Here is a 70770-nt window from a genome sequence, read left to right as displayed (position 1 = left end):
CAAAGATTTTTAGAATGCGGGCTTGATGCTGGGCGTGGGTGTTACATCCTCCCCCTTTTAAAAAAAATTTCATCCTCGAAATTTGTTGCATCTAAAGTACTGCCTAAAATAATTATCCCTCATAATCCATGCCTATTTTAATCTTCAATTATTATGTGAAACCTAACATTTCAAAATCCAAACTTTCAAATATCTCTCGCCTCATTAACTTTCCAAAATCCTATTGTCGATTTCCATACCCAATCCCGAGTTCAGGCCTAAAAGTATGAACCTCAACAATGAAATTACAAGCCTAATAATTCCTCTATTTTTTTTTTACTACTCCTCCCGTGTAATTATGAAAAGAACTCTCATTATATCATTTTATCCTCCAATAATAGTAAGATAAAATGCTCCAAAGTTAAGTCCTAAGTGAGATCAATTTACTACTTTCTCACAAAGTCTACTTTCAAACCAACAATTTTCCAAAATTCATGCTTCCATTGTACACTCTAACCAACCAAACACCTAAGGCTAGAGTCTCATGGATATAAATTATTGGATCTAATCCCTTTCAACGCCTATTTGCCCAATTCTTACCCAACTTGTAATTATAGACTACGCACCCTTGTATAGTCCTATGCAGTCTATGTCATCCTTGGAGAAAACATGCACATTCACTTCAACCTAACTTCAATATTTGAAGCTATCAAACTTAATAAAATTCCATTTAAAATGCAAGAATGATTCATCCCAACTCAACAAAAATAATTGCTTTCAAGTATAAAAGGAGTAGAGTACTTGTGATCGCATTGCTATCGTCCTCCGCATCTCCAGGTTTCAGTGCAAACACTCGAGCTGGTCCCATTTTATGCTGATGGTTTCCCTGTGTCATCTGTCAGGGACCTGGAGATCGGTTGGGCTTATTGTTGTCTTCCAACAGTAATGTGCATTCTCTGATGAAATGACCAGTCTTACCACATTGAAAACATGCCCCCATTTCCCTTCTGCACTCTCCAATGTGTGCAAAGTTACGATACTTACAGGGGTTATTCAATTGATTTCCCTGCATCTATTTCTGACTTGAGTTGTTCCCCTCGTTTCTCTTCTTTCAGGGCCCTTGATCCGTACTAGAGGAGGATCATTGTGGGATAGTTCTCTTCCTCTGATCTTGAAGTTCTGCACTTCTCTTGAGGTTTCGTTCAAATATTATGGCCTTATTTACTAACTATGAGAAACTTTGGATCTGAAAGCCCACCACTAGTTCATAAATCCTATTGTATAACCCCTGCTCAAACTTTCAGGCCTTCTTCTCCTCGTCCGGGATTAGGTATGCAGCGAAGCATGACAGTCAACAAATCTGGCTACGTACTAGTGCACCGTCATTATTCCCTGCACCAAACTAGTAAACTCCATGGCCTTATCTTCTCTGACAAAGCTTGGGAAAAAGCATTCAAGAAAAATCTTCTTGAAATGGGGCCAATTGACTACTTTCGTTCCTTCAGCTTCCCTAATGGTCCTCTAAAAAATCCACCATCTTTTTGCCTCTCATGTTAGCTTGAAGGCACAATTCAAGACACAAAGTATCTCTTCAATGTCCTGGATCGAGTCCTTAGCGAAGGTTGGGCCACCACGCCTATCAAAAGTGGGAGGGTGCATCCGGTTAAACTGCTCTACGGTGCATCCGCCCTCATCATTTCTCGCATTCAAGTCCCTACGATTTCGAACACGGCAACGAGCTGCCATCCTGGAAGACTTATACTTGGTTAAACGTTTCAAACGGAATATTTAGAAATAATAAACTAAGAGTAAATGTAACTACCAATTAATCTATATATCATAGATCATCAATTTATTGTCTTACTCATTCTATCTCTTATACTAAACTGGCTTAAAGTAAGCATACTCCACAATAGTTCATTCCATTTAAACCAAACCATTTTGATTAAAGCCTACGTGCAAAAATTTACCTCAACTACTCTTAAGTATGACATCAAGGAAAACTTTCCTACTAGATCTGAAGCTAAACACCAAATCAAATCAACTCATACATTAAAATCTACTGAATTCGAAGCCTAGTATTCGCTTAAGCTTATGTATCGCTCTAACATCGGAGCCTTAACTTTTTATCTAAAATCTTAAATATCTCGAAACCAATTCTCCAAATTCCACAAACTCTAAGACCCCAAATATCATCGAAATCATTTGTAAAGTTTGCAAAAATCTCTAACCCTCGGATTTCAACAAACTCAATCCATAAAATTTGCAGAATCTTAAACCTTAAATTTCATCAAACTCCTTATTATAGTATGCAGAATCTCTAACTTGGCTCTGATACCAACTTAAAGGCCCCATCCCCGTAGGTCCAAAGAGTATCTCTTGTAAACTAAAACTATCTCCCATAACATATTTATATACTCCAAATTTTTCATAAAATGCAATTAATTTATTCAGACCAAATATATATGTTCCTCCACCAGGACTTTGAAGAAATACCACAATGAAATAATTTAGAAACTTCACAAAGACTCGAAAACATCTATGACTCAAAATACCAAAATAACATAAAATCATAAACCTACTAAATATGACTCTCCAATAAGTACTTATACCTTTTGGCACTTATTCTTCTCCGATTATCAAACCTTGCTAACACTTCCTACTCTTGACTTCTAGCTGATGCATCAAAATTATCTGAAAAATATTGTGATGATAAGAGGTGAGTTATCAACAACTCAGAAAGCAGAGAACATATACTAGTATGTAAACATGAGCAGTTACAGAATTCAGAATGTAGAACAAAACATTTACTTTCAAAATGCAGAATCAGAATATTTGCTTTCAAAATGCGTAATCAAAACATGTTCTAAAAATATCAGAGCAAATCTTTCATAAACCTTCTTATTCAAAAATAAAATCCTTCGGCATATCATAATCTGAGACATCATCTTCATATAATATTAGAACATCACATAGGGATAGAGACCATGTTTAACTCTCGTGGTAGGGTTATAAACCATCATTATACCTGTGGCGGGTCCGTATTATCACCCGTGACAGGGTCTTGTACCACTATTATCACCCGTGGCAAGGCCGTATACCACTATTATCACCCATGGCAGGGCTGTATACCACTACTATCACATGTAGCAGGGTCGTATACTACTATTATCACCCATGGTGGGGCCTTAACTAAACAGAATCAGAAAGTCATGCCAAAGGTTTTCAACTGCTACATCATATCACAATAGAGTACAAAAACAAATTCAGATCATTTGACATATTGAGAAACAGATTCAGAACATCTTCGCATCACATGCACAAATTTTCCTAAATTTCATATTTGCTCTTTTTGCATAGTTTAGAAATAGAATGCCAAAAATAAGCTCATGTCTATACCAGTCATGATGAAAATACTTGTCTCTTTCATACAGATTTCATGAGTAATTCCGAACGAATAACTGAGGTTGTTTCAAAGTTCTTTTCATAACAAAATTTATATTTTTCATAACATCAACCCCAGTTCATTTCATTTACGCAAAGTCTAGTATAGAAACCCCACTTACTTGGACTTCTTAACTTTCTAAATTTCTTCACAATAGTGCTGAACGAAAATTACTCGTCACGTATAAGATTGTCACGTAATTTCCATAAATTTCCAATCGAACACATATCCCGATATTTAAACTTGAAATGCTAAAAACGTCCTATTTTAATTCCACAAAATCTAAAATTCTAATAATCCTACAATGCCATCATTTTCTAAATCCATCAATATCCACTTAATATACTTAATCTAACTTCAACTCAAACACCAGTCTATTTAAGAAATCGACTGTAATAAAAATATTACCCGGCCCAAAATAATTTAGAGCCCGAGTCCAATCCAAAAACATTTAATTTCAAAATAACTTAACATGGCACACTCGAAAATAAAAAGGAACCCAATAGAAAACAAGCCCATGTGGCCCAAAGTAAAGACAACCCACTTTTAAAATCCTCATGTTTGGTTTTACAACTAAGAGGAAAAAATTATAATTTCATAAAAAACATCATACTTCAAGATAAGCCTTACAGGAAGGCAGCATAATTGTTTATATTTTGAAAACTATGAAAACACGAAGTGGGTGATACAGCTGAGTCATACCAAGAGGGAAGGAGGCATGCAGCGGAGCAAGCGACTAGGCGGAGGTCGATGGTGGTGAGCGTGACGGTGGAGCTCTAAGAAAGAGTGATGAGAGAGAAAGAGAGAGAGAGAGATAGAGTAGCAAGTGAGGGGAGGAGAGGTTACTGAGAGAAACATGGCAGCTTAGGAGTGGCATGAAGGTGCCCAGAGGCACTTCTGTGCTGATGGAGGCAACGTGGAGGGGTTGGCGATGTCGCTAGGCTTCACTGAAATGTTACGAGGTTAAAAACTGAGACCGGGGGGGGGGGGGGTGCTTTCTTGCTCTGTTTTGGGTTGTTTAAAATAGGGGATGTGCAGTCGCTTGAATGGTGGCTTGATAGTGTAGGGGCAGCGCAATGGAGGAGTTCTTTGTTGTACCGAGGTTGAGGAGCTGAAGGGGTTGCAGGTGGTGGCTGGAGCCTCTGAAAGTGGGCCGTCGTACTGCACGCAACGGCAAAATTTCTCAACGGGAAAAAAAAAAAGAAAAAAGAAAAAAAAAACTTTCTGTTACAGCTAAGTTTTATGAGATGGAGGTGGTGGTGCAGGTGAAGGCTTGGCTTTGGTGGTAGTCATTTATGGTGGCTATGTTGAAGTGGCCCAGTGACAGTACTTTGATGGCAAGAGGAACACGGAGTAGCATTCTTAGTTTTAGGTTGAAGATGATTTACAAGGTACATGTGCGATATTGTGTAACAAAAATATATATAGAAAACTGATAAAACCCTAGAGAAAAATGAGGGGAGTAGAAACGTGCATGTGCATGGGAGTGGAGTCGTGCATGGTGTGGAAACTGATCTTTGGTTCTCACGTGCTTGGGTCTTGGGCGCATAAGGTTTGGACTTTCTTTTTCCTGAGTTTTGGGCCTTGACTCAATCTAAAAAATAATCCAACTTGTTCCAAAAATTTCTCAACCCATAGAAAGATTCCACTGACTTCAAAAAAAAAAAAATTTAATGATCTGAACTTAATTAGCAAGTCTAATCAAAATTCGATACCCGCCAAAATAAAAATTTGGACCCGTAATGTTTTCCAAAATACAAATTGACTTGTCATATGTAGAATCCCAAAGAGATTTAAAATGCGGGCTTGTTGCTGGCCCCGTTGTTACAACCAATGTATAAGCCTCTTATACATTAACTAGCCTAGTTTTAAACAAACTTATCGTTTTGTAGTCCAATTACAATTTGGGGGTACTCTTTGATCGAGGTCAAACTGCAAGATGTTGATCTGAAAATGATTCGATAAATAATCGAGTCAGTCGAATTCGTATCAAATTGGCTTGTATTGTATGAAATTAAGTTTAACCATATCTTATTATATATTCACTGTATTTTTCTTGAGAAGGGTATTAAATGATCATGGATATTTCATTTTGTTTTAACAATGTATCAGCTGATATTTATATTTTAGTACAAGACATAGTCATGAATTGTGATTTGGGTTAGGGATGGATGTTTTATGCTTTGATTACCGAATACTACTGCAGCTTAAAATTTATTTAAAAAATTCATGTAGGCTTTTTAAGTTATAAGTAATCACATGCAGATAGTAATACGTATCCTAGTAAATATTGGTTTGTGGAAGTGAGAACATTAATGATCCGGAGTACTGGAATTAATTAGCTTTTCTTGCTTTTATTTTTCGGTTATAAAAATATGTCTGATCAAAATTGTGATTTGAATTTTTTAATACTGCGGCTTCAGGCTCGTTTGGATATTGAGGTGAGATGAGATATAATAGTTTTAGATGAGTTGAATAAAATATTATTAGAATATTATTTTTTAATATTATTATTGTTTAGGAATTTAAAAAAATTAAATTATTTATTATATTTTGTATGAAAATTTAAAAAAATTATAAAAAAAAAAAAGAGTTAAAATAAGACAGGTTGAGAGTGTTTCATATCCCATGTGTTGAGCTGCATGCTCTGGCTGGTGAATATTAATGCCCAGGAGATAACTTCAACATTTCACATGAATGATTAACAAAGACTATATAAGTTTCTACAAATTTGACAAAACCAAGGAAGATGAGATAGTGGTCGACTTGGATGGATGGATGCATGCATGCCTCCAAGTTTCCAAGATGCTTACAAAATAAAGACACAAATGTCAAATTCTAGCCGGCCCCTAGCTATAAGGGGGAAGAATATCATGATGGATGATGATCACACCAAGAATTGACAAGTTTATAGCAAATTTTATTCAAGGAAGAAATAAAATAACATAGGTCAAGTTCATGTACATGGGATGATTGTTAGAGGCAACGAGTTTGGGGGACAACAAAGTCAATTAATTGACTCTTTCGATGGAAAACAAAGTCAAGGTCCTTTAACCTATAAAATATTAACACCTCATCTATTTAGTCATAACATAATACAAATAACAATATCTGCAGTATTAGCAAACTGAGAAAAAGAAAACAGAAAAGAAAAAATAGTAAAGTTTTTCTTTAGCACCAAAAATAGTAAAAATGCCAAAGTACTAGTCCTAAAAATTGTTAATGTAACAATTTGAATATAGCCACCTAATTAATTAGCGAGGTTTGACATTGGTTAATGTCACTTCATTTATAGAACAAGATCCTTCTGCAACTGATTTTAAATCATTGGAAGCTACTCTGAAAATGAAAGCAGGTTGTTTGGGAGAAGGAAGAGTGGTTACATCAGTACAGAGCATAAGCAGAACTTCCAACATATCTGGTCGATCTCTAGCATCTTCTTGCACACATAATAGCCCAATTTGAATGCTTCTCAAGACTTCATGGGTAACATATGACTCATTTATGGATGAATCAACTATGTCCAAGGCTCTATCTTCTCTCCATAGTTCCCAAACCTGTATGGTTCGTAGCATTATGAATAAAATGTTGTATTATAAATGACTTAGATCCCCTATAAACTCTAGGATCAAGAGTACTCACAGAGAGAGAGAGAGAGAGAGAGATAAAATCCAAAGTAGACCCTACAACATTTGTCGAGTATATAATATTGTCCAAAAATTTCATTCGGACAATAATAAATGTTGTAAGACTTATTTTACATGTATATCTCTCTCATGCTTGAAAACTTTGAGTTTCAACAAGAATGGATCAAAATCTGAGGATATAAGTAGTAAATATTGTTGTTTTTAGTTACTTACCTGCCCTATCAAAGTTATGGAATGATGCTCCATATAAGAATTACTATTCTTCTTACCACTTACGATCTCCAATAATATTACACCAAAACTAAAGACATCTGATTTTGTAGAAAATTTTCCAAATATTGCATACTCTGGTGACATATAACCACTGCACAAGAATTGTATCAAAATTAATTTTAACGTCATTGTATGTGAACACTATAAAAAGGCAACCTTAAAATTGTCTGAATGCTTAAAAGTTAGTGTAGTTTTAAGTGTGGGAATATGTTTGCATATGATACTCACTATGTTCCGACAATCCTGTTTGTCCTGTCTTGAATTTGGTCGCCCTTGAATATGCGAGCAACACCGAAATCTGAAATTTTGGGGTTCATCTCATCATCAAGTAGAATATTGCTTGTTTTAAGATCCCTATGGATAATTCTCAGCCTCGAGTCGTGATGAAGATACAAAATCCCACGAGCGATCCCAATGATTATTTCAAAGCGTTTGCTCCAATTTAGGAATGAACTTCTTGTAGGATCTATAACAATTTTGTTACAGGAACACTCAAAATGGTGATTTCAATACTAATTTGTATGTGGTTCTATGTATATAAACAAAAGAACATATATATGTGTGTGCGCGCGAAGGGAATAAGTTTTTAGAAACAAGACATACCAAAAATAAAGAAGTTCAAGCTTTTGTTGGACATATACTCGTAAATCAACATCTTTTCTTCCCCTGAACGCAACAGCCTATCATTTTGACAAGATTTCTATGTTGAAGTTTCGCAATCAACTTAACTTCATTTTTGAATTCTTCTATTCCTTGTCCTGAACTCTTGGATAACCTTTTTACAGCTATGTGTTGTCCATTCGGTAATTGACCCTGACATGATTAGTCAATCTACTCCTTCAGTTCTATTTAACCCATTCACACCCTCATTGTTATAGAATATTAAGGAACATGAAATACAAAAAACGTTACAAGATAGCAATCAAGAGTTGTCACTATATCTACCTTAAAAACAGGGCCAAAACCACCTTGCCCAAGTTTATTGGCTGGAGAGAAATTATCTGTGGCAGCAACTATGCAGCTTAGATCGAAAATGGGTTGACCAGGGTTTGTATGACTGTCTTCGAGCTCATTTCCCTCCAAAAGCCCTTGGTACCGGTAAAATTTATTGACTGATTGTGAAATTTTCCCTTCACTGTCCTAAAACGTATTGAGAGAAATTGTTTAATACAAATTGGAATTAATAGAGAATTTAAGGAACTTTCATCATGGGGAAAACTAATCTAAATTACTCATAATATATGAGAACTTTTGTCTCAACTTATTGGAACACATTGTGTGTGTGTGTTTGTATGAACAAATACCATGCAACTGACTTTATTTACCTCTCATTTTCTTCTTCTTTCTAAGCCATATATGGGCTAGTAAAATTACTGGCAACAATGGCAAAGCAATGGATATTACTACTAGAGCCAGCCTCCCCGTATTCCCAAAAAAACCTCTGGACTTCCTTCTATTATTGGCTGAAAGGAAAAAGAATGAATTAAGAAAAGTAATGCTACCTTTTTCCATCTTGATTTTATCGTCCTTAATTATACTAGTTAATATGATACTAGTTAATATGACACATCCTAAATGGTTTCATAGGTCAACTAGTTATTTGAAAATTTGCGTAAATTATTACAAAACTAAGATTGAAAAACAACATTTCTCTTGCGAAAGAAAGAAGCATACCTAAATCTGCCGCATCCACACGAACATAGACACTTGGGTCCTTCTCATCATAATGCACTTCAATATCCATCAACTCTCCATACCAGTGCAAGCAATTAGTTTCTTTCCCATGATTCAAGCTTGTAAAAGCTGTGCAAGAACAATTCCTCAAGCAAGCTTGCTTGCATGCTTCATAGCCCATTATGCTCAAATACATTTGTCCAGCGTCAGGAGAAAATGGAGCCTTCACACGCTCCATCTTCACAAACCCTTCTCCATTCCCACACATAGACAAACCTGACTTCTTTCTTACACAACCCAGCTCAGAACCTTCTCTAAGATACCATTGCCGTGGAGACTTTGGCTCATACCCTGGGAGACATGAACATTCGAAATCAACATTATCTGGGTTACAAATACTGTACGCGCCACAATGTCCATACTTCTCACACCGATATATGGGTGCAGACCAGAAGTCCTTCCATCGATGTTCACCATCATTCCATACAAATTGCCGGAGCAATCCAGAGTTGTCTACCACCAATCTTGTGATGATTGCAGAGTCATCGAAGAAGTATTTGTAAAATATCTCATCTCCATTGTTGGTGTAATTGATCTTAAAATCGAATTTTATTGCAGAGGACCTCCATGGCCACGGTCCAGTTCGCCAATATGGGATTGAACCCTTGTACAAGAAGAACTGTGGTGCCTCAGTAAGATTTAGCTTATATATATAGTCTCCAGTTCCGGGATCAGCTCGGGACTTCCAAGATGTTAAGAATCTGTTGAGCCCGGTTCTCCGATTCAAGCCAAGTGACATGTTTGGCAGCAAAGTGTCTGTAGGATAGTCAAAGCTTTGCCATAACACCTTTTTGTTGTTTTCCTGGACCAGTACTAGGTTTCCTGAATCCAGAAGCTGAGCTGCAGTGGAGGCTTGCCCTTGAACTGAAACACTTGTAGACCAGAGAGAACGGTTAAAGTTGTCATGGAGAACAAGGTTTCCATCCTGATTGATTGAGAGAACTCCTGAGGAATCATTGAAAGGATTATTTCTATTTGCAACCCACACCAGAGTTTGTTCTGTTACTTTGGTGAACCAAATACCAAGATAACGATAGCTAGAGTTGGTTGGGCTAAAGAAGCCAATGGAGAAATTCTTTTCTTTGGATATCAAAGTTTGGCCGTCTTTGATGGATTGGTTTTGTGTTAAGGTTTCAGTGGAAGAACTGCAAAATAGGAAGAAAAAAGGAAAAACTAAAATCAAAATCTTTATCATTTTGTAGAGTTCATGTTCGAGCCAATGGTCCTTCTTTAGTAAAATGGGAAGAAGAATAGAAAGCCTTAAAAAAAAATGCAAAAGAGAACAAAACAAAAAGACAACAAATAATAGTGTGGAAATAAATGACGATGACGCACTCGTGAGGAATCTAGCTCTATTTAAGCATCATAGTCAAGCCCACGTGATGGAACTTTTTGAGGAAGGCTTTTTTGACCAGTTGACAAATGTCACGTACATTTATTATAAATTGTGTAATATAAAAAAAAATAGAGTTTATTTATAAAAAAATAATTTTTTTAATTTTGATTTTATATTTATACACTTTCTGGAATGTGCGGCTTTTCGTAATCCATAAGTGCAAAGAAAATATTCTAATTATAAATAAGTTATATAAAATAATCTCATAAACTGACATAATTTAATATGGTTAATTTAATATGATTAAAATTACATCTATTATAAAATAAATCTAATAAATTAAAGAAATTACTTAAATTTATAGAATTAATTTTGTCAATGCTTATGTGCTCTAACGATAATCGCAAAAATGAGTTGACATAAAGCATGGTTACAGCAGCATGTTATTTACCTGGAAAGATCCGAATTCTATCTCAAAAGGGAAGGATGCCTAACCTATTCCATTATTAAAGTCAACCTTGGCTGCTTTAGTTTATAGCCAAGTCCTTTTGTTAGGTAGACTCTCCTTCCTTCCATTGAAAAGTCTGAAAATAAGTCATCAGGTTGCTGATAGGCATGCCATTCGGGTTCGTGAGGTCCAATTTTAACCAGAGATTTACAAGGAAAAGAAGTCTCTTGTTGGAATTTTTAATATGAGTAATTTTATGTATAATTATGTAAGTGATGTATAATTGTTTTAAAAAAGAGTAAAACTTACTATTATAAAGTTATTTTTTTTTGTGTGTGAATCTTATATTTACTAATTTTTTTTAAAAAAAATTACATAACGCTTGCGTATTCTACTGTTGAAATATCATTTCTCTTTCAAGATTAATACGTAGATGTGGATATGTTTTATCCTTTGGAAAGATAGCTATTCTATTCGGTGTTTTTATAATAAAAACTTCAATAAATTTTGGAAGAAATTTCACGTAGGAAATAGAGAAGGAAGCGTGCGCATTTAGAGCAACCATAATGGATTTATCATTTTGGGATAAAAGAAGTATTCTCTATCGAGTCATGCCAAATAAATGCAAAACCTATTTGTGTTATAGTGATAACTGATTCTCTAAATTTGAACAAACAAATCTTTTACAAAAATAGATTCAGAAGTTTTATGATTTCATGTGATTTGTTATATTAGTCTGTGAATTTGCTTGTATAAAACCCATTTGTGGTTAAAATATTTCTTTTTGAATAAACTCTATACATCTACTTAAAGCCGCACACTCCTCGTTAACCTAGAGCCGAGATATAGTAAGGTGAATGACTAGTTTATGCAATTCTTCTTTGTGTTTGGCCGTGGGTGGGAATTCCCAGTGGGTCATGTGGGTCATCACGAGTTCCATATCTGGACGAAGTGGGGAAGGGTTCTAGAAGACAAGGCGTTGCGCCCGACGGCTACCTTTGTCGAGTCGTGGTGCATTGCAATCGTTCGAGAATGGGTGCAAAAGAACTCCAGCAACGTCTTCTTGGAAGCTCTAGTTTTCCAAGGAGAGCCTAAGGGGTTCTCTACCTCCCCTTACCCACATTCCTTTCGACGATAGGGCGACTATTGCCCGGCCCCTAGTCATTCCAACCTGAAGGTGCCCCTCGAACCCTTCTCCATCAAGCAAGGGGAAGAAGCCTCACTTAGAGGGGCCCGGGCCAACAATAGGCCCACTTCTAAAGCCTTGATTCCTACAGGGTGAGAGTCAGCTACTCCTAAGGTCCCCATCCTACTGTCCTGGTAATGCCAAAGGAGGTGCCAGTAGGACCTTTTTCGTCGGAGTCCTTGGACACCCTGACAGGAGGCCCTTCAGATGATGTTCCCATTGTGCTATCCTCGCTAACTGGTGCTGCTGATGTGCTTCTAGACACAGATGTTATAGATGCTCTACTCTAGGGAGTCTTTGCGGTCGAGATCCCTAGGCGGGCTGTCGAGGAGCAGCTTTCTCCAGATGTTTCTCCTTTCTATTTAATTTGTTCTGTTGCCGGTAGTCACTCCTTTGGGGACGAGGTCAAGGCTTGCTCGGTGGGGTTTGGACGCCATTAATGAGAGGGCGGCGGCCTCTACTTCCAGTAACTATGTCAAGGAGGTGGGACACAAAGCGGAAGGTGACTTCCTTCTGAATGATGTAGTCGACTCGGGTCCGAGGAGTCTGTGCGACGACCTGCTTATCCAAGTAGAGCACTAAGTGGAGGGTGATTCCTTTCTGGATGTTGTAATCAGTTTCAGTTTGAGAGGCCCACGCGAAGATCTGTCCGCTCATAGGGGAGCACATGCCGAAGAGGTTGTCGACAAAAGTCACCCAGCCAAGGGCTCAGTAGAAATTATCCCACCTTTGGACTAGCTGGAAACAGGAGAGAGCCATGTGGAGGCTATCAGCCAAGTCGCTAAGTGTTTGTCCAACTTTTTCTATGAGGTTCTATTATTCCTTTCTTTTTCCTTTTCCTTTCTCTCGCTATTTTCTAGTTTTCCTTTACTGATCATTTGCATGTTGGCCCCTCTTGTCGTCAGGGTTCCTCTCAGCTGACAGCTTTTATTATGGACTGCCAGGGGGTCGTTAAGTAAGAAAATTAGACCTTCGTACAATGACCCAAACCTCCCTTCACTGTGCTGGTGACAAGAGGGAGGAGAGGGAGCAGCTGGAGTGAGAGCTAAAAAAGGTGTGGCTTTCCTTGAAGGAGGAACGCAAGAAAAATAAGAAACTTAATTGCCGTCGGAGGAGGCTCAAGAGGAAACGAGGGAAGCTAAGGAGGATGGCTAGCGGTTGGAGCGGTTCGTTACAAATCTTCAAGGTGACCTGTCTCGAGTTCCAGAGGTCGCCTCCCCTCCTGGATAGGCAGTTGAAGTTTGTCCTAGGCATTCGCAATCTTGCGTCAAGGCATGGGTGCGTTGAGGGCCATAGGTCGATGTGGGATCACCTCTTGGGAAGTCTGCAGTTGCGTTTGCCGACTTTCGAGAAATATTTGCAGAGCCTTAACCTTTTCCATATCTCTATCGAAGAGGTGGCTTTCGCATTTAGCTACAAGTTGCGAAAGAAAGAGATCCCTGATGCTTTCCCGGGTCCAGTTGTTCTAACTGAGCCCAAGCTCGCTGCTTCAGAGCAGGGGGATCTTGCTCCCGATGTTCCTGAGGTTGGTATTCCTGGTGTCAAGGCCTGACGTCGCCACACCCTAGCTCCTTGGTGCCGCTGCTGCTCTTTTATTTGCTCTCCCCTTTCTTTGCTTTTTACTAAATGCACATACCTATGCGTTGTCGCACCGCGACTTGTATACAACTTCGATCAATGAAATTGTTTCAAACTTTTGTCGTGCCAGGCTGCTTGTCTTTACTATATTTTTCCTTCATGCTTTTCTTTCTCTTTTTCATTTTCGTTGCTGGTTGGGAAGGCTATGCCACAGGAAATTATGGGATTCTTGAATACCCCACTAGTCGTCCGTTCATCCGTTTGTGCCACATTCGTTTGCCCTTATTAGGTAGTCGTCCTCTTGAGACCTCCATGCAATTTTACTTGATGAGGCTTTGGCTTGTTGTGCCTCCTAACTTTCTGTTGCGCTTAGCTGGCTTCTGTTGTGTATTATTGTACTTAGACATTTTATGTTGCAACTTGCTCTCCGTAACTCCGCAGCCTCACGTTGTAGTTGTCGATGATCAATGATATTACGTTTTATTGACCGTGTCTGGCTATTTGTCTTTGTGTATTTTTCTTCGTTGTTCCCTTCTTCTCTTTCTTTTGTGGCCGGCCTAGGGGGTTTGGCCACAAGGGATTACGAGCTCAGCATTTGGTGAGGGGTGTTGTCGCCCTACAGAGCCTTACGATCCACCTCGCCAATACACTAGCCTACCCCTGACAACCCCGCAGACCAATGGCTTCCTGCCTGTACTACTTTTGTCTGCCTTTGTTGTGTAGTCGTTTTCCTGAGGCCTTTAGTGACTGTCTGATCAGGCCAATGTTTCTTCACATTCTTCTTATGCCAATTTACTTTTCTTTTTTTTCTTTTTTTGTCGTCCATCTCTTGATTGTGCTTTACCCCGCTTAATCTTTTTATTCTTCCATTTTGTGCCATCATGCTTTACTTGGGCATGTATTCATCTCTGTGCCCCTCCCGCGTAGTTAGATATGAGTGGACCGAGTTTCTTTTTACAGTGATGATGACCGAGATCAATTCTTTGAGTAGTTGTGGGGTTGATCCCGCTCTCCACCTCTGGGAGATAAGGCGGCCTCTAGCTCAGCCCATTCCTTGGTTAGGGGGGAGGTAAATTGTTCGGGTAGTTTGGAACTGTATCCTCCCTTCTCCGTTGGCATTTCGTATTTGATCCCTGCTTGAAAAACAAGGATGTTATCACCATTTTGTCCTTAAAGGCAAGAGTTAATTTCGCAAACCTAGCCTATGTCGCGATGTACTCGTTACTCCTTCTCTTGTTTCTGATGTTCATGTTCTTTGGTGAAGTATTCAGGTGATCGAAGGACTTTGCCCGCTCTCCATTGGGGAGAGGTCAGGATGCCTTTGGCCGACCCGTCCCTTTCACCCCCGAGGAGGTAGTGTCTTTGGGCAGTCGTAGGCTAGTTTGTTCTATAGGAGTTGGGGTAAGTATTCAGCCAGCCTAAAGGCTAGACCCACTCTCCTCCAACCTAAGTCTGAACCTGCTCCTAATCGTTGACACCGTGTAACTCCTTGCTTTGACTTTTTTCACTTTGGAGATTTTATTCACGTCGGGTAGCCGAAAAACTAGACCCGCACTCCATTAGGGAGAGGTCGGGATGCCTCAAGTCAAACCTGCCTTTTTAATTCCCCAAGGAAGTAACTTCTTCGGACGGCCATGGGGCTGGTCTGCTCTTTCGCCGCAATGGGAGACGAGGTAAGCTAAAGGCTGGACCTGCTCTCCTCTGCAGGAGGATCCAAGCGGCCTCTAGCTCAACTCGTCCCTGTTACCCCACAGGAAGGTAATTTGTTTGGGCAGTTTGAGACTAAATCCGCTCTCGCTCGTTAACATCGTAGGGAAATGTAGGATTTGGGACAGGTTGGGGTCATGGACGCTGAATCCGCACTCCTCCGCTGGAGGGTTAGAGTAGCCTTTGGTGTGACTCATCCCTTTACGTCCCATTGGGAGGCAATTTTCAGACAGTTTGCAACTGGACCTGCTCCCGCATGTTTTCAGGCAGCTAAGGACTGACCCGCATTCCACCTCATGAGGGATAAGACAACATTTAGGCCTTCATTTCCTTGCGGTATCCAGCGAGAGAGGTAAGTTCAAACAACGATATAGATAGTCCACTCTTCACTACGATAGGAGTTGGGGTAAGTTGTTCGGACCGCTGAGGGACATGACTTGCTCTCCATCGTGGGAGGGGTTGAATGGCCTTTGGCCTAGTTCTCCTCTTTAGTCCCGCGGGAGGTACACTGTCCTGACGGCTTGAGACTAAACCCACTCCTGCTCGTTGATGTTGGAGGGAAGGTAAGTGTTGATCAGGTTGGCGCCGATCCCACTCTTCGTTACGACTGAGGTCAAGGTAAGTTGTTCGAGCCGCCGAAAGGGCATGACCCGCTCTCCATCGAGGGAGGAATAGAATAGCCTCCAGCCTAGTTCTCCTCTTTGGCCTCGCAAGAGGTACATTGTTCGAGCAGCGATGTGGTTGGTCTGCTTTTCGCTACGAAGGGGGTTGGGGTAAGTTATTCGGGCTATCGGGGGGGCAGGAGCCGCTCTTCATCACAGGAGGTACATTGTTTGGGTTGTTTGGGACTAGACCTGCTCTCGCCCGTTGACCTCACAGGGAAGGTAAACATTAATTTGGTGATGATTTTGTTATCGCATATTTCATTAATCGTAGATTGTCTTGTCAATGTTTTGTTGAAAACATGAAAGCTTGAAGTAAATGTGTTATATTGTCTTGAAAAATCACACTTTTCATTAAATAACAGGAATTTACAATAATTAAATGACACATTACAAAATATAGGGAAACGGAGCCTTCGGCCTGGGAACTTTCATTCATTTTGCCTTTGCCTCTGGGGCCATGCACCCTCTCGCTCCCTCTCAACCGCAGACTAAGGCGTGCTTGGGCTCTCCAAGAAGTGCATGGCCTTGCCTTTCCTGGGGGTGTCGTCTGGGATAGTCCCACCATCCTTCTATTTTAGATCTTGGACATAGCATTATCTTGCCAAGACATGTGTTGCCTTGAATTTCCCCACTCTGCGGGGAGTCGAGAACCTCATCTTGAGGTGCTATGTTAACGTGACGACTTGTAAGCTGTTGAGGGTGGGCCTTTTGATGATGACATTGTATGATGACGGGATCCTCACCACCAGGAAGTCGACCATGATTGAGGTCTTACATGGGGAGCTGCTAGCGAGGATCGACAGCATGATGGTTCCCACAAGCTGAACCATACTCTCGGAGAAGCCCTTCAATGGCATGGGGGCTGGGTGCAGCTGGGCATCATCTATTCCGATCCTGGTGAAGGCCTCCTAGAACAAAATGTCTGCAGAACTCCTATTGTTAATGAGGATTTTATAGGTGGTGAAGTTGGCGACCAACATAGTCACCACCTACGCATCGTCGTGGGTACGGGTGAATTCGGTCCTATTCGGTCCAAGGTTTTTTTACTCTGGACTGGACCGAAATGTATAAGGACCGATTTGGTCTGGTCCCCTTCGGGACAGTCCGGTCCGGTCAGTCCCATTCGGTCCATGCCTTCTAGAAATCCATTCGGGATGCCATTTTAGCTTTCAGGAACCAGTTTAGAAACCCCACAATGAATTATCAATCAAATAAAGCACAAAAACAAAATGAGGTCATTTGATGTTTGCTGTGTATATTCTAAATTAGTTAAAAAAATACAAGATTTCTCCCATCAAAGAAAAAATACACAGATTCCATAAATAAATAAAAAATACATTTGAAACCATAAGTTTGGGATGTGGCGGTGACGTGGGGACGAGCGACGAGAGAGAGCTGATGATGCCTTCAACGACGAGTGGCTCTCGTGGTCTGGGATGTAGTGGTGACGTGGGGAAGCAACGAGAGAGAGTGTGCAAGGGAGAGAGAGGGGGCTATGTCGAGATCTGGGGTAGGAGATCTGGCCAGCAAGGAGGAGCTGATGATGCCTTTGGCGACGAGCGGCTCTCGCGGTGGTCTGGCATGCGGCGGTGTAGCTGGAGGAGAGAGGATAGTGAGAGGGATATCGCAGAGGAGGGGCTGCGGCTGGAGGGGAGGGGAGAGAAAGAGAGAGGGAAGAAGGGAAAATAAGGATCAAGGGTTTCCTTTGAGTATTTAATCTAGGCCCTTCATCATTTAGGATTTTTAACCTAGATTCAAGTTAGAGATTAAACACTTTAAAATAACTAACCAAAATAGATAAGCAAGAGTATAAATATAATAAAACAAATTTAAAACCAACTTAAATTAAAACTAATTTAATCTAGACCCTTCATCATTTAAGATTTTTAACCTAGATTCAACGTTAGAGATTAAACACTTTAAAATAACTAACTAAAATAGATAAGCAAGAGTATAAATATAATAAAACAAATTTAAAACCAACTTAAAATTAAAATTAATTTAATCTAGGCCTTTCTTCATCTAGAGTCAAATAAATGGAAAAATATTATGGAAGATAAAATGCATTTCTGGAACAGAATGAATATTGAAAATCTATTAAACTTTTTATTTATCTCAACGATTTACAAAAACTTGAGATACTAATACTATATGTTATACATATAGTGTATATATATATTATAATGATATGGTGATAGATGTAGATGTTAGTAATTAGTTAATGGTGAATTGGTGATAGGGGTGAATTTGTGTGACCCTAGTATTAAGCACCATTGTTTAAGTCCAATTTCATACTAAACGGTGCCGTTTGATGTTTGGCAAATTTGATGTGTCTTTAACTTGTGATTCTTTTATCTTTTTGGCACATAAATTAATGAAAAAAATTTTTGAAATTAGTAAAATTAAGTAAACTATTTAATAGTGATTATTCTCTTAACTCATAGACTTGTAGTTAAAGAGTTACATTGATTTAGTTATAAATTTATAATTATAGTTATAGTGATTTAGTTTAGTTATAATTATATTGATGATAATTGTTACTTCGTTACTAACTTAGAGCATGTCAATGTATTATAATTTATAATAGTTCTAAGTTAAAATGTATAATGAGTTATATACAACTTTTTACATTTTGGATATGAAGCTATAAGCATAGATAATTTAATTATCCATACATCCATACATGCTTTATATTTACTTGCAACTTAGGTCATATATGTAGATGCTAGTAATTAATTAATGGTGAATTAGTGATAGGTTAGTTAATTGATATTCATGTCATACATTAGTTAAATTACAATTTACATTAGTTATTTTTAATTGTTTTATATTTACTTACAATTTAGATATCTTAAAAAAAAGTTATCTAATAACTTAGATAGATGTAGATGTTAGTAATTAGTTCATGGTAAATTGCTAATAGGTTAATTGGTAATATACAATTAATAGAATATTAATTTGTAAATTTGTAATTACATATTTAAACTTTTATATTGTACATGGTCCATGGGGTAGGTTAGATGAAAATTATATAATTTATTATACAATTATTATATAAAAACTATATAAAAACTATATAAAAAAATAAATATTTTATTTTATTTTTTCGGTCTGTCTGGTCCGAAAGCCCCCCAACCCGGGATCGGACCAAAGACTGAAAACCCTATTTTCCTAGGATGGAAATCAAGCAAGCCTTTTTTTGGTCCGATCCGGTCAGCTCAGTCGATTTTCTTGATCTGGATCGGCCGACTTACAGCCCTAGTCATGGGGATGTAGGAACCCCTCCTTGTCGGCCTTCGTGAAGGAGAAGATTGGGGTAGGCTCGCCCTTTTGATGCTTGGCAAGATGGTACTCGACCAAGTATACCTCGTGCACCGAACCCGTTTGATGTGTGCTTTTTTGCTTGAAGAGGAAACACCCCCACCCGTGAATCCTCCTACGAATCCTTCCACTATGGTTCAGATTTCTCCGAGTGGGGGTCCCCCTCATGGTGGCGAACGGGGACGACCTGGCTATGGCCCCCACGCTGGTGGTCTTTGCTGGGGACTGTCTTTCCTTTTGCGCCAGTCGACTCGGTCCATGCTCATTTCCCTCTACCTTCCCTTCTTTCTTGCTCCAGTCTTCGAGCCTGGGGATAGCATTGCCTCGTCCGCTCCACATGTTCACTTCTCCCTTGCGGGGAGAAGCAATCATCGATGTTATGGGAGGTGGACCAGTGGTATGTGCAATAGTGGCATGCAATACTCTGACCATCCTTTTCGCGGGTGGTGGAGGTGTCAGCCTCGTGGATAGTGAATGTAGGCTAGTTGAACTGAGGTCTTGGTCCCCTCGTCGAGGCTTCCTCCCTCCTCTTATCTTGGTAACTCTTTTTTTATTTCTCGTGGGCCTTAGTCTTACCCAGGGCCGTCTCTTTCCTCTCTGCTCACTCTAACTCCTTTCTCGATTCCGTCAGGGCCTAAAGGGTGTTCATTGCGTTGATGAAGTTGTCAACCTGATCCATGAACTCCCGAAGCGCTACGAGAGTCTTTCTCGCCAGTTCAGCCATAAATTGGGATCGTGGCCAGACCCTTTCTAAAAGCGCTGCCAAGGTTATTTTCTCGTCTTGATCGTCAGTGGTCATGCACTCCTTGACTCCTTGTTGAATCAAGTCAGGTGGGATAATAACTCCTGCCTTTCACAAGTTTATAGCAAATTTTATTCAAGGAAGAAGACAATAATGTATGTCAAGTTCGTGTACATGGGATGATTGTTTGCCAATGGCTGTGGGGTGTAATGTTAGAGGCGACAAGTTTGGGGGACAACAAAGTCAATTAATTGAATCTTTCGATGGACAACAAAGTCAATCTTCTTCAACCTATAAAACATCAACACCTCATCTATTTAGTCATAGCAGAATATAAGTAACAATATCTGCAGTATTAGCAAACTAAGAAAAAGAAAACATAAAAGAGAAAATAGTGAAGTTTTTCATTAGCACCAAAAACTGTAAAAATGCCAAGTACTAGTCCTAAAAATTGTTAATGAAACAATTTGAATGCAGCCACCTAATTAATTAGTGAGGTTTGACATTGGTTAATGTCACCTCATTTATAGAACAAGGTCCTTCTACAACTGATTTTAAATCATTGGAAGCTGTTCTGAAAATGAAAGCAGGTTGTTTGGGAGAAGGAAGAGTGGTTGCATCAGTACCCAACATAGGCAGAACTTCCAACAAATTTCCGATCTCTAACATCTTCTTGCACACATAACAACCCAATTTGAATGCTTCCCAAGACTTCATGGGGAACATATGACTCATTTATTGATGAATCAACTATGTCCAAGGCTCTATCTTCTTTCCATAGTTCCCAAACATGTGTGGTTCGTAGCATTATGAATAAAAGGTTGTATTATAAAGGATTTAGATCCCCTATAAACTCTAGGATCAAGAGTACTAAGAGAGAGAGCTAAAATCCAAAGCAGACCCTACAACATTTGTCGAGTATATAACATTGTCTAAAAAATTCACTCAGACAATAATAAATGTTGTAAGACTTATTTTACGTGTATATCTCTCACATGCTTGAAGACTTTGAGTTTGAATAAGAATGCAAAGGGATCTAAATCTGAGGATATAAGTGGTAAATATTGTTATTTTTAGTTACTTACATGCCTTATCAAATTTAGGAGAGGGTGCTCGAAATAAGAACCACTATTCTTTTTGACACTTATGATCTCCGATAATATTACACCAAAACTAAAGACATCTGATTTTATCAAAAATCTTCCAAATACTGCATACTCTGGTGAGATATAACCATTGCACAAGAATTGTGTCAAAGTTAATCTTAACATCATTGCATGTGGACAGTATAAAAACCTTAAAATTTTCTTACTACTTAAAATTGGTGTAGTTTTAAGTGTGGGAATATGTTTGCATATGATGCTCACTATGTTTCGACAACTCTATCTGTCCTATCTTGAATTTGGTCCCCTTTGAATATGCGAGCCAAGCCGAAATTTGAAATTTTGGAGTTCATCTCATCATCAAGTAGAATATTGCTTGTTTTAAGATCTCTATGAATAATTCTCAACCTCGAGTCGTGATGAAGATACAAAATCCCACGAGCGATCCCAATGATTATTTCAAAGTGTTTGCTCCAATTCAAGGATGAGCTTCTTGTAGGATCTATAACAATTTTGTTGCAGGAACACTCAGAATGGTGATTTCAATAGTGATTTGTATGTGGTTCTATGTATATAGAAAATAACAGAATGTGTGTGTGTGTGTGTGTGTGTGTGTGTGTGTGTGTGTGTGAAGGGAATAAATTTTTATAAACAAGACATACCAAAAATAAAGAAGTTCAAGTTTTTGTTGGACATGTACTCGTAAATCAGCATCTTTTCTTCCCCCTAAATGCAACAACCTATCATTTTGACAAGATTTCTATGTTGAAGTTTTGCAATCAACTTAACTTCATTTTTGAATGCTTCTATTCATTTTCTTGAACTCTTGGATAGCCTTTTTACAGCTATGTGTTGTCCATTAAGTAATTGACCCTGACATGATTAGTCAATCCGCTCCTTCAATTCCATTTAACCCTTTCACGGCCTCATTGTTATATAATATTAAGGAACTTGAAATATAAAAAAAAAAAAAAGGTGCAAGATAGCAATCATGAATTGTCACCGTATATACCTTAAAAACAGGGCCAAAACCACCTCCAAGTTTATTGGCTGAAGAGAAATTGTGTGTGGTACCAACTACGAAGCTTAGATAAAAAATGGGCTGACCAGGTTTTGTATTTTTGTCCTCGAGCTCATTTCCCTCTAACGAGGCTTTCGTACCAATAAAATTTAATGATTGATTGTGCAATTTTCTCTTCACTATCCTAAAACGTATTGGGAGAGATTGTTTAATACAAATTGGAAGTAATAGAGCATTTAAGGAACTTTCATCATCTGGAAAACTAATCTAAATGACTCCTGACATATGAGAACTTTTGTCTCGACTTATTGGAACACATGCGCACGCGCGTGCGCGCACTCACACAAACACACAGTGTGTGCGCGTGTGTGTGAACAAATTCCATGCAACTGACTTTATTTATATCTTTGTACAGCTTTGACCCACGATGGGTTCAAAAATATGTATAGCTTTGTAAAGGAGGTTAAAATAATCAAACTGGCTTCTTTAACTGCAAGACAGGTCTATGAGGACCAATTGAATCTGAAAAGTGAGGTTGCACAACAAAGAAAGAGTAAAAATGAGACTGATCAAAAAAGAAACAGTGAAAAAGAGATTCAGCAAAAAAATAAAGAGTAAGAGTGAAAATGAGCAGAAAGGAAAGAGTGAAAGAGAAAATAGAGCGGTGGTTGAGAGTAAAGAAAAAACAGTGGGGCAACAAGAGAAAAAAGAAAGAGAGCCTACGGAGGAAAAGGAAAGACAAAAGTGAGTTTATATGCAAAAGAGAGTGAGGTTAAGAGGGCTTTCTTAGCAGAACGCACTATGATTTTTCTTGTCTATAAAGAGTCTTATCTTAGTCTTAATGAAACTAACATGTCTCTTCCTAATTTGATTGTTTCTTTGTTGTAGGAGTTTGAGGATGTATTTCTAAAAGAGATGCCAAATGAGCTGCCACCCATTAAAGGCATTGAGCATCAGATTGATTTTGTACCCAAAGCTGCTGTTCCAAACGACCAACTTATAGGAGTAATCTAGAGGAGACAAAGGAGCTTCAAAGGTAAGTTGAGGATTTGATGAGCAAGGGGTACGTGAGGGAGAGCATGAGCCCATGTGCAGTACCAGTGCTATTAGTGCCAAAAGAAGGATGGGACGAGGAAGATGTGTGTTGATTGTAGGGTGGTAAACAATATCACAATAAAGTATCGTCATCTCATTCCTAGATTAGATGATACGCTTGATGAATTGCATGGCTCATGTATTTTTAGTAAAATTGATCTTAAAAGTGAGTACCATCAAATTAGAATGAAAAATAGTGATGAATGGAAAACTACTTTTAAGACAAATTATGGGCTTTACAAATGGTTGGTTATGTCATTTGGACTTACAAATGCGCCTAATACTTTCATGAGATTAATGAACCATTTCCTATGTGTGTTCATAGGCAAGTTTGTGGTTGTGTACTTTGATGATATCCTAGTGTATAACAAGGACTTAAATGAACATATTGAGTATTTGTGATATGTGTATGATGTGTTGAAATATGAAAAATTGTATACTAATTTTAAGAAATATACCTTTTGCATGGAAAAAGTTGTTTATCTTGGTTATGTTGTTAGTACAAAAGGTATTGAGGTGGACGAAGAAAAAGTCAAGGCCATCAAGGAATGGCCAATGCCTAAAAGCTCACTAAAGTAAAAAGCTTTCATGGCTTAGCTAGCTTTTATCGATGTTTTGTTAAAGAATTTAACACCACTGCTGCATCACTCACTGAAGTAATTAAAAAGAATGTTGGGTTTCATTGGGGGGCTGATCAAGAGAATGCTTTTACTACTATTAAATAAAGGTTGTCCTCTGCACCTATGTTAGCATTACTTGACTTTAACAAAACTTTTAAGATTGAATGTGATACCTCAGGAATAGGGATTAGAGCCGTTTTGATATAGGATAGGCGGCCTATAACCTTCTTCAGTGAAAAGCTAAGTGGGGTGTCCCTAAAGTACCATACTTATGACAAAGAGATTTATGCTCTTATTCATGCTTTAGAGACTTGGTAGCACTACCTGTGACCTAGGGAATTTGTGGTCCACACCGATCATGAATCATTGAAGCATCTCAAGCTTCAAGATAAGTTGAATAAAAGGCATGCTAGATGGAAGGAATACATTGAGACCTTTCCATATGTCATCCGTTACAAGCAAGGTAAGGAGAACATTATTTTTGATGCGTTATCTCGGAGGTATGTCTTTCTTACTTCTTTGAGTATTGAAATGCTTGGGTTTGAATATGTGAAAGACATGTATGCCGATGACGCTGACTTTTCTAATGTATATATGGCATGTGATAAGGCAACATTTAGTAAGTTTTACAAGCATGATAGTTATTTGTTTAAAGAAAACAAATTTTATGTGCCAAGTTATTCTATACGTGAGTTATTGGTGCGTGAGGCACATGGTGGGAGATTAATGGGACATTTTGGTGTCAAGAAAACTTTAGACATTTTGCATGAGCATTTCTTTTGGCCTAAAATGAAGAGAAACGTCAATTGCATTTGTGGCAAATGTATTACATGTAGAAAGGCCAAATCTAATGGGTTGTATACACCCTTGCCCATTCCTAGTGAGCCATGGGTAGACATATCTATGTACTTTGTTTTAGGGTTGCCTAGGACAAAAAGGAGTAGAGATTCTATTTTTGTGATTGTGGATAGATTTAGTAAGATGATACATTTCATTCCATGCCATAGAACAGATGATGCCACAAACATAGCTGACTTATTTTTTAGGGAGATAGTACGACTCCATGGTGTGCCTAGGAATATTGTTTCTGATAGGAATGTTAAATTTCTTAGCTACTTTTGGAAGGTGTTGTGGGGAAAATTGGGTACTAAGCTCTTATTTTCCACTACTTGTCATCCACAGACTGACGGTCAGACTGAAGTAGTTAATAAGACTTTAACTCAGTTTTTATGCACTGTTGTTCATAAGAATTTAAAAAATTAGGAGGATTGTTTGCCATTTATAAAGTTTGCATATAATAGGATCATGCATACAACTACTTCATGTTCTTCTTTTGAAATTGTTTATGGTTTGAATCCAATTACCCCTTTAGATTTGATGCCTTTACCTATTGATGGCAGGAGTAGCTTGACGACAAAAGAAGACGGAGTTAGTGAAGTCACTTCATGAGGGGGTACGGTTTCAAATTGCCCAAAAGAATGAGAGGTTTGCTTCACAAGCCAATAAAGGGCGTAGACGGGTCATCTTTGAACCAGGAGATTGGGTTTGGGTTCACATGTGTAAAGAAAGATTCTCAACCCATAGACAGATTAAGTTGCATCCTCGAGGGGATGAACCATTCAAAATTCTTGAGAAAATTAATGACAATGCATATAAAGTAGATCTTCCAGGTAAGTATAACGTGTCTGCTACTTTCCATGTTTATGGCCTTTCTCCTTTTGATGTAGGTGAAGATTCAAGGTCGGATCCTTTTGAGGAGAGGGGGAATGATGGGCACCAACATAGACCTAGTCTTAAAGATCATTTGCAAGTTCCAGATGAGCTAATTACAATATCAAGAGTTAAGAAGATCAAGGAAGCAATGCAAAGATTAGTGCAATCCATATAGGATGAAGCTAGTAAGAGCCCAACACACAAGATGGGCTTTAAAAAATAAGAATCAGTTTTGATCCAGTTGATACAAACTGTGAAAGACATGACTTAGAGTTATTGTTTATGCCTATTGTTATTGAAAACTTTCAATTTTTTTAAATCATTTAAATGATTTATTTTATTAGTTTAGAATGATTGGGCTTGAAGATACTTGACCCACATATATTTTATATTTTATGAACTAGGGTTTAATGAACTAGGGATTGTTTTAATTTTCAGCTAGGGTTTCTTTTGGGAAGGCCTTGGATTTCGCCTAAGGGTATTTTGGGAACAAGGGGGCCTTATTTTGGCATAGGGTTTATTTTGTTTAGGTGAAGGAATATATAAGTTACTGTAGCCACAACACTACTCATCAGTTTATGAAATTTGATGAATTTTTTCATTGTGAGTTAGGTTTATCTCATCTTGTTCTTGAATGAACTTTTGAACTTATCAAAGATAAATCACAATATTTGTGACGTTCTTCCTTATAATTTAGGCTCTTGCGACAGGTTCTTAAATGGGTCTAGATTTTCATATAATCTAGGTTCTTAAAACGAGTTTCTCAACGGATCTAAATTTTTCATTGGCTTGATTTTGGCCTTCTTGAGTGAGTTTTTAAATTGATTGTGGGTTCAAGAGATTTTATTCCCATAGGTTCATATCACACCATCAAACCATGCACACACCTTGCTCTTACTTTATCCTATCCCCATTTGATCCGGATGTCTTTTAGCGCTTTGGCGTGACAACGTTGCTTCTTTGAGAACAAAAAAGGTGTAAATAATTAATTATATGTATTCTTTTCAACTCTCAAAGATAAGCAAAAGGTGTAAATATTATTAATACTTTGGAAATTAATTTAGGAAGTGCTTTTATATATAAACATATGTATAAATTAAGTGCTAGTTTTTCACCACTTAAATATTATTTAAAACAAGAGAAACAATAAAATTTTACAAAAACTCAAAAATGAAAGAAAGCATATATACATGATCAGGTCTTGAAGCCTTCATCGATGTAGTTATTATTAAAACCTAATATTTAGGTATATTATTTTTTATTTCATATAATATTTTGTTATATAAAATTTTATTTCTTAGCTAGGGAGATTTATTAGAAAAATAATATTTAATTTAAATTTAAACATATTTAAAACAGAGGAGAAGATAAATAAAGTATTTTTATTTGTAGTCATCATAATTAATATTCTCTAAAGATCTTGTAAAGATTTAAATCATAATTTTAATTTTTATGTTTGCTAAACTTAATTTATGTATACACTATTAAATGAAGACATTATATAAACTTTTTTGTTGTTATCATTTTTGTGAAATGCCTATTTTACTTAGGTTTTGAATTTATTTTTTTTATTTCTTGCTCTTTAATGATCATTTTTTTTTATTAATCATCATTTAATTTGTTAGTAGCGTTTCTAAAAAAATTCCAATCCAAGTACTATTTATTCCAACATAAAATACTACTTGATCGCTCCAAAATTATAATAATCCTGGCTTTGTCGCTGTTTGAAGGTGATCTTTACTAGGAGTATTATGACACTATACTAAACAAAATTGTGTATTATAAGAAATGATGTACCAAATAATTAAACGATTCAGTGAATGGTCAAACTGCAAGCTTCACATGACGTTGATCTGAAAATGATTCGATAAATAATCGAGTCATTCGAATTCGTATCAAATTGGCTTGTCTTGTATGAAATTTATAAGTTTAACCATATCTTATTATATATTCACTGTATTTTTGTGTTGTGTAAAAAATTTAATTATATCAGCCCATGATCTAGGCCTCCTGAACACGTAAACACAAGAAAGTTATTAATTGATGATATTGTATATATTTTATTTTGAACAAGATATGAATTATCATCTTATTTTGCTGATTAATTAGGTATAATAATATTTAATTGATGTTTTTATATTTTTCTGATAAAGTTGGTAATGATATATATTTCTTATTTTCTTGAGAAGGGTATTAATTAAATGATCATGGATATTTCATTTTGTTTTAACAATTAATGTATCAGCTGATATTTTTATTTTACTCTATATATATATAGTCATGAATTGTGATTTGGGTTAATTAGGGATGTCAAGCTGCATGATCTGCCTGGTGAATATTAATGCCCAGGAGATAACTTCAACATTTCACATCAATGATTAACAAAGACTATATAAGTTTCTACAAATTTGACAAAACCAAGAAAGATGAGATAGTGGTCGACTTGGATGGATGGATGCATGCATGCCTCCAAGTTTCCAAGATGCTTACAAAATAAAGACACAAATGTCAAATTCTAGCCGGCCCCTAGCTATAGGGGGGAAGAATATCATGATGGATGATGATCACACCAAGAATAAACAAGTGTATAGCAAATTTTATTTAAGGAAGAAGACAATAACTTAGGTCAAGTTCATGTACATGGGATGATTGTTTGCCGATAGTTGTGGGGTGTAATGTTAGAGGTGTCAAGTTTCGGGGACGACAAAGTCAATTAATTGACTCTTTTAATGGACAACAAAGTCAAAGTTCTTCAACCTATAAAATATTAACACCTCATCTATTCAGTCATAGTATAATACAAATAACAATATCTGCAATATTAGCAAACTGAGAAAAAGAAAATAGAAAAAAATAGTGAAGTCTTTCTTTAACACCAAAAACGAGTAAAAATGTCAAGTACTAGTCTTAAAAATTGTTAATGAAACAATTTGAATACAACCACCTAACTAATTAGCGAGCTTCAACGTTGGTTAATGTCACCCCATTTATAGAACAAGGTCCTTCTGCAACTGATTTTAAATCATTGGAAGTTGTTCTGAAAATGAAAGCAGGTTGTTTGGGAGAAGGAAGAGTGGTTGCATCAGAGTAGAGCATAAGCAGAACTTCCAACATATCTGGTCGATCTCTAACATCTTCTTGCACACATAACAGCCCAATTTGAATGCTTCTTAAGACTTCATGGGCAACATATGACTCATTTATCGATGAATCAACTATGTCCAAGGCTCTATCTTCTGTCCATAATTCCCAGACCTGTGTGGTTCGTAGCATTATGAATAAAAAGTTGAAGTATAAAGGATTTAGATCCCCTACAAACTCTAGGATCAAGAATACTGAGAGAGAGAGAGAGAGATAAAATCCAAAGTAGACCCTACAACATTTGTCGAGTATATAATATTGTCCAAAAAATTCACTCGGACAATAATAAATGTTGTAAGACTTATTTTACATGTATATCTCTCTCGTTCTTGAAAACTTTGAGTTTTAATAAGAAGGGATCTAAATCTGACGATATAAGTGGTAAATATTGTTATTTTTAATTACTTACCTGCCCTATCAAAGTTAGGGAATGGTGCTTCATATAAGAACCACTATTCTTCTTGCCACTTATGATCTCCAATAATATTACACCAAAACTAAAGACATCTGATTTTGTCGAAAATTTTCCAAATACTGCATACTCTGGTGACATATAACCACTGCACAAGAATAATTGTGCCAAAATTAATCTTAAGTCATTGCATGTGAACACTATAAAAAGACAACCTTAAAATTTTCTTAGTGCTTAAAAATTGGTGCAGTTTTAAGTGTGGGAATATATTTACATATGATACTCACTATGTTCCGACAACTCTGTTTGTCCTGTCTTGAATTTGGTCAGCCTTGAATATGCGAGCCACACCAAAATCTGAAATTTTGGGGTTCATCTCATCATCAAGTAGAATATTGCTTGTTTTAAGATCCCTATGGATAATTCTCAACCTCGAGTCGTGATGAAGATACAAAATCCCACGAGCGATCCCAATGATTATTTCAAAGCGTTTGCTCCAATTCAGGGAGGAACTTCTTATAGGATCTATAACAATTTTGTTGCAGGAACACTCAAAATGGTGATTTCAATAATAATTTGTATGTGGTTCTATGTATATAGACAACAAAAGAACATGTGTGTGTGTGTGTGTGTGAAGGAAATAAATTTTTAGAAACAAGACATACCAAAAACAAAGAAGTTCAAGCTTTTGTTGGACATGTACTCGTAAATCAGCATCTTTTCTTCCCCCTGAATGCAACAACCAATCATTTTGACAAGATTTCTATGTTGCAGTTTCGCGATCAACTCAACTTCATTTTTAAATTCTTCTATTCCTTGTCCTGAATTCTTGGATAGCCTTTTTACAGCTATGTATTGTCCATTAGGTAATTGACCCTGACATGATTAGTCAATCTGCTCCTTTAGTTCCATTTAACCCCTTCACACCCTCATTGTTATAGAATATTAAGAAACTTGAAATACAAAAAAAACTTACAAGATAGTAATCAAGAGTTGTATATACCTTAAAAACAGGGCCAAAACCACCTTGCCCAAGTTTATTGGATGGAGAGAAATTGTCTGTGGCAGCAACTATGCAGCTTAGATCGAAAATGAGTTGACCAGGGTTTGTATTGCTGTTCTCGAGCTCATTTCCCTCCAAGGAGCCTTTGGTACCAGTAAAATTTAATAACTGATTGTGCAATGTTCTCTTCACTGTCCTAAAACGTATTGGGAGAAATTGTTTAATACAAATTGGAATTAATAGAGCATTTAAGGAACTCTCATCATGTGGAAAATTAATCTAAATGACTCCTGACATATGAGAACTTTTGTCTCGACTTATTTGAACACACATACATATATGTTTATGTGTGTGTGTGTGTGTGTGAACAAATACCATGCAACCAACTTTATTTACCTCTCATTTTCTTCTTCTTCCTTAGCCATAAATGGGCTAGTAAAATTACTGGCAACAATGGCACAACAATGGACATTACTACTAAAGCGAGCCTCCCCTTATTCCCAAGAAAATCTTCGAACTTCCTTGTATTCTTGGCTGAAAGGAAAAAGAAGAAAATAAGAAAAGTAATGCTGCTTTTTTCCATCTTGATTTTATCGTTCTTAATTATACTAGTTAATATGACACATCTTAAATGGTTTTATAGGTCGACCACTTGGATGAAAATTTGCATAAATTATAACATAATTAAGGATGAAAAGCAACATTTCTCTTGCGAAAGAAAGAAGCATACCTAAATCTGCCGCATCCACACGAACATATACACTTGGGTCCCTCTCATCATAATGCACTTTAATATCCATCAACTCTCCATACCAATGCAAGCAATTAGTTTCTTTCTCATCTTTCAAGCTTGTAAAAGCTGTGCAAGAACAATTCCTCAAGCAAGCTTGCTTGCACACTTCATAGCTCATCATATTCAAATACATATGACCTGCGACAGGCGAAAACGGAGCCTTCACATGCTCCATCTTCACAAACCCTTCTCCATTCCCACACATAGACAAACCCGACTTCTTTCTTACACAACCCAACTCAGAACCTTCTCTAAGATACCATTGCCTCGGAGACTTTGGCTCATACCCTGGGAGACATGAACATTCGAAATCAATATCGTCTGGGTTACAAATACTGTACGCACCACATTGTCCATACTTGTCACATCGATATTTGGGTGCAGACCAGAACTCCTTCCATCGATGTTCACCATCATTCCATACAAATTGCTGGAGCAATCCAGAGTTGTCTAGCACTATTCTTGTGATGATTGTGGAGTCATCGAAGAAGTATTTGTAAGATATCTCATCTCCATTGTTGATGTAATTGACCGTCAAATTGGATTTTATTGCAGAGAACCTCCATGGCCACGGTCCAGTCCGCCAATATGGAATCGAACCCTTGTACAAGAAGAACTGTGGTGCCTCAATAAGATTTAGCTTATAGATACAGTCCCCAGTTCCGGGGTCATCTCGGGACTTCCAAGATGTTAAGAATTTGTTGAGCCCAGTTCTCTGATTCAAACCAAGCGACATGTTTGGCAGCAAAGTGTCTGTAGGATAGTCAAAGCTTTGCCATAACACCTTTTTGTTGTTTTCCTGGACCAGTACTAAGTTTCCTGAATCCAGGAGCTGAGCTGTAGTGGAGGCTTGCCCTTGAACTGAAATATTTGTAGACCAGAGAGAATGGTTAAAGCTATCATGGAGAATAAGGTTTCCATCCTGGTTGATTGAGAGAATTCCCGATGAATCATTGAAAGGATCATTCCTGTTTGCAACCCACACCAGAGTTTGTTCTTTCACTTTGGCAAACCAAATACCAAGATAACGATAGCTGGAGTTGGCTGGGCTAAAGAAGCCAATGAAAAAGTTCTTTTCTTTGGATATCAAAGTTTGGCCGTCTTTGATAGATTGGTTTTGTATTAAGATTTCTGTGGAAGAACTACTAAATAAGAAGAAGAATAGAAAGATTAAAATCAAAATCTTCAACAATTTGTCAGAGTTCATGTTGGAGCCAGCGGACCTTCTATTGCAAAATGAGAACAAGAATAGAAAGACTAAAATAAAATAAAATAAAACAAAACGGAACAAAACAAAGAGACTACAAATAATAGGAGTAGGGATATAAATGATGATGACGCACTCGTGTGGAATCTGGCTCTAATTAAGCATCAAAGTCAAGCCTCGTGTGGAATCTAGCTCTCATTAAGCATCAAAGTCAAGCCCACGTGATGGAACTTTTTAAGGAAGTCTTTTTTGACCAGTTGACAAATGTTACCTACAGTTATTATAAGTTGGGTAATATATTCATTTAAAAAAAAATTAGAGGTTATTAATAAAAAATTAATTTTTTTATATAAATTTTATATTTATTCCCTTCTTATAAAAAGAGTGTAGGACTTTGCGTAATTCATAACTGCAAGAAAAATATTCTAGTCATAAGAGGAATATACGATGCAATCTCACAAATTGATTTAGATTATAAAATTATATTTATTATAAAATAGATCTAACAGATAAAAAAATTACAACAATTTATAGAATTAATTTTGTTAATGCATTTGTACTCTAACGAAAATCGCAAATATGAGTTTGACATAAATGATGGTTACAGCAGCATGTTATTTACCTGGAAAGATCCGAGTTCCATATCAAAAAGGAAGGATGCCTAACCTGAAATGAAAACCTGTAATTCCATTATTAAAGTCAACCTTTGCTGCTTTAGTTTATAGCCTAGTCCTATTGTTAGGTAGACTCTCCTTCCTTCCATTGAAAAGTCTGAAAATAAGTCATCAAGTTGCTGATAGGTATGGCCATTCGAGTTCGTGAGGTCCAATTTTAACAGGGATTTACAAGGAAAAGAAGTCTCTCGTTGAAATTTTCAATATGATTAATTCTATATAAAGTATATTTGTATAAGCATCGCGTAATTATTTAAAAAAATAATAAAATTTTAAAAAATTATTTTTTTATGTAAATCTCATATTTACTTATTTGAATAATGTTAGAGCTCCTGCTAGGGGCTCCCGCTGGAGCTCTAACATGTGTTTTCATGTGTTTTTAAGTTATTTTTTATATAGATTTTTTTTAATAATTTTAAATATTTTTAAAAAATAAAAAAAAAAGTTTACAATATTATTAAAAAAATAATATTGTAAACTTTTTTTATAATATTATAATTTTTTATTTTACTTCGTGATTAAGGAAGTATTTTTTTTAATAATTTTTTTTTACTTTCTAATTAAGAAAGTGTTTTTATTGATGTTCTAAATTTATTTTATTTTTAAAAAATATTAAAAAAATCTATATGAAAAATAACTTAAAAAAAACACATGAAAACATATGCTATAGCTCCAGCAGGAGCTCCCAACGGGAGCTGTAGCATCGTCCTTACTTATTTTTTTCAAAAGAATTGTATAGTATTTATACACTCTATTACTATAAATATCATTTCTTTTTTTTAAAAATGATAAAATCTTCAATAAATTTTGGATGAAATTTCACGTAGGAAAATAGAGAAGGAAGCGCGCGCATTTAGAGCAACCATAATGGATTTATCATTTTGGGATAAAAAAAAATATTCTCTATAGTGATAACCGATTCTCTACATTTGAATAAACATAAATCTTTTATAAAAATAAATTCAGAAGTGACGTGACTTCATATGATTTGTTATATTAATTTGTGAATTTGTTTGTATAAAACTCATTCGTGGTTAAAGTATTTCTATTTGAATAAACTCTATACATCTACTTAAAAAATTTTGTTGTTTAATTCTTTTTCTTTTCATTTATTTCTTTGTATTTCTCACAATCACATTATTTCCCTAGAAGATAATAATGACAAAAGGTACTCTTAAATAAATAAATTAAACAAAAAAAACTTTTTATAAAACATGATAAAAACTACAACATTATGAGAAAATTTATATTTTAATTTTAATATAGATATTATAGCTACGAACATGTTTTAGAACTGTTCTATGTCAACGTTGGCTTCTTTAATTGAGAACTCTAAGAATTTTTAATCAAAATTCTTCTCAACTTTCACTAATATGCAAAGCAACCCAATGGTCACTTTCTTACTCAATTCCTTGAAAATTCTACCCAATATTATTATCTAAAAGGGAGTGCAAGACCTTGATCTTGAAGTGCTAGGTCCATATAAAAATCTTACAAAAGTAAGTTTACACACTTACGTGACTTAAAGCGATACGTGAAATCTACTTTACAACAAAAGATACTTTATAATCTAATGTACCATATAAAACCACATCAATTTAAAAAAAAAAAAAAAAAATTATAAGACCAAACCAAGCATTTCTCTCAATTGATACGAGTTAAAAAGAGAGAGGTATTTATTATTGATACTTCTCTTTTTCCTCCAAAGCAAGGTATAATTGATGTTTTTATTTTCCTAAGCAAGGTAGCAAGTGATATTTCTTAATTTTCTGAGCAAGGTATTAAGTCATTTGAATTTTCCTGAGCAAGTTCAAACGTGATTGGATTTATAAATTTCTTGTACGAACCTTTTTCTTTTATCGATCTTGTCTGAACTTATTTTAACAGTTTTCTGCAATTTTTATGTGGATTGTTTACATGTAACCAAGTCGTTACAAGTTGGGTGCCCATTAAATCAAATTCAGGGGATTGTTTGAAATTTCTCTGAAATCTTATTTCTTCCTATTTTTTGCACCAATGATCAGTCCAGATTCCATTAAGTTGTGTTATTGGTCTTCCCGAACTCAAAACTACAGTCCACATCTAAATGCTAGCAAATATATTGAGAACACAATGTATACTACAAGATAACATAATTTTGCCCACTAGTCACAGTCCCGAGAGATGAGATGAGTTGAGATTAAAGTTAAAAAGTTGAATAAAATATTGTTATAATATTTTTTTTAATATTTTTTTTGTTTTGAAATTTGAAAAAAAAGTTGAATTGTTTATTTTATTTTGTGTGGGAATTTGGAAAAGTTGTAATGATAAGATGGGAAGTTTTCAAAGTTTTGGATTTTAGTCTTTGAAAACAAACCAGGTTCTAGAGATTTTCCGAGGAGCAAAATATATGGGAAGTAATTGCATTCTTCTCAAAAACCAGACACCAGAAATTTATTTCAAGTAAAAGAGGTTCAAACAAATGAAAATCTTAGCTAGATGGATATATCAGAGAATGTCATTTTTTTTTTATATATAAGAGATTTTATTCCAAGTAAATAGCCATAGCCCAAGTACACAGGATGTACATAAGCTAAAGCAAAAACAGTACTAAAATAAAACATGACAAATGTTCCCATCATCCCTTACAAGATTCTTCACCCATAAATTTAAAGTGCTAAAGAAAAAATCCCTAAACTCCCCCATAGAACGTTCACAAGTAAGATTAAACAGAGAATGTGATTTAAGAACATCTGCTTTACTTCTCTACTGAAATAGAAAACAATGATGATGATAATGATATAAATGAACCATATGTTAGGCAAGTAAGCTTAAAATTACCGTACATTAATTAACCTTGCTGCAGTGTGTCTGGAAATAGCTCAGCTTTCTTACAAAAGGGCTGATTGGATATAATTACTGTCTTCTTCCCTGCCATTCAAAGAGAGAAATCATTAGGAAGCTGGGAAACATATTAGATATAGAGCGCAATCTTGAACAACAATCAGTTTAATGAAAATTTGAGAATGAAGAAAAAGGTGCAACTTGTTTTCCAATAAGAAAAATATATTGTTAGACCATGGAATTCCCAATACCAAACTAATCATAGGCCAATCACCGACATGTAGTCATTTTGACAGAAATACCAGTTTTTTTATAAATGAGGCCTTTCCATAGTCGTATCAATCCTAGATCAGCATAAATATGTATGTAGATGAAAACAGTGAAACTATATATAGAATCTCTCACCAAATTTTTCAAACTGCTTGACACGATCTTTGATTGGGATACTGATAGTGGAGGTTTGTCGGCATTCACTGCAGATATTTCAAAACACGGATATCCGTCACCACAAATGCTGCACAAAAGATAAGTAAAACGGATGATAAGTGTTTCATATATATTCTCATTAGCATTGGGATACATAATCTGTGAGTTGTATGTAAATGTTTAAACTAGAAAACAATTTCTTGAAGGTTTCCTTAAGGAGAAAACCCAACATCCTTCAAAATAAATTTATATCCCACATTCTCATTTTGATTTGCACTGTGATCATTCATAACATTTTTTGAAATGTTTTGTATACTCCATATCTGGTATTTAATCACTTAACTAAAGTACGAGTTCAGGAAAAGGGAAAAATTAGTCATTAGCCAATTGCAGTAAGAGACATAGATCATTTCCAGTTGCTATTTTTCTAGGATTCAATGGTTGTCTTTTTTATTTTATCTTAAAAGCAGATTAAAGATGTGAATATAATTGGTAAACAGACCTCGGCCAACCAAAACACCATAACAAAATCTCAAGGACCATGCAGGCCACATAATCAGCGAGACCCCTGAGGAAACACAAATGTCACAACAAAAAAAAAAGTTTTCTTTTTTATTGGCACCAGGTGTCCAAGAACAAAGTCTCAACTAATCTCGGGAGTGCACAGGCCCTCAGCAAGGAGTTTCTAGCAAGTGCACCTCGGGTAATTCAAAGGGAAGTTCCCCCCAATCCAATGGCCCCTAGAAATTGTTTGCATCGAAGAGGATTCAAACCTTAGACCTAGAGGGAGCATACCACCAAGACCAAGACCTTTACTAATTGAGCACCCCTAAGGGTTACAAAAACAGAAGTTGTATGAAAGAGAGTTGTCAGTTAAGGTTTCGTTGAGCTCAAATGGCCCAAAAAAAGGAAGAAAAAGGTAAAACCAATACTACCCCTCCCAAGAACAAAGCTCACAGTCTCCGAAAAGAGAAATCATAGTCTCTACTAGTTTCTAGCAACATGAGAATCCTCCTGATACCAAAGGAAGGATAGCACAATCAATGTGAAGGATAGCTAGCACATGCAACTTTCTGGAAACCAGCCATCTAAAACGTGACAGCTTCTAGAAAATAATCAATATACCTAGCAGCAACTTCCAAGAGCTTGAGGTGGCCATCAGTAACGGATTGAAAGAACCAGATAGAATTATCTTCCTTTCACTGCTTGATGTATTTGTGTCTGCAAAACAGTTCCTATATAATTGACAGAAAGCAAAAACCAAAATTCACTCTACTAATCGAGATTGATACGAGCCAAAGGTCAATACCGCTTGAAAATGGATAGATCTTAAAGCATATTTGCCCATTTATAAGTTGCTCCAATTGTTGATTGTCATCGAAATACTTTTCACATTCATCAGATACATCAGATTCTGTCAATCCAGTATCAAATGTCGCTGTAACTCTGCATGCATTTGCCATTGCCTGTAACCAAAAAATAAGAGTCAAATTAAATTGCAAGTGTATTTTAGTGAAAACATAAGAAACAAATTGACGAGCTAGATCAAGCATGTCACGTTTAGCAAAACCAGTTGCAACGAAACAAAGGGAATGCATTCTGTTGCCAAAAATCCTTTACTCAAAAATAAGCAGAGAAACATATATTATTGGAAAAGGAGATAGAAGCAACTAGCTCCTCAAATATCATATATTTGAATGATTAGACTTGATTATCATCTTTACATTCAAGGCATACCTTAAGTAAAATTTGACTTGAAACCTAGTCTTCTTGCTCTCTAGTTCGCAAACCCTACATTAGTCAAGTAACAAGACATAAATACATGTCACAATAATTACAATTAGATGAGAACCTAAATTATACCATAAATACCTTTGACAGTGTAACTGTAGATACCCAAAGCCGGTCAGCCGTCCTCGTTGACAAGCAAAACCTGTATATGATGATGAAACAAAATGCTAAGCAGGGCTGAGTTATAAATAAATAAAAAATCTCATATCAGGAGGAACCTCGCAAAAAAAAGAATTTTACATACTATGAGATCAGGAATTTTTAATTATAAAAATAAATAAATAAATAAATAAAAATAACTTAAAAAAAAAGGAAGAAAGAAAGAAAAGATCAGGAATTTTCAACAAGTGAATATTAGAAAAGTAACTTAAAAAATAAACTTGAAAGACCAATAGTAATATTCTAAATATGATTTAATTCCAATTTCTAGCTGAGATTATCTTTGTCAATGCCTAAACATCAAGCTGACAAGCAGAAATGGAGGAATATATTATTAATAGCTGCAAGACCAAAACAGGGTGCAAAAAACTGAAAGCCCTTCTATTAAGTTCAGACTATCCTCTATACAGATAGATATGTCCCCATGAGCGACAACGCCGATCTTTATATGTATTTGTTACGTCCGAATCTGCTCCGAAGAGGAAGGTTTAGATCTTTCCATCTTATGTCGTGAGGGATGTGACCCATGTTAGGTCCATAAGATACCACAGCTTTTGGTGTTCTATGATTCACCTCCGAATAACGAGTAGGTAGTTCAATCCTTTTTATTCTTCTCTTAACACCAACTATATCGATCTGACTATTTAGTAAATAGAAAGTGGAGAAGTGTGCTAATGGAAGGCATAATTTGTACCAAATAGTTAGATAAAGATGCCTAAGTTAGTTAAATAATGTTATGTTCATAAAACCCATGAATCCATTAAGTTACCAATTTTCTTGAGAACAAGAAATGCAATTCCTACTCTAAAACAAGGCTTATTCACAAGAGAAAATGAGGTCCTCTGTGTGTTCATCCATGATCTTTCTTCTTGATACTAAAAATTAGATAGAACATACCGATGGTCCCCAAGTTTTGGGCTCGTGCTAGCCAAAGAGCCAGTAAAACCCAAACCAACAACTGGATAACCAATTGATTGGACAAATAAAGGCCATACAAGCACATGATTAGCAAGGTTGTTAAACATTTAATCCTTAAACTGATAATGCCAATGTAAAGCTCTGGAGGGAGTCTGGGGGCAGTCATAGTTCAGGCCAAACCCAGTTTAGAAGGGTGGGGAAGGAGTGGAATAAATAAGAGACCGAAATATGTGGAAAAGAAACATGTAAGCTCAGCAACTGAAACTTGAGAATATCAATGGTAATAATAGTCCAGTATATAATTTGTGCAAAAGTCAAATCATGGAAATCTCATGATTAAAACTGCAACAGCTTGAAACAAAATAAAAAATCCAAGAGTTTCAAAATTTTGCAAAACAAGGATCATCAATTAAGATTTTTTTTTTTTTTTTTTTTTTTTATGACTAAGAAGTTTATTAAATCACATAATTAGGCATAGCCCAAACATTCCCATCCATTACAATAACCGAAGCCCAAAGCAGCAAAGTACGAAAAAGAAAGCTCTAATCCCTTCCACCAATCGTTCTCTATACTCAAAACAGAGCCCATTCCTCTCATTCCATATGCACCACATAAGACAAAGGAGTACCATCTTTCATGTGGTTGCTATTTGACGATTTCCTAGAATCCCTCTCCAACATGCCAAAAAGTTCAGCACCCTCTTGGGCATCACCCAAGCAATTCCCACCTTAGCAAAGACCTCGTCCCACAAAGCCTTCAACACATCACAATGAAGGAGAAGATGATCCGCTGATTCGCCACATCGTTTGCACAGAAAGCACCAATCCATTGCAATGATACCGCGCTTTCTCAACTTATCGATGGTAAGAATTTTCCTGTGAGAAGCCAACCACCCAAAGCCACCTTAAGGGGCACCTTGCATCTCCAAATATTTTTCCAAGGAAAAAAGTCAGTAGAAGAATGTGACGCCAAGACCTTGTACAAAGATCTAACCGAGAATTTCTTATTACCAAATTGATTCCAAAATAATCTATCCTCCCCTCCAGATTTTATGTTTAAAGCATAAAGCAAGCTGTAAAAATCAGTAATGTCCCCCACTTCCCAATCCTAGATGTCTCTAATAAAGCTTACTGACCACTGAATAAATCTAGCAGCGTTATCCATGTAATCAGCCATGGAAGCACCTTTATTCAAAGCAATTCTAAAGAGAGAGGGGAAAACATTCTTCAAGGCCCCATCCCCACACCATAAGTCATGCCAAAAACTGATCTGGTTTCCCCTACCCACCTCAAATCTAAAATTTCTGAAGAACTCCCCCCATCAATTATGAATGAATCCCACACTCCCACACCATATGCCCTTCTTACTTCATTGGAGCACCAACCACCCCAAGTACTCCCATACTTGGCATCAATAGCAATCCTCCAAAGAACATCCCCTTCTTGATGATAACTCCACAGCCATTTCCCTAAAAGTGCCTTATTAAAAGTTTTCAGCTTTCTAATCCCCAAACCTCCCAATGAAAGAGGAGTACAAATCTTATCTCACTTAAGCAAATGGAATTTCTTCTCATTCTCCATTCCGCCCCACAAGAAAGCATGAAATATCCTTTCCATTCTATTAGCCACTCCTGCAAGCAAAGGAAAAAGAGATAGGAAATGGGTTGGAATATTCGATAAGGTGCTCTTGATTAAAGTGATTCTACCGCCTTTGGACAAATAAATCTTTTTTTCAACCAGCCAATCGACATTTAATCTTCTCTATAATCCTGTCCCAAATTGCTTTGGATTTATGAGGTGCCCCCAAAGGAAGGTCAAGATACTTCATCGGCAAGCTAGAGACTTTGCAACCCAAAATATCAATCAATTCCCCTAAATTATTGACCATACCTACAGGGATCATTTCAAACTTTGATAGGTTCACCTTTTAAGCCGGATACGGCTTCAAAACATAGCAAGAAAGCCCGTAAAGAGCGGATCTGATCAGAATTTGGCTCATAAAGGATCAAAGTGTCATCTGCATAGAGTAAATGAGAAACACTAATGTTGCCATTCGAAGGACTGCCCATTGAAAAGCCTGAGATGAATCCCCTATCTACTGCCGCCTTCAACATTCTGCTCAACACAGCCATAACTAAAACAAGGAGGAAACGGGATAGTGGATCCGCTTGCCTCGATCCCCGGGGAGTCGTTAAAAAAACCAACTAGTGTGCCACTAACCAAGACCAAAAATCTAACTGTAGATATGCAATGCTTCATCAAATTACACCACCTCTCCCCAAAACCATACCTACCAAGGGAATAAACCAAAAAATCCTCGTTGACGTGGTCAAAAGCCTTTTCCATATCCCAATTTACAAAGGATGCCAGGAACACGCCTCTGATTCTACTCTTCATGCACTCATTAGTAATAAGAACAGAGTCAAGTATTTGTCTTCCTTTGACAAAGGCATTTTGAAATTTTGTGATGATCTTCCCCATAACTACACTCAAACAGTTGGCAAGCACCTTCGAAATGATCTTGTACACTACTAATAAGACTGATGGGACGAAAATCCTTCACCTCCATGGACCCAACTTTTTTAGGAATAAGCGCAATGAACGTAGCATTAAGACTTTTCTCAAATTTCATAAATTTGTGAAATTCAAGAAAAACCTTCATGACGTACTCCTTAACAATGTCCCAACATGCCTGAAAAAATGTTATGGAAAACCTATTTGGACCCAGAGCTTTATCTTTGTCCATTCCTCTTATCACGTTGAGCACCTCCTCCTCTTAAAACATTCTCTCAACCCAAAGTGCACTAAGCTGTTCAATCGAATCAAACACCAACCCATCAACCTTAGGATGCCAGGAATAAGGCTCCATAAGGAGCTTTTTATAAAAATGAACAATGAGGTCCTGAATTTCAGATCGATCCGTAATGACACTACCTTCCGAGTGGAGCATCTCAATGGTGTTATTCCTTCGATAAGAATTGGCAACTTTATTAAACAACTTGGTGCACTTGGTCCCCTTCCTTTAACCAAAGGGTCCAAGACTTTTTTCGCCAACAAATCTCCTCCATGAGAGTATTTTTTCCAGCTCAGTAGCAACACCAAGTTTCCTTTCCTTCTCATCAACCAATAGAACCCCAACAACCTTTTTTTCATCAAAGAAAATAAGCTCCTCAAAAGTAAACTTTTTTCTGATCCACGATGTTCCCGAAGACTTCCTCATTCCATTTCCTCAAATTCTTTTTCAATGCTTTAAGTTTTCCTGCTAAAACAGAACTAGGTGTACCCGAAAACTAATAAAAGGACCACCACTCTCTCACCATATCTACAAACCCATTGGCTTTTAACCACATGTTCTAAAATTTAAAACATTTCCGCCCCTCACGAATACCCCCACAGTCCAAAAGGATGGAAAAATGATCAGAACTTAATCTAGAGAGATGTTTTTTACATAAGTTAGGGAAATGCGCCTCCCAAGAAGGGGAAACAAGAAATCTGTCCAACCTGAACCATGCCCTCCCGTTTGACCAAGTGAAATCGCCTCTGCCAGAGGTAAATCAACCAGACCAAGGTCAGATTAAATCAGAAAAATCAACCATGGCCAGACCAATAGAAGAATTCCCCAACCTTTCACTCGTAAAACCGAGTGATGTTAAAATCACCACCAATACACCATGCACCCTCCCACCAACTGCACAAGCCAGAAATCTCATCCCAATGAAATCTTCTTTCACTATCAACATTAGGCCAAAAAAAAAAAGAACCCTATAAAAAATATCAGAGAAAAAACTACCAATAAAAAATCAGAAAAAAAAAAATTGAGAAACCTGACGGGTGTAAAGAGTGTAAAATACATATTACTTCAGCTCCATAAGGACTGCATCATTCGGAATGCTAAGAGATCATGGTAATACCAGTACTATTAATGAAAGATCCATGTTCGACCAACATTTGTAAATATAGTTACGTAATGTACAACAGGAGAAATTATTATGTTTCAAGACGTTAAAACATAATGACTTTAAAATACTAGCCAATCTTTACCTCAAAATGTGCAACATGACCACTCATGGCCTATGGGGCTCGAAGTTGAATTCAGGATTAGCAAAGGATGTTAAGGACACAGTTGCCTAGAATACTGTCAGCTGTAGAGTTTTACATTCAACATATGATTATCATCCTTCATCAAACTATGCAGTGTTCCTAACATAACATACACCTCCAGAGATTTTGGGTGGGATTTATCACTTGACACAAACGAATGAACATTACCAGCAATCTCCACCCAGCTACAGCCAGGAACTTTGGAATCACATCTGTCCCTTATCATTTTGCGTGCTCCTGCCACATCAAACCAGCGACTTTGGGAAGCATACACGTTTGACATTAGAGCATAATTCACAAGCTTGTTTGGCTCCAATGCAAATAACTTTTCTGCAGCCCATTTTGCTAGTTCGAGATTTTTATGGACTTTACATGCCCCAATGAATGCTCCCAAGGTGTCTGACCCAGGTTCTATTGGCATGGAGGCCAAAACACTAAATGCCTCATCCAAAAGACCAGAGCGAGCAAGGAGGTCAATAAGACAGGTAAAATGGTTTGAGTCTGGCACAATTTGGTAGTCATTGATCATTAAATTGAAGTAATGAAGCCCCTTCTCTACCAGCCCCCCATGGCTACAGGCAGATAGAACCCCAAGAAAGGCGATTGGATCTGGCTTCATGCCATGAGATAACATCTTCTCAAATAAGTTAGTAGCTTCTTTGGCAAGACCATGGAATGCATATGCGCATAAAATTGAGGTCCATGTAACTAGATCAGGCTTCAAAACAGAGCTAAAACATTGATATGCACCAAGGATGCTACCACACTTGGAGTATGCATTTATGAGGGCATTAGAAATTGATATGAAAACTTGAAACCCAAACTTAACGGTGCAAGCATGAACCTGCATAATTTCACAAGTGGCAGACACATTGCCGCATGAGCTAAGGATACTAGAAAGGGCTAACTCATCAAGATAGAGATATGTTCGTAACATTCCCCGGAGGAGCTTCATAGCTTCCTTCCCATCTCCTTGTTGTCCATAGCCCACAATCATAGTGTTCCAAGACACCACATTTTTAATGGCTATACCATCAAAAGCCTTCCGAGCATCATCTATATTTTTATTCTTGGCATACATATCAATGAGTACACTGGCCACTTGAACGTCTAAATCAAAAGACTTTTTAACAATAAGGCTATGGATCTGCTTTCCCAAATCGCAAGTTCCCAAAGCACTACAGGAATTCATCAGGCTACTAAATGTAAACTCATCCCCCTTAACACCTTCCAACTGCATCAAATTGAAGACCCCAAAAGCATCTTTAACCAAACAATTTGAAACATAGCCAGACAACATGACATTCCACAAAACCAAATCTCTAAACAGAAAACCATTAAAAGCCCGCCTAGCATCTTCCACCAGGCCAAAAGTTGCGTACAATTTGACGAGAGCGCTGCCAACAAAACTATGAAAGTCAAGCGCCACTTTTACAATGAAACAATGCAATTGTCTACCAATCACAACATCATGCAACTCAATGCATGCACGAAACAAACTGTTAAAAGTTATATCATCTGGTCCTACCCTTTCCAACAACATTCTCCTAAAATAAGAAAACCCCAGATACAGACTCCACCAATTATTACTTCTCCAGTCAACGAATCCACAAATCACAGTATTCCACGACACTACATTTCTAGCACGCATTTCACCAAACAGTGTCTTTGCGTCATCAAACTCCTGACATCTAAAATAAACATTCAAAAGATGATTGTGTAAGGCCAACACATTACACAAACCGAACTTTATCATATGTGCATGCAGCTGTTTTCCTTCGGGAAGGAAACCCATTTTGGCTGAGACTCTGAGGGCGTCGGAGCAAAAAAAAGGTGCAGAGTGAGGATCAGTTAAATGGGTAGATGCGGAAAGAAGCATTTTGGCTCTGAGTCTGCCCAGGGAAAGAGGTGAATGGTTTATGTAAAATGGGTCTTCTTGATTTTGGGCATTTTGACTGCGCAGAACTGAGAAAGTGGTTGGCGGGAAGGTCAACTGCCGTTTGAAAAGGACGGTAGGTTTTGAAGATGAGCGGCATCTGGACAGCATACGAAGATACAGAGTGGAAACGACTCAATTTGCTCACCGAAAGTTTGAAATGCTACTGGGCCTGAATTGAAATTTTAACGGTGCTTTGTTTGACAGCATAACTAGCTAAGGTCTCGTTTGTTTTTAAAAAATATCTCATTTTATTTTATTTTAATTTATTTTATTATTATAATTTTTTTAAATTTTTACATAAAATAAAATAAACAATTTAACTTTTTCAAATTTTAAAACAAAAATAATATTAAAAAATATATTCTAACAATATTTTATTCAACTTTTTAACTTTAATCTTATCTCATCTCTGAAAATAAACGAGCCAATGTCAATGCAAGTTCAAACTTTAGTTAGAGGTGAGAAAAAATCTCTATATTAAACTAGCTAATGGTCTAAAGTTTAAGATTTGAGCTACAGTAAATCTTAAGTCTTCTCTAAACATGGCTAGTTACAATTCATAATGAAAAGTAATATTTCATTATTTTATCACTTCCCTCTCTCTTTGAATGGTAAAACATGTATAACATACACATTATTTATTTTACCGATTACGAATATTGATAGAATAGATATATTATTTCTACAAAGTATGTAGATCTAAAAAATATATGAATTGTATTTACAAAAAAAAATTAAAAAAAATTATATTATTATTTTAATTTTAAGACAGCTAGTATAATATAGACTCATTTAGTAAAAAATTGATATTACAACCAAAAATTAAAATTCTAACTAAATTTTAGACTTAACAATAATTACGTCATTACCAATGCTCTAAGCCTATACAAACGTAAAGAACTACCTAGTAAAAGGTTCCTTTACGGTAGAGTTAGAAATTTTTGAGAAATAAATATACAAATTTTGGAAAAATAAATTCTTGCATTTTTAGTAACTTTGGAACAACGTAGAAGTGTTAGGTTTACAATTAAATCTTATATAAAATAATTTATATAATATGTTTAAATTTACTTACAATAAAAATAATTTTACAAAGATACTTCGCATCTAATCAAACCAATGTGTAAGATTTTTGTGTAGATGAAATAGTTTTTAAGAGATTCTTGATATTAATCACTTAAATAAATAAATAAAAACTATTTTAAAATGAATTACAACAGTGAATGCACTAATTTTAAACCTAATATTTTTAGATTTTTTATGGAAAAAAAAAAGAACATTTGTGCTAAGTGTAATGTTATTTATTATTTCGATTCTCATCATCATTTCATCATTTCATAATATTGTATTAGATAATTAGAAATTATTTATTATATTTTATTAATAAACTTATCATTTAATTTAATGTCACATTATGATATGATAAAAAAAATGATGATAAATAGATTTAAATTTGAGAGTCGAACATATGTGGTCTTCCCTCATTTGTCTTGTTTCTCAACCGTGGCAGTCCGGTGAACATATGTACGTATACGATCGAGAATGAAGCAACCGAGCAGTAAAATGTCATGAAAATTTTATGATGTTATTCATGAAATGAACAAAATATATATATATATATATATATATATAGATATAGATATTTTATGCAAACTAATCTAAATAATAGAAAATAATTGAGATGAGCACTTCAAACGATGAATTTTATTTTATTTATTTATTTATTTTGTTACACGTTGAAGGCATGAAACAGATAGACCCAAAACTGACGAACAAGCTAGTCATCATCTTCTTTAAATTAGAACTGTTTATTTTTTAAGATGAGATGAGATGAGATATTTTTTAAAAACAAACGAGATTTTAGTGTCGTGATAAGATGAGTTGTACTATATAAAAATTTTACATTGTGAACATTATTTAAAAGTATATGATTTTATTTTTTTATTTTTATATTTTATATTTTATAAAATAAAAAGATAAAATTATATATTTTTAGGTGATGCACAGATATAACGGCTAAATTTTTCTTGATAAGAGCCAAATGATTACGCGAAAGAAACTCATAACGATGAGAAACCAAATATGGTGGAAAGTGGGCTCATGGCATTGGTTCGTTCTTAGAATTTTTCACTGTAATTCTTGACGTCCACTTTTTACCTAGGGATAAAGTAGAACTAAGCACAGTACAAATAAAAATCAAGTATTTATTAAAAGAAAATAGTCAAGTATACCGTCAGCTATTTGAGAGAGATACGAGTGGAGCGCAAACAGTGCATAAGAATACAAAAACAAAAGACGTAAAAGAGTTTCCGAACCTTTCTATCTACGCCCTATTCGAGTTCTGCAAGAATCTCTCCTTTTCTAGTGGTAAGCTTTGCTGCTCATATCTTTGTTAGTTTTGGAATTCGTTTGTTTGATCCATTTTTCGGTGCACATCCCTTAATTTCTTTCTCTGTCTCTCTGTGGCCAACTTCCTATCTGGGTTTTATGGTTATCTTTTTGCGGAACAAACTGAACATGATTGGAGGGTCTGGGGTTCGGCAGTTTTAAATTTTCGTAATGATGTACTAGCTTGTTATATCGTTTTTTAAAGTTTATATCAAATAAATTTATTGTATTTGTCACTTGTCTTCGTGGGTTTTTTTTTTTTAACCCTCAAACTTATGACACTGTAACGAATTAAGGTGGATTGCAACTAATTTGGGTAGATTGGTGTAGGAAGAACTGTAGACAAATATGTGACTCTTCGGATGTTATCAGGCTCTGAAAATGAAATTGTTTTTTATCCAATCGTTTGCATATGTACACACTTGCATGATATGTTGAACTTGAAAATATGTTGCCATGTGATCCATTCGGGACGAGGAAGGGTTGTGGAAACGCTAAAAGTCCTTGTGCCAATTCATATGCTAGTGATTTGTACATGACAAGTATGGTGTATCATATGCATCAAATTTCCCCATTTTGTGCTTTAGATCAGATAAATGTGAACTCAGATGATGCCATTTGGGTTATAATATGCATGTAAAGCAGAATTTTGTATTTAGATTGTTCGTGGTAGTTGCAAAGGTCCCTCAGAATGGTAGTTGAAGGTACAGTTGGTAATGTTTGCAACATGCAGAAGGGAGGTATAGAGTTGTATGTTTATCTATTACGCTTGATTAGCAAACCCAGTTACAATTTTATTTATATAAACTTGCCGACTTTCCAGGTTGTTGACTGATGGGTGTTTGTCGTCAGCTAATCAATTTATCTTCACTTTGCAGTTCTGAATTTGGGTTATAAATTATAATCAATGTAATCGGCATACCCTTTTGTAAGCCATGAATCATGATACTAGTCATCCTAAACATTGGCAAACTAGTTTTGGTGTGTCTTCAATATTGGCTTACAATTTTCTTGTTAACTGGATCTGGATCCTCCATCAATTTTATGGTTATCTTAATCCTGATATTTGTCCTCTTTTTTTGGCTTTGTTTCCTAATCTACACGCCATTGCCCTTTTGTTTTTGCGTTTTAGCCATGGATTGTAATTCATTCTTTAGCAAGATTTTCTCTTGGAGTAACATTTATTTACTTTGGATCTGTGGGATTTGGCTGTCCTATGATGCCAAATAACAGAATCGTTGCACCAATCAATGGTAGTTTTGGGTGGATAACAGAAATAACTTCAGGGATGGGAGGTTGCTGCTGTTCTTCCAGAAAAGCTCATCTGCATGGAACACCAGTCTATTACTATGTCAGAAAAATCTCTCTCTAACTTTACAAGACTGGCATTATTCTTGTTTTGTGCTCCTCTTTTTTTTTTTTTTTTTTTTTTTTTTTTTTTTTTTTTTTTTTTTTTTTTTTTTTTTTTTGGCTTGACTTTCCATTGGTGTAGCATATATTGCAGCTGCTCTATCTATTGCCCCCAATCATCATTCGCTGCTATCAGTGTTGCTTGTTTGTCTTATTACAAGATTTTTATGAAATAAAGCTAAGGTGGAAATCAACTTGTGATATCGAAGAATCTCTTCTAGTTTCTCTTTATTTTTACCTAATCCGTGGAAATTTTTTCCTTCTTGAATACATTTTTATTTATCCTGATTTTTTAAGATACTTTAACCAGATACGATTTTTAATCAGAGAAATTCCAAAGTTTATATAGCTAAATTATAGGGTTCCATGAAACAATACTGGTTTTCCGCAATGACTCTCTTCAGGGTGTTGTATCTTTTCTCATATATTGGGGATGGGATATATATCTGCCATAGAATTTGAGCAATTCCTTTCTAATTACCACCATTCTTTGCATCCAAAGCCCTGCTAGAGTCTGATTTCAGAGCTTTTAGAACTGCAAACCCCTATTTTGTCAGGAAAGCTATGATCACAATCGTGCTGGATTTCAGAAAAGTTTATGATCAGACTGCAGTTTTTCTACATTTTTATTGTCCAGTTAAATAATCCCCTTTGCAAGCCCAACTACATTGCTATCATGCAAGGGTGGCCACCTCGGCAACTTCACATTGGTGCTATGAACCAAATCACATCTGATAACTGCTGGATTTTCCACTGAGTTACTTGCTTACCATAGATATTAGTCTTACTTCCTCCGCTGAGTTACTTGCTCACCTTAGATATTAATCTTTCATCCTCCAACGCTTCACTGTCCTTGATTCCATCCATTTCCCACATGAAATCTGAATCCATCCTAAATGGTGGCCTGATTTCAGTGCTGGTTGGAAAGCTGATCTGAGATGCAAATGCTTTTCCCTTTCTGAAAGGAGTGGGATCAACTTGACCCCGTTGTATTTGGATCCATTTTGATTTCCTTTTGTGTGTTGTATTTTAAAAGTTCAGAATGGGACTGATTTCTGTTGCTGCAATTTCCTTTTGGGAATGCAGTTGAGTAGGATACTTGGGCTTTGAGCTTGTTGAACAGTGAGAGTGCATGTCAATTTACAGGGATATAAGCTGATTTTCTGTACCAAGCATAAAGTATTTAGAAAACCTATATTTTACGTTTGGATGGTTAGATTTTGGGAGGGGGATTTGGATTTGGATTTTGATTTTGATTTTAACCAAATTTTGAACTTGAATTTCAAATTAAAATAAAAAGAAAGAAGTTTAAAATTATGTTATTGATTTGAGATTCAAATCCAAATTCTTCTTTCCATACACAACCACAAAGTTTTTTTGCAATCCCAATATAAAACGGTTGTTGGAGGTGGTGAAAGAGGATGTCATGAAGGTTTTTCACGGGTTTTTCTCTTTTGGGAAGTCTGAGAAGAGTTTTAATTCTGCATTCATTGCACTAGTTCGCAAAAAGGTTGGTGCAATGGAGGTGAAGGATTTCCATCCTATTAATCTTGTGAGTGGTATGTACAAGATAATTTCAAAAGTTCTTGCTAATAGGATGAGCTTTGCCATGGATAGAATCATATCTAAGTTTCAAAATGCATTTGTAAGGGGAAGACAAATATTGGGTTTAGTCCTTATCACTAATGAATGCTTGGACAGCAAGATTAAGTCAAGAGTTCTAGGTATTTTGTGTAAATTAGACATAGAGAAGGCTTATGATCATGTTAATTGCGAATTCCTATTTTACTTGTGGAGGAGATGTGGTTTTGGGGATTGATGGAGGTTATGGATTAGGCATTGTTTGTCAACAGTTTGATTCTCGGTTCTGGTGAATGGTGACCCTGTGGGATTCTTCAATAGTTCACGGGGATTTGCAACAAGGCGATCCATTTTCACCTCTTTTATTTGTTATTGTCATTGAGGCTCTTAGTAGAATGTTGTCGGCTTCAATTGAGTGTGGTTTTTTCTCAGGTTACTCAGTGGGGAAACTAACCATGGCTTTATCATTATTTCACATCTTTTGTTTGCAGATGATACATTGTTATTTTGTGAGGCAGACTAAGGTCATATCCAGTCTTTGAGGGCTATCTTATTGCTTTGAGATGGTGGTTGTGGATTAGGCATTGTGTGCCAATAGTTCGATTCTCGGTTTTGGTGAATGGTGACCCCATGGGATTCTTCAATAGTTTGTGGGAGTTGCAACAAGACGATCTATTATCACCCCTCTTATTTGTTATTGTCATGAAGGCTTTTAGTAGAATGTTGTCGACTTCAGTTGAGTGTGGTTTTTTCTCAGGTTACTCAATGATACTAACCATGGCTCTACCATTATTTCACATCTTTTGTTTGCAAATGATACATTGTTATTTTGTGAGGCAACCAAGGTCATATCCAATCTTTAAGGGCTATCTTACTTTGCTTTGAAGCTGTTTCCGGTTTAAAAGTAAATCTTTCTAAGTCTGAGTTGGTTGTTGCGGGTAACATTAGCAACATAAGGGTCTGGCCAGCTTATCAGGTTGTGTGGTTTCTTCGCTGCCTATGAAGTATCTTGGCCTTTCGCTGGGAGCATCATTCAAAGCCAAGATTATTTGGGATGAGGTGTTAGAGAAGATAGAACGAAGGCCGGTTGGATGGAAAATGTTGTATTTTTCTAAAGGGGGTCGGATTACCTTAATAAAGAGCACACTTTCAAACCTTCCCACATATTTTTTTATCATTATTGCCTCTCTCAACTAGTGTTGCCTTACAGATTGAGAAGCTCCAACAAGATTTTCTATGGAGTGGACTCGGCGAGGAGTTTAAGTTTCATTTAGTTGGTTGGGACAAGGTTTGCTCTCTAGTGAGGGGTGGCGGGTTGAGGGTTCGCAATTTGAGGGTCTTCAACAAGGATTTCTTAGGGAAATGGCTGTGAAGTATTATTATGAGAGGGAAGCATTATGGAAAGTATGAGAGTATAAGGTGCCCCTCGGGGGTTTCTAATAAAGTTAGGGAGGCATATGGAGTGGGGTTATGGAAACATATTCGGAAAGATTGGGGGTCCTTCTCTAGCCTCACTAGGCTAAGTATGGGGATGGTAATAGAATTAGCTTTTTTAGTTTTTGCCATGATGTTTGGGTTGGAGATATGGCTCTTAAGGATGCTTACCCCTCTATTTTCAGAATTGCACGGGTACACGGGTACATGATGCTTTGGTGGCTGATTTGAGGGAAATTACTAATGGCTCACAGCAGTGGAATGTCAATTTCATTAGGGAGGTACATGATTTGGGAGGTTGGTGTCTTTGTTGAGTTCTTTAACTTGTTATACGCCATTGGAGATGATACAGTGGTGGATAAGTTTGTTTGGACTCCTTGTAAAGGAAACTTTTCTATACTCTCTTTCAATGAGGTTCTCATTACTCAAGCTAGTATCACTTTCCTTTGAAGAGCATTTGGAGGAGTAAAGTTCCTCTTAAGGCTACTTTTTTTGTTTGGACTGCATCTTTAGGGAAGATCCTAACCATTGACAACCTAAGGAAACATGGGTTTCCTTATTGATTGGTGTTGTATGTGCAAAAACAGTGGATCATTTTCTTCTACATTGTGAGTTTGCAAGGGCCCCATGGAATTACTTTTTCAACAAAATGAGATTAGCATGGGTTATGGCATTATGCCGGGGAAGGTGGTTGACCTACTAGCTAGCTGGAGAGGGATCAGGGGATACAACAAATTGCAGCTTTGTGGAAGTTGGCTCCCACTTGTCTACTGTGGTGCATTTGGTGCGAAAGGAATGACCAAAATTTTGAGGATCGAAAGCGCTCTTTGGAAGAGTTTAAGAGTTTTTTCTGGAAGACTTTATCTATGTGGGCCATTGTTATAGACTTTAATGGTCTCAACTTTCATGATTTCCTTGTATCTATATCTAGTTCCTAACTAGGTGTAATCTCATGTATACTTCTTATTGACTTGGACTATGCCTATTTCAATATCAATAAAATATCTTCTTATAAAAAATATATATAAAACAGTTGACTAAGAAGATCTTTAACATGTTCCTTATGCAAGAACCCCTGTAGCAGAGTGCAGTACACAGGCGGAATTTTATCTGTTAGTCTGTACTCCACATCATATTTCGCTCAAAATTCATATTTAATGCCTGCAAAAATAATAAAGAAACATGAGTTTAATGTTCAGTGTTGAATCAAGCTTAGAAACAGGAAGCACAACAGTGTCATGCAAAATTTTGTGAATTTGGGAGAACAAAAGTACTTAAGAGGGTAATGCATGAATTGTTCGTCTCTACTGGCATTGTAAGCCGAAAACTAGCCTCTGGAAGCAGGGCTCGCTAATTTCTCATCCCAACTCATCATTAGCTGGAAAATTGTAGTTAAAAAAATTATCTCAACCTGCATGATTACCATTAGGATTTTTGTGATCAGAATAAGGGTAAAGCAAAAAAGTGATCTTGCAATTGTGACGATTATTGATTTCCAAGATTTTGATGTTTTGAGAGATAAGTTGTCATATTGAAAGTGGCAAGATTTTACTCTGAACATTACATTTATGCAGTGGTAATAATTAGCGATCTTAATTGTTGGCTTTTTCCTTCTTGATTTGTGATGGACTTGCATGGATCTTTCCTTATTTTTCTTGTGGAAATAAGCTGATATATTGAGTGTATATTTTGCCACCCAGTTTTAGAAATCCTTTTATCTGTCAACAAGACAATAGGGAGGTTGGAGTATAAATGTTTTCTGGCTTGTTTTTGCTGAAATGGATAAATGAGAATAATTTTTTAATATAAATATACCAGCTTTGAAAGTTTAGTTCTTTTTTGCAGTGTCCACCGGCTTTGGAAGAGCATGAATCCCTGACATCTCATGTTGGCGCAGCCTCTACACTGATAGAGGGATTCCTGGTTGATTTGGGTCTAGACGCATCAACCCCTGACACTTACCGACCGCCTCCTGCACCTTTGCCATATGATTTGATCTTGGGATGTTCACGATCTACAGATTCTGACTCTGCTGGAGAAACAATTATCGGCAGTAGCTTTGGAACTTTGACTACATGTGAAGATCTTAAGGAATCAGACTGTAAAGCTCAAGCCAATTCTTTGAATGTCTCGCCAAGAAAAGTAGAAGTTCCAAATTTGAATGAACTTAATATATCTGTAGCAGAGGAAGAGGATGATTGTCCTATTTGCCTTGAAGGTGCATTACCATGGAACTGGTGTTTCTATTCACTGTATAACCTTTTTTGGTCTTTTCTGCATTGTTTTATTAATTTAGAGATCATGGCTAATGTTTAAACTTTCTATCTCCTACAAATGCAGAGTATGATTCTGAGAATCCAAATACTATAACGAGATGTGAACACCACTTTCACCTCTCATGCATTCTTGAATGGATGGAAAGAAGTAATGCCTGCCCGATATGTGATCAGGTATCACGTTTGCCCTTTGGAAATATATGCAGTGGTTAATATTTCAATCTCGTATTGACTAGAATACAGCCAGGATTGTGGTTTTCCTCTAGATAGTGCCTTTCTTATTCCTCAAGTCAACATGTATGCCCACTTCAACATGGAAGAACTATGTTTGGGGCCAACAATGCAGCCATGGCCCCTTTAAAATCTGAAGATTTATTAAACATCTTCTTTGCAATGAGTAAACTGATGGCCACCTGACTATATTTTATCATTTTCATTTTGATCCCACATTCAATTTTTTCGGTCTCAAACTGCAAGAACTATCCAGATTATTTAATGTTGTAAACTAATAAAAAAAAAACCTGTGAAGTGTTAAAACAATTATTTCTCCTTATCATCCTATTAGAAAGAGTAGTACTTCTCTTAAAAATATATTCGTTCAAGTAAACTTGTTTCTTTATGATAATGATCTGACTGATAATATTCCTGACCATGACATGGAGTGTTGGTAATTGGTGACTGGATGAACCAGACTGCTACTAATTGTTGAGTAACTAGATTTGGGTCTTTAGGTGTTATTGTTGAACTGTTTACTTGTCTTATTGTAACAGGAAATGACTTTTGATAATACCTGTACTTAGTTTCTCGCATTCTCTTTCATGATGGAAGCTTATTTACCATTTGCAACCAAAGGTTCCCAGCTCAGTGGCTGTAGATGCGTAGCAATCATTTGTTTCATAGCCGGTCATTCAGTTATGGCCCACAGATTTATTTCTAGTTTGGTGGCTGAGTTTTTCCAATTCCATTGTTCCTGCGGTATAATTGGATCAAAGAAATGAAGTTATTATACAGTCACACCAGTGAAAATAGTGCATTGGTCATTCATCTCTTCCTCATTGCATAAACGTGGATTGTCAGTTGTCAGATTTGCAGGATAACAGGAATTTAGATTTGAACAAGGCTCCTTTAGGCAAAATCACTGCTCTGTGGCATATTAATTTGTAAGATTTCTCTTTATTGTACAGATCATACTGCCTATCATTGTTGTGTACATAGATCTGTTTTCACCTATTGGACTGGTCTTGTAAAGTCTTTTCATTTTATTTTGGATGAGTTTCAATTGGTGACTGATTGGAAGTTTTTGGAATGACCAATTAGATCTGTACCCTTGTGTTTAAGTTTATCCACTATTTGCAGCTTTAGCTTCCACAACATTCATGTCACCTTTTTTGAAATGTGAAAATGTTGGAAATGTATCGCGAACTTTATGACTTAACCTTATAATCTTGGACATTTTAATTCTGATTCTTCACGCAGGCATGCTGCTTTCCTTGATGTAATACACTTTTTTTATGGGTTTCCACGGTAGATTTTAATTTTCCCATTATTTCCCCGGCTTTGAATGGATAAAGAAGGTGATATTACTACTGATAAATAAAACTTAAAACGACCTCATCATCTGGGTGTCACACCAAAATGTAAAAGATGGAGGCTCTATAAGGTTGTAGATGTATGTAATCCACTCTAAATTCCACCATTATATTCTATATAACTAGAATTCCTTTGACCAAACTGTATCATGTCTGTGATGACAAATAAAATATTCTTTGAGTAGGCATTCATATTCTTCAATCAGCAATGTTCTTTTTGGTTCTGGGGAAGCATTGAAGTTGTTATAAATGATCTGGCAGCAGTATGGTGCACATTGTCTTTTTATTTTTCTGTTCAGCTTTTATGCAATTAATAGCAGGATAAATGGTGTCATTACAACTGCTAGCTGGAAAGTTTCTAGCCTGGTTATCTTGCAGAGTTAGCACAACAAATCATTCAAAGACATGGTTTATTGTTAAAGTTCATGCCCAAAAACTGTTATTTATCATCTTTTATTTTTTTAATTGTCTCTTGATATGGTATCAAATGATTGGAAAACTATTTATTATTTTTATTTACATTTAATCTTATGATGAAAATATGATTAAATGGATGATGAATAGCATTTAAATACTAGAAAGGCCAATAGGTTAGTATATGCTTTCTTGTGTCTCTACAAAAAGCACTTCTCTTGCACTCTTGAGTCCTTTTCTATTATATTAGTATTAGTTAGCAGTCCCAGCTCTGCCAGTCTTTTCTTTTGTGATGAAGTGTTGGCACCGGTCTTGCATTTTATCTCTGTGGATTGAGAAGAAAAGGGTTTGAATAGGAAGAGGGTTGTAACATGAGAAAGGATGTGAACATGTTTCATATATACAACATGGATTTCTGGCAAGGCAATGCAATGCAATGGATAAGTAGTCATCAGTATTTTTGTTTTTGGGTATAGAAATACTTTTGATTGGCTCAAACTTCTCTACAGGCCCTTTTTACTGAAACATTATCCTAGAAGTAATACAAATCTACAATAATGCCATACTCACTATATTGGCATTTATAAGCATATTCGATTTGTTTATGGATCAAAGACAACACCAGAGTTTTACATGTCAAATTGATGTTCATCTTGTCGACTCCACCTCCTCATTCGTCCTACTGCTAGTTCTACCTGCAATTCCAACATTTAAACGATTCAATGTAGAAGAAGTATGTATATTTCATAGCTTGTATAGTTAGATTGTGCAAAAATTTAAATCTATATGCATTCTATTTTCCATATACTCCCAACAGTCTTAGAGCAAATGAAATATAACCATTCTCACCTCCTTGTTCCAGTTGGTTTTAAAAAGGATAATCAAGAGGATCAGCGTCTGCAAGAATGTCCCAAAAATCATGCCAGACCAGATTCCCTACAGCAATAATGCTCACTTTTTTTAACTCAACTTCCAAGAAAGAATAAGAAAGAAGTGGATTTTATCTATTTGTGGAAGCCAGTAAAGAATGGATGAAGAAATTATAACTACATGGTTTGGTTTGCTTCTTTACTCTTAAGATTTATGGTTTCTTGAATATCATGCTTAATCAGTGACAAGTACTGATACCTTACCTTCACCCCTAATTTTGCTTTATACCCTAGAAGAAAGCCAATGGGGAGGCCTATAATGTAATAACAAATCAAGTTTATATATGCCACTAAAGCTTGCCAACCTCCTCCGACAGCAACGCCTGCAGAAACGTATAGAGCGGGTCATGCATCAAATGATTAAAAAATTATTTATTATTTTTTTTATTTGTCTGTCAATCATTTAATGTCACGTCATACCAAAGGATGACGATTAAGAGGAGGATGAATAATATTTTTCTTTGATGTGCTAGAAAACATTTGGGCGTGTGATTATGTATCCTGTTAGCTTTTTTTTTTTTTTTTACCTGATACGACTGGCTGAACACTGTTAAGTAGCATGGTTATACCAAGAAGGTATGCTAAACTAGAAACAGCTCTCTGCATCTCTTTGCTGCCCGTAAAGATTACGGCAAAACGTTCTCTGCTAGCCAAAATAAGGGTTGCGAAGAAAATCCCAATGAGGAGAGATTCAATGACTGTGACAATGACCGAGTATTTTGCTGCTTTAGGGTGTCCAGATCCAAGCTCATTAGAAACCCTAACACTGGAAATGGATAAAAGAATAGGTAATTTAGGAGCCAAAGATGAAAACATAAAAAGATGTTGATCAATAGAAATGATTTTCTTTCCCACCTTATAGCTGCATTGACTCCAATAAACAGCATGCCTTCCCACCCATCCAGATTCATGCTGTAACATTAAAAATAGAACCGAAATCAGATTTGAGATTATGTATAGATATCCGAAAAGAGCATTAGAAAACTATATTACCATAGTAAACACTGATATATATATATATATATATATATATATATATATATAAGTTATATGCATGTGGAACTTGAAGAGAAACTAGTGAAACTGACAGAAATCCCATCTGCTTTTACTAAGAATGACAACATTTGGCTGCAGTTGGATGTTGAGTTGAATTGAGATGAGTTGAGTTCTTTATGAATAGTAATGAGTTGAGATGGTGGAGTAAGTTTTGTGGAGCCCACTTAAGATGAGTTTAGATGTATTTGGATGTTAAAATGAGTTAAGATATATTTATGGAAATTTGAAAACGGTTGTGGGTCTTGCGTGTAAAGAGGTATTGAGTTAAGATGAGTTTAGTGGTTTGAGAGTTAGGTGTTTGGATGTTAGACTCAGCTTAAAATAGAGGTTTTAAGTTGAGATGAGTTGATTGGTTTGAGAGTTAGGTGTTTGGATGTTAGACTTAGTTTAAAATTAGACTGAACTGAGTTGATCTTATAATTTATGTTATTTATAAGTAGGTGTGTAAACATGGTACTTATCGTGGGACACATTACAATGATAAAAAGGGAAAACTACAAATACGTTTTTATGTTAGCCGATGCGGCAAGCTTCTACATCAACGGTATATTTGATGTCGACGGACACACCTGCAAATAGATTATTTTCTTCTCTTATGTGTTCTGAATTCATTTCATGGGCATCAAGAGAACAGCTCCATAGCAGAAGTGTTTCTCCATATGCCTGTCGGTTTCCCATTATTATCCTTAAATGTTTCTCAAGCTAATAACTGCAGCACTTCTGAAAGTTTCATAAACATTTTCCAATTGACTCTGCATCTTTTGAGAGTAGTCTATTATTTTAAGTTGAGCAATACATTCAAATTACTGTTCATCTCACCAGATTGAAAGAGAGCCAACTGCAATAACAGGATCCTCCAGGTGTCCAGTGAGAACAGTTATGGTCATGAAATACCAGATCTCTAGGCAAAGCATCACAGCAGAAGCAATAGAGAGTCTCGCAAAGGGCCAAATGTCCTTGAAGGCCAACCACGACAACCCTTTCCACCCATCATTGCACCAACCAACAATATAAACTGTCTGACTCACAGCAATACCCCATGCCGAGATGTCATAGGCCGCAGCAGCACCAGCCGTACCCCAACCAAACACTCCAATGAACAGATATAGGATCCCGACATGCACAACAAGAGTTCCGAAACCAAGCCATGCCATAACCACGACCTTGCTCTGTGCCTGCAGGAACTTTTGTGTAGGAAAGTTTACCGCAAGTGAAAACATTTGAGGGATAGTCTGTATAGAGAATTTTCCAGCAAGTTCTGCAATGTCATGTTCCTGTCCGAGGAGTTTTAGGATTGGCGTTGCGAATATGTAGAGGGGCATTAAGAAGAAGCAGGCGACAAATGAGATTATCCATGAACGTTGCATGTACACCCCTAGCATCTCCACTTGCCCTGCACCAAATGCCTGTCCACACAACGTCTCCAGTGCACTTCCCATGCCAAGCTGCGATTTCGTATAATCAGCATGCATTGGTGAAACAATTTTTAGCTAAAATATTAAAATTTTATGCAAGGGCTGTGAATAACATAACAAAATAAGGGTATAGCTTATCTTCATTTTACATTGAGAAATGCTGCAATAAATACAGAAGAAAACTTGAAATTTTGCAAGATCCACCATGATTTTTCATCTGTTCTTAGATTCTAAGGACATGTTTCCTTTTCAATGACCAAAATTAAGCTAGCACTTGCAAGAAATAATTTCATTTGAACATTTAACCAAGATCTAGTACAAAACTAGTATGGCATAAGAATTTATACAACAAAAGAAGGCAAAAAAAAAATCTGCACATAGATTTGGAAGAAGCTAACCAAGAAGCCAAAAGAGAAGTTGGCAATGACAGAGAGAGAAATGGCAACGGCAGAGAGCTCCACATTTCCGAGATGTCCAACAAAAATGCTGGTAAAAGAATTAATCCCATAATTGCAGAGAATGTTGAAAGCAATAGGGCCTGCAATTGCCCAGAGCTTTGTAGTCTCTGAAAAGCATACATTTTTTAGGTATGCAAAGTCTTTTACAGGAGAATAATCTCCAGCATTGGTCTCAATCAAGGTGGTAGGAGCATGGTGGAGGTCATGGGTTTCCGAGATTATGATACCATCTATCAATGGTAATGCAGTCGACCCAGGTGATTGGGTAGATGATGATGATCCAGCAGAGGATGAACTACTTCTTCCCTCTGCTTTGTGTCCCTCATTTCCCAGTTTTTCACCTATTTTTGCAGATTGAATATTGGATATATCACGAAATATTTTTAATCTCTCGGTTTTTGTTTTTCCATTTGAGTTTTTGTTAAAAAAAGAAAAAGAAAAAAATATCTATGGGGGTCGTGTCAATATTTCTTAGGAGCTAAAATTGAGGCTGGCCATAAAAGGAAAATTAGCCACATTAGAGAGAGTTGACTTATTCTCCACGAAATAAAACAAGTTAGTTTTCAGTTTTCAGTTATTTGTAGGGAAGCAAGAGCAGACAGTTTGCTCATGTTGTGTTTGACTTTGGCATCCCACACGTAGCTAATATATATATATATATACACCTATCTATATTAGCTAAATAATATAAGCATACAATTTTTATAATTAAATATATGATATGTAACCTAATTACTTATACTTAGTCACTTATGCTTATATATTGAGAATAGAAAAAGTTTTCTTGCAAGCGAGTTCGCGCACCAAATCGTATACCAATGCAGACATGTAAGATATCTATTTAATGAAACGGTATAAATTGAATACAAAAATGATTTTTATGATGCAGAGTACATTTTCTTCTTTCAAAATTTTTCTTTATTTATTTTTATTTTAAATAAAAATAGTCATGTTAACGTCGGTACGCAGTTTGGGACGTCAAATCGCTTGTACCTAGCAAGGCTTGAATAGGCTTCATAGCTATATTTTATAACAATTCTGCTATGCACAGTCGTCTTATGTAGACAGCGTGCAATTGGCTGACGTGAGCTGGTAAAAAAAAAAAAGATGAAACGAAGAAGAAAAGCAGAAAGGTTTTACATTTCGTTTCCCGCTTCGCTTCCTGCTTTGTGCGTGCGCTGTGCAAGACCAAAAGAGAAATTTGGGCGAGTGAGTTTGATAGATTTTCTTCCTCGTTTTGGTCTATAGATTGAAACCCAGAGAACGTCGTTAGGTGCGTTGGGCCGGTTCAAGGCCAGTCTACGTTGGGCTGGGTCAAGGTCTACTGGTGGGCTTGGTGGGCTTCATTTGGGTCAGGTTCGTGGGCCATCATCTCAGGTCAGATTAGTAGGCTAGCATTTCGGGTCAGCGACGTGGGTCAGTTTCATGGGTCATCTTCATCCTCATATCGTCGCGCCGTGGGTCATCTTCATCTATGCTTTAATCTGAAATTTTAACTTTGCATTTGATTAAATGTTTTGGTCACTGATAAACAATCAAGCATGTTGTGATTTAGTTATTTTTTTTCTTCCATTGTTGTTGTGATTTAGCTGTTTTTTTCTTCCACAGATTGGTTTTTTTGTTCCACAGCATGTTGTGATTTAGTTGGTTTTTTTCTGTTGTGATTTAGTTGGTTTTTTTCTTACACAGCATGTTGTGATTTAGATTTGATATTATTAAATACAAAGATTTTTGCATTGCATAGAGTTAAATATGTGGAAATTTCTTAGCTGAAAAATTAATTTACTGGTTAAATATTGTGATTTAATTATTATGGTTTAGATGTTGTTAAGTATACAAAATGTTTGGAGTAGATCATTAAAACAATTGTTGTTGTTGAAATGATCTTTTTATTTTCCTACACATACAAAAAATATTGAAGATTGATGTTGGTAAAGTTTGATCAGTGTGGTCCTTTAAACAATGATCTTGGGTGCAGGATTATCATTCTGTTTCCTCATGTACGTTAGTTAAATTCGAATTGTTCTGAAAAAAAAAAACCAGTGGATGATTTAGTTGATAACAAAGGCATCAATCATGTCTGGCATGTGTAAACAGTATTTGATACTAAGCAAATTTTGATCAATTTTTTTTTTTTCTTGGAAGAAGTATGTACAATATTAGTCTTCACTCTTGGTTGATTGAAGTAATTTTCCTGATAACTTATCAAAGACTTACCTTAGATATTAAACAACTTGTACAGGGCATGGGAAAAGGAGAAGAACACCCATCTCCGCTAACACTATCTAGCTCAAATCCGTCAAACTCAGTATGTTATTCCATAATTAAAAAACTTAATTGCAGCTCAATGTTTAACTTCCTAATTATTATTATTATTATTTTGTTAGGACATCTCTCAAACTGGTCTACTAAACTATCAAAATTACATGCACGGTTATTTTGGACCAGAGCCTGCATGGTCACCAGCTTTCTTGCCATATCCAGATGGAACCAATAATCCATGCAACATTCAGGTGGTTTTTCAACTTCCTTCTTGTTTTTTAGTTATAAGATAATAATTTTTTAAACAAATTAAATGTTTTAATTTTTTTTTTAAAGCAAAACGTTGGTTATCTATTTCAATTTGGGATGAGACCTTCGAGGCCATTTATCGCTGCAAGCTCTGCAACGAGCACAAGAGTTGGTCAAGAAGATAGGCCCGATTGTTTGCAAACTGAAGCGTCATGTACTTCTGCTAGAGTAGATGAAGAAATTTTGTTGGATAGACCAGATGAGCAGGAAACTGACGATGGCACTACTGGTACACCACAGGTAGTGCCATCATCGGATGGTAATGATATCATTGCGGAACCAAAGTCAGGGATGGAGTTCAATTCGTTTGAAGATTTGTTCAGCTATTATAAGCATTATGCTAAAAAATGTGGGTTTGGGGTGATGACACAAAGGAGTGAGAGTTCAGAGGATTAAAGTGTCAAATATGTCACCCTTGGTTGTGCACGAAGAGGGAAAGCCCAAAATAAGAGTTTCAATCTCGCCAACCCACGTCTGACGGGAAAAATAGACTGTAAGATAAGGATTAATGCCTTAAGAGTTTAGAGAAAGATGCGGTTGACAATAGTACATAATACACATAATCACGACTTCAGCCTAATGAAATCCCGTTTCTTTCGATGTAACAGAGAAGTGAGTGAGTCCGTTAAAAAAGTCTTAGGCACAACGACTTAGCTGGCATCCGACTGAATAAGAGTTACGGATCTCTTGTCGTTGGGGCATGTGGCTTTGAGAACCTCCCATTTTAGGAAAAATGATTGTCGCAATTACATCGACAAAGCATGACATCTACGACTTGGTTCAAGTGGTGCTAGAGCACTTCGACATTATTTTATGAGGATGAAAAACAAGAATAACAGATTTTTTGCATTGATGGATTTAGACGATGACGGGAGGTTAAAAAATATTTTTTAGGCAGATCCACGTAGTCGGGCATCCTACCGTTATTTTGGTGATGTAGTTACATTCAACACCACATACCTGACGAATAGGTATGGGATGTCATTTGCACCATTTGTTGGTGTAAACCATCACGGGTAGTCGATTCTTTTAGGAGCTGGGTTGATTTCTAATGAGAACACGGAGACTTTTACATGGTTATTCTAAACTTGGTTGCAGTGTATGAACGGTATATCTCCAAAGGCTATTATTATTAATCAAGACAGAGCAATGAAAAATACAATTGCTATTGTCTTTCCAGAAACTCGACATAGATTATGCCTATGGCATATACTGAAGAAAGTCCCTGAGAAGCTTGGGTCATATGCTGCATACAGAAGTGGGCTGAAAACTCAACTGATGAAATGTGTGTACGACACACAAACTATTGAGGAGTTTGAGAAATGTTGGGCCGAGCTTATTAACACATACGACTTACATGAGAATGCATGATTGAAAAGTTTATATGCGGAGCATGAGCATTGGGTACCGATTTTCTTGAAAGAGCACTTTTGGGCTAGAATGAGTACAACTCAGCGCAGTGAGAGTATGAATGCTTTTTTTTTACGGTTATGTTCATTCAAAGACAAACTTGAATGAGTTTGTTAACCAGTTTGACAATGCGTTGAGGAAGAAAATTGAGAATGAAAATCATGCGGAATTCCAGTCATTTAGCCAGGTCATTCCTTATGTATCTAGATATCCAATTGAAAAGAAATTCCAAAAGTTGTACACTAACGCTAAATTTATGGAAGTTCAGCAACAAGTAATAGGTGTGCTCGATTTGGATCCATCTCTACTTACATCGGATGGTGTAATGAAGAGTTATTTGGTAGAAGATGAAGTTCGTATTGAGGAGTTCACTAAAATGGTTACATATTCAGTGGACTTTAATGAAAAAGACTGCAATGCTAAGTGTTCATGTGGGTTATTTCAGATGATGGGGATACTGTGTAGGCATATTTTGGCCGTATTCAAATCTAACGGTATAAAATCATTGCCACATCGGTACATTCTAGACCGATGGAGAAAGGACATCAAGAGGAGAAACACGTTAATCCGCAGTAGATATGACGCAGGAGATCAGAGACCTAATGGTAATAGATATTTAATTCTATTGAATATGTGTTATGGGATGATTACATATGCGGCAGATTCTAATGAGCAATTCGAAGATGCAAAGAAAATGATACATGAGATGACTGAATGTTATCGCGAGCAAACACGCAATAGATCTTTGACCCAAACAGGTTCGAAGGCGACGATTTTTAAAGTCTATTTATCTGGTTTAGTTCTTTATAAGTATTTAATTTCTACTTATTAGAAAAAGGAAAAAAAATTACTTAATTTCTATTATTTAGTGATGTCCTATTTAATAGTTCTTTACCCATAACATATTCGAATGCTAGTTTTATGACACTAGACACAACTACAGTTGCTGGTTCACAACAAATTAAGAGTCCACTTGTTGCCAAAGGAAAAGGAAGACACTCATCTCTGAGGAGAGCATACAGGATGGAGACAGACATGCGAAAGGTTAAAGCCAAATAGAAGAAAGTCCAATTCAGAGGGAAACTCAAACAGGTGAATGTTTTAACATTGAGAGAATTAAAAACAAACGTGCGATTCCTTTAACGTGTAAATGTGTGTTAGTTTTATAATGTAAACTTAGAAGAAAAAGTATTTTTAATTGTTACGTTATTATTAGCGAGATGAGAGCTCCAATGTCAGAGATACACCAGCCATCGGCACACGCAAGAATTTATTTGGGCCATCAAAAGTGGATATCACCAATCCTGAACAAGTGCAGGTATCAGAAATAGATCTATTTATAAGCCAAACAATGATTTCGCCTCAGTTGAGATGGTAACTTGTCATGCCTTTACTATTTCTTAAGAATTTTGTTATTTATAAACAGCCTGTTATAGACAGCTCAGTAATTGACAGTAGTAGAATCCAACACCGAGAAACAACGATTGGTAGCCAAGAAAGTGTAACATTTCTAAACTTTACACAATTTAATTGTAATATTTAGATGATATTCATATTTTCATATTAAACGTAATAGATTTTTTTGGGTTCGATAGCACACAACCGGTGCAAAAAGGTTAAAATTTAATTTTTGCAAACTTGGCAAGATATCCAAGGTATTATTATGTTAGTTTCGTGCCATATGATAGTCAATTGCTTTGGATTGTTCTTCATGTACTTGACTACTTATTCAAAAGAATTTTTAACTTCATTCCAAGTACAAGTGCGAAAATTGAAAAAAAAAATACTAGTATAATTACATTATGGAACTGTACAAGTGCAAAAATGGAAAAAAAAATACTAGTAAGAAATCTCAAGGATTTGAGTAGCTATTTTCTCCTTGATATTTACATTATGGAACTGTTGAAGGCTGAAAATAATCACTTACAGAAAATATTGAAGCAAGGAAAAGTAATTGAGAGCCTTTGTTGCAGGTTGGTGAGAGAGGAATGCAACTTTCAGGTGGTCAAAAGCAATATATTGATGTGTTTTTGTAATTATTTTAAAAAGTGATAGTATTTCCAATTATTTTTGGAAGGGTAAAAGATTTTATAATTGTTTATATTACTAGTGATGCAACAGGTTTGAGTAAGATTATATTACTATGCCTGAAATAAGAGTATATTAGGTACATTCAAAGACAAATGGTCAATTGGAAAAAATTTTAAACTTTTTCCTAGTTCAATCGTTCCATTGATTTGCCTAGTATGGCTTTTTCGTTTGAGTAGGATGGCTTTTTGTGTTGTTGGCCAACCAGTGCAGGTGGCTTTTTCCTTTTAGCTACATTTCTTGACTTACATACAATTCACCAATCTGTGAGCATATTCGATGTAACTGGCTGATTTTTTCCATTTAGCTACATTCCTTGACTTACATACAATTCACCAATCTGGGAGCAAATTCAATGTAACTAGCTGATAATAATTTAGGGTTAGCTCCCCTGCCTCGATCAATTGAAACACAAATAGCAACAGCATCAAGATGAATAAACCTCCCGTCTCCACCAAACAGCATCCACAGAAATAATATTAATTATACAAATCTAATAAATAAATAAATAACTTATAACACTTTAACTAACTACAATTCAGTTTTCTAAATAACTAATAACACTTTAAACTAAAGATTAACAGCACTAAATAACTAATAACTTATTACACTAAATAACTAATAACACTTAAACTAAAGATTTACATCACTAAATAACTAATAACTTATAACACTAAATAACTAATAAAACTTAAACTACAAATTCCAAATAAGATGTAACATAAACCACTACCGAGAGTATAAATAACAAAAAACAACTACAAAAAGACCAAAGTACACCCGGGATAACATGCGTGAACGCCTTAGGGAAGCTTCTCTCTCAAGAAGCACCAACTCCTTTTTCTAAACCTCCTCAAATGTACTGTATAGCACCATCTCTATCTTCTTGATGTCATCCACTATCTTAAGGAGCTCAATTACTTTATTTTCGACATCGATGTGTCTCTTTTCGAGCTCTTTCTCCTTCCTTGACAGTTCATTTTTTCTTTCTTCTAGCTCTATGTCTTGATCACTATCTGCCCACTTGAAATATTTATAGTATGGTAATCCCTGATATTTGCACACAAAAACAATTCAAATGTTAGACGTGCGTAATATTAATCAATTCATTAAATATGTTACATTACAAGTCTTATAATTACCTTCGTGTTGTACTTTGGACACCTTAAGAATGGTCGTCCAAGATTTGCCTTAGTATTTGAGTATCTCAATATAGCTTCAACGTCACAGAAGCACAAGGGAGATGCCAAAGTACGTTTGTCAAAGGATGAAGAAGACAGTGATGATGACGACATTCTAACATGAACCAGAATCACAATGGAAAGACATACATATCAAAAGATACACATAAATCAATCTTCTATTTTTTCCAGTAAATCATCATGTTTAAGAAGTCAATCAGAAATAAATGATCAATGAACTAAAATCAATCTTTGTCTATATTCATATTAATAATGCTATTAGATTGCCATGGTTGTGACATAATTTAATTGCAAATGTGTTCTTCATAGTTTCATGACACAATTCATAGGTTGAGGCTTGTCCTGCAGTGGTTAGGATGTAAGCATCAGAATGATGAAATCATCCTTTAAAACTGGCTATGCCCACTCAAACTTTGACACAAAAGTAGCATTAAAAAGATAATAACAAAATAAAGCAAGCTAAGCTGACATCATCAACATTGTCCAGGATGTATAGAATATAGAATTGCTAGAGATTATTAATAAATTATTAACACTTATTGTACTCTCTTTATTCTTGTTTTTAGATCAGCTTTAGATAAATTATTGTGGCAATGTAGCATGCAATGAACTTGCTTCAAATAAACACTGATTTCCTTCACATTACTTTCTTTTTGGGAAGTTCAAGGTTATAAGAATGCAAAAAACATGACATTCAATCCAGTATTCTCTTCTTTCTTTAATATATATCTAACCATGGCTTGGAATTGAAAATGAAAAAATGGAGTATGCAAGAACCTGAGTCATTTTCTCGTTTAGTTGCTTCTAATTGATTGTGAAATAAAATATATTTGTGAAAGAGTAAACATCATCTTTGTGAAGTTACAAAGGAAAAACAATGATTGAAAGGGGGAAAAAAATTGGGGTAAACTAGTGATGGAACAGTACATTATGGGTCTTGATGGGGCTCATATTTCTGTTTCTTCTCTTCTATTTTTCAATTATTAAAATTCGTTGTCTCTAAGGTAGACAACCACACAAGCAATTCCTTGGAGAATTGGATATTAAAATGTGTGTTTGTGAGTGTGTATATATATATATATATATATATATATATATGCATCAAATACTATGTACAGTAGTAAAGGGTCTTTGCATCCGACAAACCTAACGATCCATTTGATAAAATTAATGCATACCCCAACCCCATATATGTAGATTCTGCACATGAACGTACGACTTAGCACATCAAAGACATTATTAGAGTTTTGCATTTACATGTTTTCTTGTGTTGATATGTGATGTTGTGTGAGTGTGAACTCGTATTGCAAAATAGAATTTTTCTAAACTAAAAACTTGATAAAAAAACATAATACAGTTGGAATTGAAAATAATGTGTACTTGCCTTCAACATGGACCGGACAGGGCGAGTCTCTTCTTTGTTCCTTAATCACCTTTCGAGGATTATGATTTTGGAATGAAGGGAAATGGGTTGGGTTAGGGCTAGGGTTTCGAGATGAGGGAAATGGGCTGTTTAGGGCTAGGGTTAGGGTATTAGGATGAAGGGAAATGAGCTAGGTTAGAATTAGGAGGGAGGGAGGGAGGAAGGAAAGGGCTTCTGGAGCTTCTGGAGCTGGAGCTTCTCCGCGCTGCGACACAGAGACGAATGGGGTGAGAAACAGAGAGCGACACAAAGAGAGGAAGGGGGGAATCGAGATCGAAACATAGAGAATGAGGGAGAAATGGGGGAAATTGGGAGAAATGGGGAAATTGAAAATTGAAAACGTGGAAAATTGAAAACGACGTCGTTTTCAATTTTCCACGTTAGCGCCGTTTGCATGGCACTTGCACGAACCGTTTGCGTCTAGACTTTTTGATTTTATAATTTATATAATAGTTAGTCCATAAGTTTTAATAATTTCATCTACTAATACGTGGGAACCATATATAAAATAGATATATGCTATCATAGTATGTGTATATATTAATAATTTATGTAGGCATATAATATATTGTTATTATGGATAAATATCAACTAGTTACATATTAATTATTTATAAATTTTTAAAATCTTATAATTCAATAGAACTTCTACTTATTAGTTGTATAAATTCAATATTAGATTTTTTATTCTTTATTTATCTAATCATTAAATCTTATTCAAAAAATAAAATAAACAACTCGAACCGAGCTTGAGTTGGGAGTTTAGCTTACCGAGCCAAGCTCAAACAAAGATTAAATAAAAATATCAAGTTTGAGCTCGAGTTTTTTGAATTGAGCTGAGCTCGGCAAGCCAAAAATCAACTCGGCTCGGCTCGATTACAACCATACTCACACGAATAGGTATCGAATGCCATATTAATTAAAATTGATACTCACATAAACAATTTTGGTTACATAATTTATAGTGATAGGATGAAAATATCACATCATCCATATTTCCTTAATACTTAATAATTTTACCTTATAAAGACTTACGGAAAGCCAAAGTTGTGCGTGTAGATTTATATTTCATAACATCGAGTCAAGATTATAATTCAAGTTGTTTGAAATCAATATCCAAAATTTTTCATATTTGTAAAGGACAACCATTTTAAGCCCAAACAATTTTGAATCTTATTCACTACAGTCTAGACTCAATTTGGGGTTTTACATATTTGCAAAAAAAGAAAAAAGAAAAGAAAAAAAATACAGCCAAGCTATATTATTAATTTATTTTTTTAAATAAAAAAATCAGAATCCAAAAATAAAATGTGCTTCAATTAAATAATTCAATTGCCTTTTTTTTTTTTTTTAAGAAAATAAGAAACTGGAATCAGCTTCTGGTTTCTTCCTCAGACAATGGCAATGGTAACTCATTTAGGTGACGCTTGTATTGTATCGATAAGTATAATTACTGGTTTCGATTTAGAGATGAGATGAAATGGTTTTAAATAAAAGATGAAAGTTGAAAAAAAATATTGTTAAAATATTATTTTTTAATATTATTATTATTTTGAAATTTAAAAAAGTTGAATTGAGATTTGAAAAAGTTGAATTGTTTATTATATTTTGTGTGAAAATTTAGAAAAGTTATAATAATGAGATGAGATGAAATACTTTCCGAATCCAAACCTGGCCTAAATTATATTTTTTAAAATATTTTTTAAACCCTTTTAAATATTTAAAAAAATTCGCTTACTTATTAAAAAATAGTGCCTTAACCATTAAGAGAAAAAAAAAATTCGGTAGACAGGTGGGAATGTCATTTCCCTTCTCTCTTTGTTTTTTTTTTTAATTATTTTTTTAACTATTTATATATTAGAAATGATATTTGCAATCGTGGAATTCGCCAACACCGCACAATCTCTTTGAAAAAAATGAGTAAATATATGATCCAAATGAAAAAAAAAATTAATTTTTTAATAGTGAATCGATCTCACTATTTTTCAAAATAATTGTGCGACACTTGAACACTCTATGACTGTATGTATCATTACTCATTGTGCAGTCTCGCGGCTCCCGCCCCAAAAGTCCCTATTTTTACAAAAGGCTACTTAAAGGTTTTCAGTTTTATACTATGACCCCAAAG

General features: G+C 36.0%; 7 protein-coding genes and 2 pseudogenes across 11 annotated transcripts in view; 1 reads left to right on the top strand and 8 right to left on the bottom strand.

Moving 5' to 3' along the window:
* The window catches only part of LOC121260209 (G-type lectin S-receptor-like serine/threonine-protein kinase At4g03230), a 4484-nt gene extending 2759 nt beyond the window's left edge, over positions 1 to 1725 (bottom strand). Inside the window, exon 1 of the mRNA XM_041162070.1 lies at positions 1548 to 1725. Within this exon, the coding sequence (XP_041018004.1) occupies positions 1548 to 1725 (178 nt within the window). The remainder of the gene's footprint in view (positions 1 to 1547) is intronic.
* Positions 1726 to 6476: 4751 nt separating this feature from the next.
* LOC121260143 lies at positions 6477 to 10373 on the bottom strand (annotated as a pseudogene).
* A 9580-nt stretch (positions 10374 to 19953) lies between these two features.
* On the bottom strand, positions 19954 to 22009 carry LOC121260072 (cysteine-rich receptor-like protein kinase 15). Its single transcript, XM_041161950.1, has 6 exons — positions 21827 to 22009; positions 21430 to 21666; positions 21149 to 21298; positions 20688 to 20853; positions 20301 to 20352; positions 19954 to 20169 (listed from the first exon to the last, which is right to left on the bottom strand). Exons 1-6 carry the CDS (start codon positions 21876 to 21878, stop codon positions 19954 to 19956), a joined length of 873 nt encoding a protein of 290 aa, XP_041017884.1. The 5' UTR covers positions 21879 to 22009.
* A 6355-nt stretch (positions 22010 to 28364) lies between these two features.
* On the bottom strand, positions 28365 to 32247 carry LOC121235136 (G-type lectin S-receptor-like serine/threonine-protein kinase At1g11410). Its single transcript, XM_041131398.1, has 7 exons — positions 30900 to 32247; positions 30566 to 30703; positions 30170 to 30360; positions 29832 to 30042; positions 29454 to 29691; positions 29164 to 29314; positions 28365 to 28868 (listed from the first exon to the last, which is right to left on the bottom strand). Exons 1-7 carry the CDS (start codon positions 32167 to 32169, stop codon positions 28566 to 28568), a joined length of 2502 nt encoding a protein of 833 aa, XP_040987332.1. The 5' UTR covers positions 32170 to 32247; the 3' UTR covers positions 28365 to 28565.
* Positions 32248 to 35328: 3081 nt separating this feature from the next.
* Positions 35329 to 39395, bottom strand: LOC121235104 (annotated as a pseudogene).
* Positions 37431 to 55456, top strand: LOC121235112 (probable E3 ubiquitin-protein ligase RHB1A). Of its 4 annotated transcripts, none has more exons than XM_041131367.1 (5): positions 37431 to 37463; positions 50939 to 51113; positions 53658 to 54030; positions 54153 to 54262; positions 54859 to 55456. In XM_041131367.1, the coding sequence occupies exons 2-5, from the start codon at positions 51009 to 51011 to the stop codon at positions 54886 to 54888; spliced, it is 618 nt and encodes a 205-aa protein (XP_040987301.1). In that variant the 5' UTR covers positions 37431 to 37463; positions 50939 to 51008; the 3' UTR covers positions 54889 to 55456. The 4 variants fall into 4 exon arrangements, with proteins under 4 accessions (XP_040987301.1, XP_040987294.1, XP_040987309.1 ...); XM_041131360.1 differs by having other exon boundaries at positions 37432 to 37463; positions 54917 to 55456; XM_041131375.1 differs by lacking the exons at positions 37431 to 37463; positions 50939 to 51113 and adding exons at positions 47119 to 47366; positions 48621 to 48738 and having other exon boundaries at positions 54917 to 55456.
* On the bottom strand, positions 41138 to 45207 carry LOC121235084 (pentatricopeptide repeat-containing protein At2g46050, mitochondrial). 2 transcript variants are annotated; one of them, XM_041131326.1, is made up of 3 exons: positions 43229 to 45207; positions 43001 to 43101; positions 41138 to 42647 (listed from the first exon to the last, which is right to left on the bottom strand). In XM_041131326.1, exons 1-2 carry the CDS (start codon positions 45105 to 45107, stop codon positions 43058 to 43060), a joined length of 1923 nt encoding a protein of 640 aa, XP_040987260.1. In that variant the 5' UTR covers positions 45108 to 45207; the 3' UTR covers positions 41138 to 42647; positions 43001 to 43057. The 2 variants fall into 2 exon arrangements, with proteins under 2 accessions (XP_040987260.1, XP_040987252.1); XM_041131318.1 differs by having other exon boundaries at positions 43001 to 45207.
* A 918-nt stretch (positions 55457 to 56374) lies between the features above and the next one.
* On the bottom strand, positions 56375 to 62427 carry LOC121259985 (protein DETOXIFICATION 35-like). The gene is made up of 7 exons (XM_041161868.1): positions 62395 to 62427; positions 59890 to 60339; positions 58896 to 59521; positions 57876 to 57932; positions 57548 to 57786; positions 57225 to 57343; positions 56375 to 57027 (listed from the first exon to the last, which is right to left on the bottom strand). Exons 1-7 carry the CDS (start codon positions 62425 to 62427, stop codon positions 56911 to 56913), a joined length of 1641 nt encoding a protein of 546 aa, XP_041017802.1. The 3' UTR covers positions 56375 to 56910.
* Positions 62428 to 66695: 4268 nt separating this feature from the next.
* Positions 66696 to 67359, bottom strand: LOC121241099. The gene is made up of 2 exons (XM_041138717.1): positions 67161 to 67359; positions 66696 to 67068 (listed from the first exon to the last, which is right to left on the bottom strand). Exons 1-2 carry the CDS (start codon positions 67311 to 67313, stop codon positions 66862 to 66864), a joined length of 360 nt encoding a protein of 119 aa, XP_040994651.1. The 5' UTR covers positions 67314 to 67359; the 3' UTR covers positions 66696 to 66861.
* Between the last annotated feature and the right edge of the window lie 3411 nt (positions 67360 to 70770).

The sequence above is a fragment of the Juglans microcarpa x Juglans regia genome, chromosome 1D (genome assembly GCF_004785595.1).
Source record: "Juglans microcarpa x Juglans regia isolate MS1-56 chromosome 1D, Jm3101_v1.0, whole genome shotgun sequence".
Taxonomy (NCBI): Eukaryota; Viridiplantae; Streptophyta; class Magnoliopsida; order Fagales; family Juglandaceae; genus Juglans; species Juglans microcarpa x Juglans regia.
This window is presented reverse-complemented; position numbering and strand designations above follow the sequence as displayed.

Bases quoted from the DNA above. Each gene is read 5' to 3' on its own strand.
- LOC121235112 (XM_041131360.1), top strand. From the start codon at position 51,009: ATGGGATTCTTCAATAGTTTGTGGGAGTTGCAACAAGACGATCTATTA. The intron at 51,114-53,657 runs GTTGAGTGTGGT...TCTTTTTTGCAG, and splicing joins GTAGAATGTTGTCGACTTCA to TGTCCACCGGCTTTGGAAGA. The intron at 54,263-54,916 runs GTATCACGTTTG...TCATGATGGAAG, and splicing joins CCTGCCCGATATGTGATCAG to CTTATTTACCATTTGCAACC.
- LOC121259985 (XM_041161868.1), bottom strand. From the start codon at position 62,427: ATGGCAAGAAAGCTGGTGACCATGCAGGCTCTG. The intron at 59,522-59,889 runs GTTAGCTTCTTC...ACGAAATCGCAG, and splicing joins ACTTCTCTTTTGGCTTCTTG to CTTGGCATGGGAAGTGCACT. The intron at 57,787-57,875 runs GTGGGAAAGAAA...ATCCATTTCCAG, and splicing joins GGAGTCAATGCAGCTATAAG to TGTTAGGGTTTCTAATGAGC.
- LOC121235084 (XM_041131318.1), bottom strand. From the start codon at position 45,107: ATGCTGTCCAGATGCCGCTCATCTTCAAAACCTACCGTCCTTTTCAAA.
- LOC121260072 (XM_041161950.1), bottom strand. From the start codon at position 21,878: ATGCTGATTTACGAGTACATGTCCAACAAAAACTTGAACTTCTTTATT. The intron at 20,854-21,148 runs ATGTAAGTAACT...TACGAACCACAC, and splicing joins TCTCCTAAATTTGATAAGGC to ATGTTTGGGAACTATGGAAA. The intron at 20,170-20,300 runs GTTGTCCCCCAA...AACTTGTGAAAG, and splicing joins AGATTCAATTAATTGACTTT to GCAGGAGTTATTATCCCACC.
- LOC121235136 (XM_041131398.1), bottom strand. From the start codon at position 32,169: ATGAACTCTGACAAATTGTTGAAGATTTTGATTTTAATCTTTCTATTC. The intron at 30,704-30,899 runs GTATGCTTCTTT...TTTTCCTTTCAG, and splicing joins TGTGGATGCGGCAGATTTAG to CCAAGAATACAAGGAAGTTC. The intron at 29,315-29,453 runs GTGAGTATCATA...ATTCTTGTGCAG, and splicing joins AACAGAGTTGTCGGAACATA to TGGTTATATGTCACCAGAGT.
- LOC121241099 (XM_041138717.1), bottom strand. From the start codon at position 67,313: ATGTCGTCATCATCACTGTCTTCTTCATCCTTTGACAAACGTACTTTG. The intron at 67,069-67,160 runs GTAATTATAAGA...TGCAAATATCAG, and splicing joins GTCCAAAGTACAACACGAAG to GGATTACCATACTATAAATA.